We start from the raw sequence: 50752 nt of genomic DNA, 5'->3' as shown, positions 1-50752 counted from the left end.
CCTCTGTTAAGAGGTTTAGAAGGTAGTGAAGTCGCTCAGTCGTGTCCGACTCTTTGCGACCCCATGGACTGTAGCCCACCAGGCTCCTCCATCCATGGAATTTTCTAGGCAAGCGTACTGGAGTGGGTTGCCATTTCCTTCTCCAGGGGATCGCATCTTCCCGACCGGGTGATCGAACCCGGGTCTCCCGCATTGCGGGCAGACGCTTTACCGTCTGAGCCACCGAAGAAGGTAGGACCCTTCTATTTGGCTGTTGAAGGAAACAATAAGCTTTGGAGCATTCACAACCCAAAGGTTACATAAGGATGGTAAAATTTTAACTCATAGAGAGGTTTGGGGGATTATATTGGGGTCATTCATACAAAGCGCTCAGCACAGTGCCTGGCACGTAGTAAGAGCTCAGTTATTTGTTGTTTCCCTTCACTTTCCTCCACTCCCTCCACCCGCTCTCCGCCTGCTCCATTCATTCTTTTCCAAGGACATGCAGGGGGCGTGCCCAATCCTCTCTCCGCCCCATCCAAGCCCCACCCCTCACTTCTGCCCGGATTGGTTCTTGAGAAGCGGAGCGGAGGGAAGAGCCCAGTCCGGAGCGGCGGGGGCGGGGCGCATGCGCGGGCTGGGCTGGGTGGAGGAGGAGAGGAAGAGCTGCCGGAAGTAGGCGGCAGAGGTGGTGGCAGAGCTGGCGGCAGCTGCCAGGGAAACCGAGGCGCGGGAGCCGTAGCCCGCTGACAGGCAGGCCCGGGGTCGTCTCTGCGCCTGGCAAAAGCAGGAGGCCCGAGCGTCCCTGTTGCCTGGGCCGAGGGTCCCTGCCAGTCCGGCTGCCTCGTTGGGACCCGGGCCTTTCCCTAAGCCCGCCAGGGGGCGCCGCTCTGAGGGGGCTGCAGAGTTGGGGGGCGGGCGCGGCTGACTGGAGAAGGGGCGCTGGACGGGCAAGGGGAGAGGGCTCCCTCGTTCTCAGGAGGTGCCCCGGGCCGGGGACCGGGAGTCCTCACCTTCGGACTGAGGCCGGGGTTTCTGGGGGCCAGGAGGGCGCGTCGCCCTCTGCCCCCGCCGGCACCCTGGCTATGACGGGCAAATCGGTGAAGGACGTGGATCGGTACCAGGCGGTCTTGGCCAACCTGCTGCTGGAGGAGGATAACAAGTTTTGTGCGGACTGCCAGTCTAAAGGTAGCGCATCCTTCCCTGCGGGCGAGGGGTCCAGCCTCCGGGCGACACGGGGGAGGCGACCTGTGTGTGTGTGTGGGGGGGGGGTCTCTAGAGCTTAGGGGGCCTCGATCGTCTAAATGGTAACGCGTGCTACCCTTGTTGAGGAGGTTGCTAGGTGTTCTGGGGCGCCGGGATTGGTGTGGCGAGAGGTTGCGAGGGCGAGTGTGTGTGTTGAGGCTGGGGTGGGGGGCGGGGGCGGCGATGGTCGGGTTTGGGGGAAGTGGCATGGTGTGTGTGGGTGAGAATGTCTATATTTCAGGGCTCTGAATGAGTTCTGCCGCCGACTGTCAGTGCAGCTCGCAGCCTTCCACTTGCAAAGCTGGGGGGTGAACTGCAGCGGGGCGCGGAGGGGGTGGGGAGGAGAGGGAAGTGAGATGACGGGGAGGAAAACTGCTTAAATGGTTTTTAAAGGTGGTGAGCGTGGCTGCCTGCTATTTGGTTAGCAGTTCCTTCTGTCATTTTACAGCCTTGCTGAGATCTGACAGAGTGCTTAGGTGGCTTTCCTCTTCCACGATGTGTGGAGGGGGGAACTGGCTTATGCAGTGACACAGTGCGGATTTCTAGACAGCCTAGCCCTGGCTTGTGGAGTGTGTTGGAGGCCTGATGTGTGTGTGGTGGCAGGAACTAGCAGATTATGACTGTAGTGCAGGATCGGTTTAATCAGTGCAGAGAAGGAAACAAGGGCTGCATCGAATTTGTTACTTCCATGGTGATCATCCTTCTAAAGGTGAAATATGATCATGGCAGAGCTATTTAGTCTTTGTTTTCTGTGTCCTCAAAGATTCATGATTTGATACAGTTACAAATCAGTATGCTACCAAAGCTTGGTTATTAGTGAAATATTTGCACTCGAAATTGATAGATTACAAATATTTTGGTTCCTTATTTTCTTTCTGAATTCTTTGGAATATAAATTGGAGTTGGGAAAATTCCTTTTTTGGTTTGGGAGCTATTGCTAATTTACTTTTGTTCATAACGCAGTGAATTTACCTGGATTGTTTGCCATATAGCATGTTGGGCATATAGTACACAACAAAGATTCGAATGTATTTGTCTTTATCAGTACTGAGAAAGGAATTACATGCTTAATTGATACTTTCACTTAGTTACCTTTTATTTTGAAGAAGTAAGGTTATGTAAGGAGATGGGGAGAGAGACATTGGACACCGAGTAGTATATTTTAGTGTCTTTTACCAATGACTAAAAGGCATGTGCCATTAGGAAAGTAGATCCCCCGACTTCTTTCCTGAATTTTTGCATTGGCAAGAATTCATTTTAAAAAGTATTATAGAATCAGTTTATGTTGAGTAGGTTAATTTCTTATAGTTGACTCTCGTGAGATCTTCTGCTAGCTCTATGGGAAGATTTGGCTTAAAATTTGGGAGTATATCTCTTTGGCTTGACTCAAATTCCCTTGTGTCCTCAGTTGACAGATCTTGAGTCACAGTGAAGCAACCCTCTGAGTGAGCACTGCTCCGTTTGGGGAGTCAGATACCATTTTGATAATCGGTACCACCCCCATCCCCCATTTCCCATACCACTCTTGTACTTACTCATATTCCAACAAAACATAGCACATGAAGAGAGGTTGATTCATCACCTCCAAATTTTCTGTTGCTCTTTATCAACAGAATTACTGGGGATCAGGTAATAAAACATTAGTCAGTTCATTCTTAATGAGAGATGGTAACTGCTGGCCTGAAAACTATTAACTGCTCTTAAGAGTAGAATCCTGGGTCCTGAAATGATTTCTTTTCACGAATTAGCTTTACATTTTGGCTTGGTGGCTTCAGTGACTTGGCCATTCTATTAAAAATGAGATGACAATGTGTCAGTCAGTTATCGTTCAGTTCAGGTCAATGAGATATTTGTGGCCTCAGTTTTCGTAGTTTGTGAATTAGCTAGCCCCTTCTACTCTTTGAACTCCTCCCATTCATTTTCCCTCTCCTTTTTCCTGATTGTGGTTGTCGTAATGGTCATGTGGACAAATGTCAGATTGTGGAAGGAAGAGACACTTGAATCCGTAGATTAAGTTATCTCTTAGCTCTGGTAAAAAACACATTTAGTGGGAGGAGGAATTTTAAAGCTGCAGGCTAAAATGAGGTTTGTACTTGGGTATTTATCTGTAGGTCTCATGTCCTTTCTTACTGAGAAAATTGAGAGCTTAATTGTATAGGACCTGGTGAGTGATTGCTTACTAATCCATTAACATAAAATCAGATGATGTAACCCTGAACTGCAGACCTATGAACAGGTATTTTTGTAATGTTTCAAAATAACTCTGGCAGTAATTCTTTTTTTTTTTTTTGGCAGTAATTCTTAAAAAAGAATCTTATACTGATTTAAGAATAATATTATAAGATACGTAATTTGAATATCAGAATAGAAAATAAACATGTGTTCTGTTTGTGTAGTATAAGTTTTGTTGGTTCTGGGTTTTTTGTTTTTGTTTTTAACTCTCTTGAGCATGAGACTCACAAGTTTCCAGTACCTCTAAGGCATTGAAATAATTTATGTGGGAATGGAGGCTACTTTGGTACTGCCTTTAAAACAAATGCTTCAACTTGCTTTAGGCTGAAAGATGTGGTTTCATCACCCAAAGCCTTTAACTTACTGTGACCTTTAGGGTAAAATTTTGGGCTGACTGAAGTTGTGGTAGAAGAAAGGACAAACATACTGAAAATTTCAGATATGTTAATGGTTAACTCCACCTGTTGAGGCCAGGTCCCATTTTTGGAGGTTTAGTCTGTAGCTCTGTAGTTCCATATTTTATCTGTATGCCTGGAATAACTCCTAATCAGCCTCTTCAGAGAGTGGTTTAAGCTGGACACTATCCTATTTACCATGAAAGGATCTACCTTTCTGATGACCTGCATACTTATGTCCAGTGTTGGGATGTTCCTTTCTCGGTATCAAGGTTCGTGAAAAATTGAGAGCTGTTTAATGAGCAAAGAATTAGAATGGAAGAAATTTGATGGTCTTGAGGAATATTTACTTTCAACTGTGAAATACCACATAGAATTCTGGAGTCTGACAAAAACTTTGTAATACCTTTTTACTTCTCTGTTCTTCTACACCCCCTCTCAGAAATGTTTCACTTCAAATCTCCTGGCCACTGCCTTTGTTCCAACTCCCATTACGTGTTCTTAAATTCAAATTTCCTTTTTGAAAAACCACTTTCATGTGGTTCAAAATTCAGAAAGTTCAAAAGGGAATATATTCAGTGAAAAGTTGTGTTCCTGTCCCTGACCCTTTAACCAACTTTTCCCAGTGCTTCTGGAGGTAACCCCTGCTGTTATGTGACTTTTAAGAGATGATACATACATAGACAACTTCATTTAAGTATATTCCTTTTCAGTGCTTTTATGCAAATAATAGCATGTTACCCAAAGTCCATGGCACCCTGCGTTCTTTTTCTTCTTCTTTGTATTTACTTATTTTATTTTTTTTTGGCTGCATCAGGTCTTACTTGCAGTCCACGGGATCTTTCATTGTGGTGCTTGGGCTGAGTAGCTGCAGCGGGTCCAGTAGTTGGAGCACACAGGTGTTAGTTGCCCTGCAGCATATGGGATCTTTGTTCCCTGGCCAGGGATTGAACCTGCATCCCTGCACTAGCAGACAGATTTTTAATCACTGGACCGCCAGGGAAGTCCCATCCTTTCACATTTTCAGTCAAGTGTATAACATGAAGGGCATGGAGAGTCCCTCTCCACGCACAGTAAGGAGTGTCCCTGTTCTCTCAGGGGGTAAAGCTGAAAGATATGCATGATTTGGAAACATCTGCTCTCACTGAAGTCATCTTAGACAGTGCCCTAGCCCCCATCCATAGCACCTGTAAGCTCACCTTTCAGGTGCAAAGAATCAGAGCTGTAGACTTTTAAAAATATTTATTTATTTATTTATTTTTTACCTCCTCAGGTCTTAGTTGCCCCAAGGCATGTGGGATCTTAGTTCTCCAACAAGGGATCACACCCACATGCCCTGCATTGGAAGACAGATTCTTCCAATGGAAGGACTTCCAATGGAAGTCACTGGACCACCAAGGAAGCCCCAGAGCTGTAGACTTTTGTTGGAAAGTGAAAGTCACATCTGACTCTTTGTGACCCCACAGACTATATATACAGTCCATGGAATTCTCCAGGCCAGAATACTGGAGTGGGTAGCCTTTCCCTTCTCCAGGGGAATCTTCCCAACCCAGGGATCAAACTTAGGTCTCCCGCACTGTAGGCAGATTCTTTACCAGCTGAGCCACAAGGGAAACACAAGAATACTGGAGTGGGTAGCCTATCCCGTCTCCAGGAGATCTTCCTGACCAAGGAATTGAACCGGGGTCTCCTGCGTTGCAGGCAGATTCTTTATCAACTGAGCTATCAGGGAAGCCCTTTGATGTTGGAACATCCAGTTAAAGTCTATTATTCTGCTTATTTTAGCTTTGGGATCTTCAGCATACCACCTGGCTTTCTCAGTTTAATTTTCCTCATTTGAAAAATAAAAATGCCTTGTAAACTAAAGTGTTACACACACGTAAGCACTATTTATCATTACTATTGCTGAACTCATTTATTTCATCTTAATTTTATTCATTCATTCCACTTTCAGACTTTATTCCCTTAAATACCCTAGTTACTGGAAGCCACAGTTAGAATGACTCACTGAATAACTCACTGAATAAAAAAACTCACCTAGTTTTTAAGCCAAAACCATCTCCTGTATATGGGTTTTTAGCATTTTTGCAAATGTACTTTATGTACTCTTGATGATGGTCCCTGGATGTTGCTTGACACTTAAAAGTTGTATGAAAGATTAGACCAGGATGTCTTTGTGTAGACATTTTTAAAATATTAGTCCTAAATTCTAACTCTGGTAAATTCATCTCTAGTTTTGCTTTACTTTTGTTTTCTGTCAATAGCTAAATCATTGCTTGTTGAATATCATTCCTTAGAATATGACCATTGTTATTAGTTTTTAATTATTTTAGCTGTATCTGTGGCACCTTTTAAGAGATTTTTTTCTTAATTGCCACAGACCTGGACAGTAGAAGGTATTTTCCTTCCATCTCTAGTTGTTAGACACCCTTCTCCAGCCAAGATCAAATAACTCTCTTATCTTTTTACAGCTCATGCATCTTAACTCTGACCATTGTAGTTAGGCTGACAGAGTTATACTGAAAGTAATTAAAGTTATTAGGTTGTCATTTATTTTAGTTTACTTATTTATTTGGTTGAGGCACACCAGATCTTGGCTGTAGCTCACAGGCTTAGGTGCCGTGCGGCATGTGGGATCTTAGTTCCCTCACCAGGGATCAAACTGGCATCCCCTGCACTGCAAGGCAGATTCTTAACCACTGGACCACCAGGGAAGTCCCTAGGTTGTCTTTTAATATCAACTTGTTCAACCTGTTCCCTGGGAGACACTTTCCTATTCCTTCTCCCTGTCCTTTAAATATCATCCAGTGGCAGTGGGATAGATAGTACAAAATGCCTTGTCTTCTCAGAGTGCAATCCCACACTGTATGTATTCATTCAGAAAATGCTCTTAAGCACCTGCTTTGTGTCAGACACTACCAAGACATGTAGATTAAAAGATAGGGCCTTTGGTCTCAGGGATTTTATAGTCTAATGGGCAAGCAGATGTGTAAACAGATAAATGAGGCAATGTAGTAATTATCATCGTAGCATTGTGTGCAGGGAGAAATGAAAGCAAGGAAGGAAGGAAGCAAGTTGAAGGAAGCAAGCAAGTCTGCTTAGGAAGTCATGGCTCAGAGAGACAAGTAGGCTATGTCTTGAATGATAAGCATGATTTTGTCAGGTGAATTCAGGGGACTTTGCAGTCCAAGCCGGGGAAGAAGAATGTGCAAAGCCTCCAAGACATGCTGTTAAGTGTGTGTGAGGTTCTTTAGTATATTCTCACTACATGTTGGGGATTGACAAGGGCTAAGGTAGGCAGAGACATGTCAGATTAGCTCTGTAATTGACTTGCTGTGTGGCATTGAAATTATAAATATGCATTAGACTCTGTTATATGAGAAACCCACAGGATTGGAAGTCCACCTGCTACTCAAATGGAGTTGTAAATATAGCAAACGTGAAATGTTTTCTAATTGCTGAGTAGTAAGGAGGGTCAGAGTATTGTGCCCGCTAGATCTCCCTTCATAACTACTTTCACTTATCTTAAAGAAGTCTAGGGAAATACCAGCCGTAGATGTCATGCCGTTTCTGGAGATGATGACGTTGAATTTTTGAGGCTGAGCATGCTCTCACACTTAAGCGGTCTAAGAATATTTCATGCGAGCCCTTGGTTGTTCAATGCTTGTGTGTGTGTTCAGTCATTGTCTGACTCTTTGCGACCCCATGGACTGTAGCCCTCCAGGCTCTTCTGCCCGTGGAACATTCCAGGCAAGAATACTGGAGTGGGTTACCTTTTGCTTCTCCAGGGAATCTTTGCAACCCAGGGATCAAACCTGTATCTCTTGTGTCCCCTGTATTTGGCAGGCGAATTCTTTACCATGAGCGCCACTTGGGAAGCCGGATGTGTAAACAGGCAGCTGCAGCCGCCTTTCTCAGTATACCTTTCAGCAAATCTATTGCTTTTAAATAAATCAGAAAACTACCTTCTTTCTGCATTTTTCATCTGATATCATGGTATGTAGGTGGCAGCTTTCTTGGGCAGAGTTGTCTGTATAACTGTTCACCACATGAGTCATTGTCTGTTTCTGTTCTGCCTAAAAATTCCATCTTGGAAATAATGTCGTGCAGTTGGAGACCACAACGCTTGGCTTGTTATGTGCATATGTGATACTGGAAGCTACCTGCGCCATAGGGAGGAGATAAAGTGACATTAAATGGACTCAAACTCAATTCCTCCAAGTGATAGCTCCTGTGAGAAAGATACCCAGCAAGAATCTGCATCAAACACTCATGTGTTTTTCATTAAAGCATACAGTGCCTAACTTTTATTATTGTGACTGAAGTGACTTAGCAGCAGCAAATCCTTATCACAGTTGTATTTTTGTTTGAGCAAGTTGCCAGTTTAAGTAGATGCTAACTTTGAAGAAGTTCTCTACTGGCCCCTGGAATGTGACAGTTCAGCATACCACACTGAAAAGGTAGGAACCACGTCTATGTAGAGTAGAACCCCTTAAAGTTAATTCAGTTTTACCAAATGCCTCTATTTTTAAAGAAATATTCCTCTGCTAGTTAACTTCTTAAAATTGTAATTTGCTGCAGTTCACTAGAAGGTAAACTGCATGAGGGCAGGAGTTTTGTGCCTGTTTTGTTCAATATAGTATTCCCAGCATCCAGTATGGCCGGGCACAGGTCATGTTCTCAGTAGATATTTGCTTGAATGATACAAATCCTTTGTTTCTTATTAAAAGAAATCCTTTATAATTTATCTGAATGTGTAATTCTTAGGAAATCTAAGTTTTAAAAATATATTTAAAAGTCAGGGACCCTTCAGAGAAACAGAAAACACTATAGGAGATACAAGCAGACGGAATTTAACATGGAATAGGTTCCACAGGTGATTAAAGAGCCAAGAAGGTCAGTGGGCTGGTGAGACAACCCAGAGATTGGCAACACCTGGGACCTCCTATGCCCTGAGGAAATTAGAAGGTGCTGAGGTCAGCAAAGGCCAGAAGCCTGAGCCACCTGCTGTGACCAAGAAGAGTGGAGAGTAGAGCTGTCTGGTGGCAGCTGGAACCGGACCAAGTAAGATAGAGAGTGTTACCCTGGCTTCCCCCCTTCTCCTGCCTCTTATCCTTATCAGTGCCTCCCATTGATGGAACTTACCAAGAAATTAGTTGGCAAGGGAGCCTGGGAGATGTAGTTCCCCATGATAGTGTGGAGGAAGGGGAGGATCCAAGTTGAGACAGGCAAAGGCACTTAAATCTCCAAGATGCAGTTCTTTCTGCTTGTAAGAAAACAGTTGAGTTATTTTGGATAAAGGATAAGAAGGGTGTTCAGGCCAATGCTTCTAAGGGAGCTTAACTCTTGCCACAACAATAATTAGTCCTGGGAAGTAATGTAACAACTCAGTCATTGCCTGTTTAATTAGGATGCATGACTTCTGTGAAATCTGTATTTGACTTTCCGTCTGTGCCAGGAGCAGTTTATCGTTTGGTTACTTGGAAAATAAGTTCCCACCCTGCTAGTTCTGGGAAGCCTCAGGCATGATGTGTGATACTGAGCTTGCCCCATCCACAACTAAAAACTCGAGTGGGTAGCACTTAAGATGTGCGAAGAGTTTTGAGGATTGCAGCCTTAAAACATGGTACGGATTAGACTTTCCTGATTGTTAAGCTGGAGCCAATTTTCCTTGTGTTGGGTATCTCTTTAAAATAGTTTGATTGGTTTGTCTGTTCCCTTCCCTCAACATGCTTACATCAGTTACCACTGGGTGAGAGAGGTGAGATCGCTGGACAGACCGTCTTCTATGTTGTTGTTGCTCAGTGACCTAGTCGTGTCCGACTCTTGCGACACCACGGACTGCAGTCTGCCAGGCCTTACCGTCTCCCGAAGTTTGCTGAAGTTAGCTGTCTTCTATACTGTACCTGAAAAATATTTTGTCTTATTCAGAAAGTTGCTGCTGCTCCTTATAAAGACAAAGCTTCTCAGGTTATTGCTACTAGTTTTCTTCTTGATGATGAGGTGTTTAATGAGTTATGTGATACAAATTGAGGACTTTGTAGAAGTGCTTTTTTTGTCAATCAGGTCATCTGCCTTTGGGCACCTGCCACATTATTGGAATTGATGGAACTAGGCCAGCAAGGGTTTTTCAGTGGAGTGTGAGTGTGCTTTTGCTTTTAGGTGATTATTTTCCCGCAGAAGCTATGGGTAAGGACCTCTCATTGAGTAAAGTTACCATTGGTAAAAATTGCATAGGTTTCATTGTTTTTCTCTTCTTTCCCAAAAATTAGTTTCCTCATAGCAGGTACTACTGTAATTCACACATGTGATTGAAGTGTAATTTGATATTGTAAAAAGCATATCTGCCCACTTCCCAGAGTACCAGTTCTTCCCAGCCAGTCCCTTTCACCTTAAGAGGTACACCTATGTGTTCTTGAAGCCTCATATTTATTAATTACAATATTTCACTACTGTATTTGACTCTTCCATTTTCCAAACTTTCTCCTTTCCTACCCCACTCTTCTGGATCCTGTATTTTCCCCACAGGCTTTGTGGATGCTGCTCCATTGATGGCTGTACTGCAGGTCCCTTCCCAGTGGAAAACCCCAGAGATGAGCCAAATCTGCCTTCAGCTGTGGCCACCCATCAGCGTAAGGTCACCCTGGTGGTCGTCTTCAGTTTGTGCATCACTCCCCTGAACCCCCATGCTCCCTCTTGTGTGGCTAGAATTTGTCCTGGGGTCCCACCTCTGCAGCCTGTTGCTGGGATTTTTTTGTTGCTGCTCGTTTTCAAATAATGTTAAGTAGTTTTCTGACCATTTTTGTTGACCATAGCCCTCTTTTCCCCATTTGTATATTTCCTATGGGTATTCTGGTTTGCTTTTTAAATAGCTGTTGGATATGGTTTATTTAGAAAGTACTGGATTTCATAAGTACACTTGGAGAACACTTTGTTTATCCTTACTTGATTTCAAGTCAAACTTTCAAAAAGAAGTGTCTTCAGAAACAATGAGAACTGGATCCCTCAGGCTTCGTGTCATTTCTCCTTACCCAAGGAACAAGCATGTAACTTTTCCATTTTATGATATATGAAAATAATAGAGCAAATACAGGAGGAGGAGAGACCTACTCTCAGCTGCAGCTGATAAGCCTGTCCCCACATAGAGATGTGAGGAAATAGAGCACCTTTTCTTTCCCTTTATTGCAAACAGCCACACTGTCTTTCATGGCAGTTGCTGGTGATGGGAAGTCCATAAATATCCCCACGCCTGTATCACAGAGCTTACATCTTGAGATGTGGGTTTACATTTTAGTCCTACAGTGTTATTTCCTGAATGCACACAGCGAACTTTAACTCCTTCCTCTTTTCTTATCTTAGTGGAAGTCCCCTCTGTGTGTGTGTAAATTTAGAAATGCGTTCTCTAGTGTTTCAAGTCTTGAGTTAAAAATTGTGTATTAATATAATTTAGACGGTTCTTGTTCGAGTGCCTTAAAAAAATAATTACCTACAGAATTTTCCATCCTGTGCTGTTGATGGAGGGGACATTGGTGTCTTTTCATGTTGACACTTGACCACTTGGGTTATCACTGACCCAAGCCCTCTGATGAGAAAGAGGAAGGAAACTCCCTATTCTTATCATGATGCTTGTGTTCAAAATAGCTGGAAACAATGGACTTAATGGAGACCATTTGAAGTGTGACAGCCGATTTGAAAAAGAAGGAATGAAAAGACTCAGCCTCTTCTGCTGTGTCGAAAGCGTTTTTATTGAGAGAATAGCTGTAAGGGACTGGGAACTTTGTCTCTCCCAAGGTAGATGTCAGGAGTTGAGTTAGAGGAACTGTTTCAGACTGAGGGGAATTTTGAGGTCTTTCTGGTAGTGTGAGTGCTGTGTTAACATTCCTAGCTTTCCTGTGAGAAAAAGGAAGCATCATTAAATACAGCATTGGAATCCGGAAGATTCCAGATCAGCTCCTCTGAGCCTTCTGACTTGGTTTTGAGCCTTGTCTGTGAATAAGCATCTGACATAAGTGACTCAAATTAAGGATCAATAGGAACAGATTCCCAGGCCAGTTGTGCTTATTAGCTAAACATCATTAAATGCTATTTCTTTAAAAAAGAAAAACTATCTTTTTCTCATTATGAAAGTTATTCATATTTGTGATGGAAATCATTGGAAAGTGTGAAAAAGTATAGTAATGTAGAGGACATTTCATATAATCCTTATCACCCATTTTTACTTCAGCTTATACTGTAATATAATTTTATATCATTATTGTTTTGCTTAATATTTATCATAAGCATTTTTCCTGACATTAAAAACATTTAAATGCCTTTATTGTACTCCATTGTTTAAATATATCATTACTTAATTCTTGCCCAGTTGTTGAACATTTGGGTCTTAAATTTTCAGTGTTATAAATTTTTTTGTAATGAGACAATGTGAATTTTGGTGTTGCTATTAGACTCATGGGTTATTTATGCGTTCAGAGTTGAGTAGTGATGTGTGCCTTTTAATTTTAAGGAGTTGTCAGGGAGTTCTCCGATTGAGCCCCTGTAGAGAAGGAGATCCAACCAGTCCATCCTAAAGGAGATCAGTCCTGGGTGTTCATTGGAAGGACTGATGCTGAAGCTGAAACTCCAATATTTTGGCCACCTCATGTGAAGAGTTGACTCATTGGAAAAGACCCTGATGCTGGGAGGGATTGGGGGCAGGAGGAGAAGGGGAGGACAGAGGATGAGATGGTTGGATGGCATCACCGACCCGATGGGCATGAGTTTGAGTCAACTCTGGGAGTTTGTGATGGACAGGGAGGCCTGGCGTGCTGCGATTCATGGGGTCACAAAGAGTCGGACACGACTGAGCAACTGCACTGAACTGAGAGGTAGCCTTGCTGTGGGGGCTGTCATTTTGAACCGCCTCATTGTAGTAGGCATTTGAGACAGCAAAGAGCTGGGGAGAATCCAGGCTTAACCATAAGGAACAGATTTACAGGACATGATCACAGCAAGATGGGCCAAGATATATTTTTATATCTGACGTGCACTTTGCACACTATGTACTTGATATGTGGAACTGTTCTGTTGGGCCATTGATCAGCATCTTATGTTGTTCGTACAGGCCTCCTTCACTTAAACTCAGGCCACTGGGAAAAAGGATTAGAAGCCCTACTATGGTGGAAAGGGGATAACAGCCACTGGTTTTGGTTTTTGTTTTACAAGGCTTTCTTTAGATTGTGGATTCCATAAGGACAGGGACCGTGTTCCATGTTTCCCTGTTACCTAATGCTCAACATCTGCTGCATAGTGTCTGTGTTTCTGTAACCACTTTTTTGGAGTATAATTTGCAACATTGTGTTAGTTTCAGATGTACCGCAAAATGATTCAGGTACACACAGAGACACTCACACATACATGTGTGTGTGTGTGTATACACATTCTTTTTCATTCTTTTCCATTATAGGTTATTAAAAGATATTAAATATAGTTCCCTGTGCTATACAGTAGGTCCTTGTTGTTTATCTATCTTATATATAGTAGTGTGTATATCTTAATTCCAGACTCCTAATTTATCTTCCTACCCGCAAAAATTTTGCTTTTAGGTTGAATTACTTTACATTTGTCCCCAGTATCATCTTTTTCTCATCTCTTTCCAATCTGCACTCTTGACTGGGTTGGTGCAGAATGATGTTGTTTGCTGAATGGGGGTAGAGTGTGTTCTGTGAGCATCGTGAGCACTATCCTAGTCATGCATGTTCAGGTCATACTCTTTTTCCTGTTTTATTTCTTGAAAGTCACCTTTATCCTCTCAACTCAGGTACTTGAAGCTCTGTGACATTGCAGCAGGCCCAGCAGGCGAATTTCCTGGTTGCTTTGTGGTCATTGCTTTTGTGTGCCATTTCTTCTGTGTGCTCCTGGCATCTGTGCCCCGTTGAAAGCTGGAGCCAGTCACAAAGCTAGTACTCTGTCCTTTCCATAGGAGGTTTTATTGTGACACATCATTCATTGGGTGAGGGAAGGGGGCGGGATGTAGCAGGGGGCGTGAAACTGGAGGCTGAAATAGTAGCCCTTTAGCCTTTTTTGTGGGATGGGAGTGAATATTTAGACACTGTTCTCAGGTGCTGTAGAAATTAATCATAACCTTGCAGAGCTTTTAGAAGCTGTCCTTGTCCCTGCTGGAACAGGTTTGTCTAATTCGAAGAACACTGCTTTGGCTCTTTTGAAGCTGTGGTTTTTCCTTGAGACCTGCCCTGGGTTCCCCTGCATAAAGTTCCCTTTGCAGGAACTTTCTATCCACACAGCTGGCATCTTGCCCCACCCTCTTCTGGCCTGTACCTCATCATACCCAATTCTGAAACACCTGGCTTGTGAAACCTTGTAGTGAATGTCTTCCTCTGGAAGGGTAGATCTCCACCTTTGCTCCGCTCCCTTAAACCAGGGCTGTTTCGATGACTAACATTCTGTGTGTCCCTGAACTAACTGGCTGTACTTTGATCCTGGGATTCATTTCTGTTCTGCTGTTTGTTTAGGAATGGAAGTTCTCTAGCTTTTGCATGCAGTTGTGATGCAATTAAACTGGCACTGGTTTTCCATCTGTGTGCCATTGGTTGGGGGCTCCTCTGATGTGCTGGGAAAGCTGCACGCCAGTGTGGAAGGGAGAAGTTCACGTGTCTGTGTTCTTGTGCACGAGTTCATCTGCTGACTCGGAAGGTTTTGTCTAAAGCCTCTCTCTGCCTGTGTGAAAAGCATGAGCTTCCCTTCAAACAACTGAAAAATGAGTTCTGCCTGGCCGCTTGTTCTTCACTCTCCTCCACTTCTGGGCTTCCTCTGAGGAGGAGGACTGTGGGTGAGAAGGGGTGGGAGATGAACCTTCACACACAAGCTCAGGCATTGGGCTTTCCAGGAGCAGAGAGTTAAAAAGTATGTGGTAAGAGAAAAGAGCACTTGAAGAACAGGGTATCGATATAGTGACTATTATTGAGCATCTTCTGTGTATAACACATTTCAGGCGGAGAAAGATGATTCTAATTCCAGTCCAGCTGATGATTTCTTCTATGAACTTGGGTAAATGACTTGACCTCTCTGGGTCTTAGATTCTCCAGCTGTGCTTGGACTAGATAATTCTTTAAGTTCTTTCCAGCTTTGGAATTGTGTATCTCAGTGTTTATCTCTTTGTTATGGAACAAGAGAGGCAGCTTTTCCACAGGATTGGTATATTCTTATATCTCACATGCTCCAAACTAAATGGCTTAAAATAAAGATGGCTTCTCTAGGGCAGAACTTCTCAACCTGAGCACTATTCATGTTTGGATACTTTGTTCAGAGGTTGTCCTGTGTAGGAGGTTAGGGAGAACCCCTGGCCTCACCTGTTAGATTCCAGTCCCACTGTCTGCCAGTTGTGACGACTAAAAATGTCTCCAGACACTGATGTTGCCACCTGGGGGGAGGTTACTTCATTTGAGAAGTACTGCTGTAGAGGAAGAAGAGTGGGAATGGAGGATGAAGAGCTGTTTCATTGGTCAAGAGCTCTATCACCCCTCTTTGGTAGCTTATTCTAAAGATATGCCTCCCCCAAATGGGCAGGCTCACTTTGCATCTTCAGTATTTTTTTCAGGATATGAATAGATACTGGTTGTTGCAAAGAGGAAGTTAAAGCTTTAACCGGAAGTAACTAAAGAATTAAATGTCCCCAGAGGGTGAAGACAATACCTTCTGGTGAATCAAGTTAACGTCCGCTTCCTGAAGTGAGGTCATGAGTGATAGGAAATTACTTTAATTATAATGTCAAGTTTTGAAATATCAGTTCCACCTGGTATGAAATAATTCCACCTGTGTGAAATAATTGCCCAGCTGTCAGCTCAGTGATCCATCTCTATATGCCTCCTCCCCCCAGCCTGATGAAAGCCATTGAGATAGTAACCGAAATGTTCTAGCTTTCTTACAAGATCTGGGTTTTATCCTTATTACTCTTGCTATAAAATGTTGGTTTTATTTTATTCTTTTAAAATATTTTAAATTTTTTAACCATTTTTTGAGGTACAATTTATAACATTGTGTAGTTTTAGATCTACAGCAAAGTGATTCAGTTATACTTGTATATATATGTGTGTGTGTGATTCTTTTCCATTATAGATCATTAAAGATATTGAATATAGTTCCTTGTACTATACAGTAGGTTCTTGTTGTTTATCTTATGTATAGTAGTGTGTATATGTTAATCCTGGGGCTTTCCAGGTGGCTCAGTGATAAAGAATTTGCCTGTTAAGCAGGAGATGCAGGTTCAATCCCTGTGTCAGGAAGATCCCCTGGAGAAGGAAATGGCAACCCATTACAGTATTCTTGCCTAGGAAATCCCCTGGACAGAGGAGCCTGGCAGGCTACTGTCCGGGGGTCACAGAAGAGTCAGACACAGCTGAGCGACTGAGCGTACACTTTTACTTGTCCCCAGTGTCATCTTTTTCTCACCTCTTTTCAACCCACATTCTTGACTAGGTTGGGTGCAGAATGATGCTGTTTGCTGGTTGGGGTGGAGTGAGCTCTGTGAGCATCCTTGGGATGCTCTGGGCCCCCAGAGCCATGACTGAGACACGTGAGCCTGTGTCAGTGTCCGTCCCTCAGTCCTGGCAGGCTCTGTGTTCCATTCCAGCTGAGCCTCCGCGGGAGTAATTGGCCACATGGAGCCTTCAAGCCAAACAATTGTTTGTACTGAGATAGTCTCACTGTTTAGCTCCTAATGAAATAATCTCCTTCCTGCCCCCAATGAAAGCAGCTCTTTTTCATTTCCTCCCTCCCCTTTTCAGAGAAGCCGTGCCTCAGCTACCACTCTCCTAGCTTATTCATAAATGCTTTAAGCAGGGTCTTTGTGTAGAGGAAATTAGCTAGAGCCAAAATATCCCGGCTAACTGGGATACAAGGAACATTAAGGACATCCTTCTTCCTAATTTTCTGTGTAGGATATTTAAATCATTGTGTGATTTTCTGAGTAATAAGGGATTCAAACCTCAGGTCCACATAGGAGAAATACTCATACTAGGTTTTTTTAAAAGTATGCCATCTTAGGCAGTTATTACCTAAAGGAGATGACAAAATAAAAACATATAGAACCCAGCAACAGAAAAACTGTAGATGAGTGCCATAGGAGTACTGAGAGTCAGAATAGGAAGGAAAAAAGACTTGCTGGAGAAAGTGGATGGAGCAAGATTTTCACAAAATGATGTTTTGCAAGTAATAGCTCATGTAGAGCTGTTTGTGAGCTATGTTAAGTTCATTCAGAAAGTGTAAGTAATCTAGTTTTCCTTACTTGTCAAAACTGAGGACCTCCAAAACGTAAATCCAGGAAAGTGAATCCACAGGTAGAGATGGAAAGGCGTCCAGATGACCCCAGCGTGTCCTGCTTCTCTTTCCGTTGTTATGTGCCTCTCCTGGATTATTAATGCTCTCAGCACTCTGCTGCCTCTGCGCTAAAGCTCTGGCTCGTACATAGACACCGATCATTTCCTTTGATTCTTTGCTCTTAGCCCAATTAGCACCATTCAGAACTCTGAGTACAAAGAGGGAGCAAAAAAGAAAACTTACCACAAAATATCTGAAACTGAAAAACAGTCACCCTTTGAAAGTTTAATTGCTCATCCTGCCTTGACTTCTTCCCAGTCCATGTTCAGCTTCATAATCCTGAGGTCGCTTACCTTAGCTGACAACCAGTGTAGATGCTTAATTACTTTGCTTGATTTTTTTTTTGTTTTTCCCTCAGCACCAGGCCCTCCTCCATGGGAATGGTGCTATTTAAGAACCCACCACCAGGAGTTTTCTCTCTAGAGAGCTCGACCCAGAGCATAAAGCCAAACTAGCCTTCTTGTGGTGCTGCTGCTCACTTAAGCCTCTTTTACTCATTTCTCAGCAGATAGAGAAATCCGGGCCTCTTCCTAAGGTTACTGGCATAGTCAGAGACCTGATCCTGCAGGCGGATCTCAAGATTCTGGAGGATCTTGAGGGTCTTCCCACTTGGAGGCCCAGCACTCTGTACCACAACTTTCATATTGGTCTCTCGTGGGAGCATTTATTTAAAAAGAACTGTGAACATACTGTTTTTGTTTTTTTAAGAAGGTAAAACTTTTATTTTGATGGCATAAAATTTTAAAACATTTAAATAGCAAAGATATGCTAAACAAAATAACAGAGGTTAAAGAGAAATTAGAAAATCAAGAAACAAAAAAAAAGTTGCAAAATGAGTTCTCCTAATCTATGCATTTATGGCTAAACCAATAAAAATAGTATTGTTTTTAGCTGGGAATGTTGTTTTGTTTTTACATTCTTTTAAAAACCAATCAAAAATTTTTGGGATAAATATTGTTACTTTTATAGATTTTTAATAAGTTTATTACACTTCTTGTTTCAAATGCCTCCACCAGTCATATCAAGCTTCAATTAATGAATTAAGTAATAGAGGGTCTTTTATTGCAGCCAAAGTACAACAGTTATACTATCTAATTCTAGAGAGTCCAATAAAGTAGGACTACTATGTTCTTAGGTATATTAGGCTCCCCAGGTAGCTTAGTGGTAGCTTAGTAAGAATCTGCTTGCCAATGCAGGAGACCCTGATTTGATCCCTGAGGGGAGATGATCCTCTGGAGAAGGAAACAGCAACCCACTCCAGTATTCTTGCCTGGGAAATCCTGTGGACAGAGGAGCCTGGCAGACTATAGTCCGTAGGGTCGCAAAGAGTCAGACATGACTTAGCAACTAACAACAACAACAACAACAAGCATTATATTAAACCCTATCTTAGAAATTATAATAAGAGCAAATGTAACATCAATTGAATAACAGCCATTAAGTCAAAAGAGAGAAAACAGACAAATGTCCTGCTGTGGTTGTGAATATTGAGGACATGGCCGCTGTGGAATTAAAGCCAGACATGACCCTGGGTCCCTCAGCCCTCAGGGTTTAACTCCTCCTTCCCTGGGAACCTGATGAAAGAGAGGGATGCCCTGACCTCTCTGGCCTCTGCTTGCTGGTCTGGGGTAGGGATGGGGGTGGGTGGGGGGAAGCTAGGGTTTAAATTCTGCTTTGGCCAATTTGTGTCTCCATTTCTTTTCTTAGCTCATTGAGCTTTCTCTCAGTCAGCGGAGATGCCAGCCAACTTTGTTGAGGATTTTTTTTCTCATGGGACATGATCCATCTTTGATAGAAGGAAGTGTTTCTTTCCAATTCTCTCTCGAGGTCTTTGGCCAGCTTTCTGTAGGAGTTGCACTTCTGGTGTACACTGCTGATGTTTTTGTACACTTTAGGAAGTTTCTTCCTTTTAAGTTTTTGTGGTTTTTCAAAAAAATTTTTTTTAGTTTGTTTATTTTTGGCTGTGCTGGGTCCTCATTGCTGCGTGTGGGCTAGTTGCAGCAAGCAGGGGCTATTCTTTAGTTGTGCATAGGCTTCTCACTGCGGTGGCTTCTCTTGTTTCGGAGCACGGACTCTAGAGTACTGGCCTCAGAAGTTGTGGTACACAGGGTTAGTTGCTCCCTGGCATGTGGGATCTTCGCAGACCAGGGATCGAACCTGTGTCCCCAGCCGGACAGGCTGATTCTTAACCGTGGGACCACCAGGGAAGTCCAGTTTCTTCTTTATTTCTAAGCAGTAAATTCCCTGCTTGATTACCTTTGAGCAAAGTTTCATTATATATTCTTGGTGTGGTTCAGTCAGTATTTCAAGTTTCAGCAGAAGTTTTTGAATTTCACTTTCAGGTTATGAATATTCAAATTGCAGAGAGGCTTGTTCAGTTTGGAAATTTCTCATTTGACTTGTAAGCACTTTTTCATTTGATTGTCTTCACATAATTTTAAAAATGTTCCTTGCTTTTCTCCTTCAAACCTTTTTAAGAAAGTATTTAAATAACAGCATAATGAGTTTCTTTGAATTGACTTCTCACTCATAGTCTAGGTGGTCTCCATTTTCTGATCCATTTCTTTTTTTTGTTTTTAACTTTTTATTTTATACTGGGGTATAGTCAGGAGAAGGAAATGGCAACCCACTCCAGTGTTCTTGCCTGGAGAATCCCAGGGACACGGGAGCCTGGTGGGCTGCCATCTATGGGGTCGCACAGAGTCGGACACGACTGAAGTGACTTAGCAGCATAGTCAGTTAACAATGTTGTGATAGTTTCAGGTGAACAGTGAAAGGACTCAGTCATACATATACATGTACATTCTCTCCCAAACTCTCCTCCCATTCAGGCTGCCACATGACACAGAGCCGAGTTCCCTGTGCTGTAAGTAGGTCTTTGTTGGTTAACCATTTTAAATATAGGATCCATTCTTTTTATGTAATTCCAAATTACTGTCATCCATAAAATCTCTAAATAGAGCAGGGAAATTTATCCTATTTGTCACAGATTTTTAGCTGGCTCTTTTTATCATTTACAGTCTATTTCATCCATGTATTTGAGTTTTCAAGCATTTTTCCCCTTCCGTTCCCACACTCTTTGCCTCCATCATGCAGCTTGTTGGGAAAGCAATCCTAGGTTTTTCTAGAATGAGTGTTTTCAACCATACCATCCATTCTTTCCCTCTGAAGTTATGCATTCTTCTGGGATGCTTTTCGGGTGTTTTGGCACCAGTCACTAGGGTTTGGAGAGATTTTGATGTATCTTTGAGTGGCCATGTATGTCCTTAAAAGCAAGCCACCATCACTCTGTGAAATGAAAGTTTAGGGGGCTCACGTTTAGTTCTTTTTAGAGAAAATCTACTGTGTCCTCAAGTAAAGAGGTGGACCTGTTTAGGTTTTTATTACATTTTGCCATACTCAGTGTTTGTAATAGCAGAGGACTGGGCTCCAGTGGAGGGAAGCACCAACTTGTGTGAGATTCTTCACCCCGGCGGAAGATGTTTTGGCCAGCTCTTTCCCTCTTCTTAGAATATGTCAGCTCTCTATTATGAAAACAACCATAGCATCACATACCAGAACCTCCCAGGGAAACCCCAGGAGACTTGGGCTTTGTCTCAGGCTTTCAGAGAGCACCACTAGCAGTATCGCACAGCTGCTGCTCCCGGACTGGCTGGAAAGATACCCCTGTGGCAGTTGAAGACCTTCTGGGCAGAATCAGGGACTTACCTTGTCCAGGAAGGAGTCCCACAGTCTGTCTCAAATCAGAAAAAGGTATCTGGGTGTCTGTGGGTAGGAGTTACCCTCTCAAATTTTTCTGCGTGGCTGGAACCTGGCAACTGGCAGCTGCACACACAGTTTTAGGGGAAGTGATGTCTTTGTTGGTGTACAGAAGTGAGAAAAGAGGCCCAAATCATGGAAGAATTTAAGCCACATTTAGAAGTTTGGAGTTCAGTTAACAGTGGGGGTGTAAGTTACATGTCTTTGAATGGGACAGTGACATCATTAGAACATACCTTGGCAAAATGTCCTTTTCAAAGCCAAACAAACAAACAACAAAGTTCAAACTTGGACCTGGTCCTTTCCCTTCTGAAGTATTCTGGGAAGTAGAATTGAGTAACAATGGTACAGATTGGTTGATTTAGGAGTTTAGAAGTTCTTTAGTACTAGAAATATCACCTGAGTATACGTTACCATCCACTGATGGGATAGCCAGAAAGGAAGAGTTAGAGCCTAAAGTGAAAATGAAGTCACTCAGTCGTGTCCGACTCTTTGTGACCCCATGGACTGCAGCCTACCAGGCTTCTCCGTCCATGGGATTTTCCAGGCAAGAGTACTGGAGTGGGTTGCCATTTCCTTCTCCAGAGGAACTTCCCGAGCCAGGGATCGAACCCAGGTCTCCCACATTGTAGGCAGACACTTTACCCTCTAAGCCAATCCCTGCCATCCAGTAATGCTACTGCTAAGTCCGACTCTGTGCGACCCCATCCCTGGGATTCTCCAGGCAAGAACACTGGAGTGGGTTGCCATTTCCTTCTCCAGTGCATAAAAGTGAAAAGTGAAAATGAAGTCTCTCAGTCGTGTCCGACTCTTCGCGACCCCATGGACTGCAGCCTACCAGGCTCCTCCGTCCATGGGATTTTCCAGGCAAGAGTACTGGAGTGGGGTGCCATTGCCTTCTCTAATAATAAAATAAGGCAAATAAGCTAAATTTACTGAAAGTTAACTGCCCTTCCTTCAGTCTTTTCAGAGTAGTTTAATGAATTTTAGAGATACAGTTACCATCTTTTAGGCCATAGCTTTGTGGCTAGCTAAATAACATGAGATATGTACAAGCATGTTACTGGACTAGTTCACAGCAAGGACTGGTTTTCCTAGGCTTTAAAGAAGATGCATAGCCAGTGTGTGAAGAAGCTGAGAAAGTTGCTGCACCCAGCTATAGACAGGTGCCTTGTTTTAGCTCTGGCCCTTTGACTGTTTTTATTGTTTTAGACTTATTCCTTTCTGTAGGCTCTTTTTCAGTTATATTTAACTTTCTGTATCACCACCCCGCCTCCAGAGCAAAGTCAAGGCTGGTGTTTTGTCTCTAAGCAAGCTCTGCTTAACAACAAGAGAAAGATGAAGAATGTCTCCTTTTTTCCCACTAGTCCCCAGTCTGCTTCCCTGTTGACTTCCTAGTGTTGCAAGCTTTAATGTCTTTAGAGAAAGACCATTTTAAGTTAACTACTGAAATGGGTTTAGATGTAGATTGACTCCTTATTTCATCAGCGATTGCTCAGCAGTGTTCTACTTCACTCACTTTTTCTGGTTACCTGGTGGGAGGATAGTGTTGCTTTGCTTCATTTCCACGGATGTCATAGCAGTTTGTTTGCGTCGTCTGCCCTATCATTCGTTGACCTCCTGGATTAAGTTGGTTCAACTGGCTTGTATTTTGGTTGAGTGTAGAATAGCTGCTCTCTCTAGAATCTCCAAACCTCTGTCTTTATCTCACATTTATTGTTATTTTATATAAATATGGGAGGAGTATAGAAGCAGCACCAGGAGGTAAAAGTGATAAGAAGGCAAATTAATGGGGCGCAGTATAAAGAAGACATCACTAACATTCAGTGCTATCCAGCAGTAAAATGGCCTTCCATTCAGGGAGGAACCAGATTGAAGGATCTCGGTAACTAATGAGAAGTTTAGACTCAGTGGCTTTTTCTTCCTTTTTTTTTTTTAAAAGAAATTATTTATTTATTTATTTGGCAGTTCTGGGTCATACTTGAGGCATGTGAGATCTAGTTCCCTAACCAGAGATCAAACTCTGCCCCCACCCCCACCCCGGTTGGGAGCACAGAGTCTTAGCCACTGGATCACCAGAGAAGTCCCTAGACTCAATGACTTCTAATGTTCTTTCCACCTCTGATTTTCCAATTTTCAATCCCTTGGTATAGTATTTACCTTTATTCTCTAATCAGTCTCAGAAATCTTTCAATTTGTTTTGTCTCAAACATTTAAAAAGCCTCTAACTTCTTTTTTCAAAAATGTGAATGTGGACAGTGTCTCTTTTTGACAGAAGGAAATAACATTTTTGCAAGATGGACCAGGTGGAAAGGGACTGACTTCTCTTGCAGAGCAATCTGAGAGCAGTGGTTGATTGAGTAAGCTCTTGTTTTGGCCTCATGGTTCCTTAAAATGTTTGTGCTTACAGAAGTTCAAAGTAACTGTTTATTGTTATTTTGGAATAGGGAACTAGGTGAATTCTCTTTTGGGTAGATAGAAATAGGCTGGTAAACATACCTCCTGAGTAGCCCTGTGTAATTTCTCCAAGATGCCTCTGGTGTTTACGTGTATTCTTCTTTGTAGTAAATCAGGGGTTGAGGGATATAATGAATGGAACTGAGATAACTAGCATTAGAATTGTTCTTAAGACAAGTATGGCCTCTTCTTCACTTTGACCCCAGTTTCATGTTGCGGTTAATGACAGGCCAAGTCCAAGAGAAACTGAGGTCTGTTTTTCAGACTAGAACATGTTGATGAAGGTTCTTCCTTATGTGTCTGTCTATCACATTTCAGTGCCAGTCGTAGGTTTCATGAACTGAATCTGATCTCATATTTTTAGATTCATCAAGACATCTTTGTATGTTAGCTCACGTTACACTTTCAGAACCACTGAATTTCCAGCAGGAAAGGATCAGCCAGCAGAACTGTAGTAGCAGGAGAACCATTATAGTTAATGGCTTACCCTACCCGCTGCGCAGGAATCATTTCTCTATCTCCCTGAGAGTTGATCATCCAGCCCCTTCTTGAACACTTACTCTTATTGGTATTCCACTATTTCCGGATATGCTGCATTTGCTTTCACACAACCTTAATTATGAGTTAGGAAATTCTTCCCCAGAGTGTGCCAAAATCAACTTCTACTCATTGGTAATAGTGCTGCCTTTGGAGCCCCATCAAAGTAACCTAATCCCTTTCCTGTGTAATGTCTTGGCCTTGCAGGTGTTTGAAAACTTTTCCCTTCATTTTGCAAAACAGGAAAAAATGGTATGCTTTTTATCTTGCTAATTGGTGACTCCATTTACCAAAGGAAGTACATTTTGCATGTACTGCTTGCAAGCGCTGTGCTAGATGTTTTGGGATAAATGATGAAGAAATGAGGTTGTTGCCTTCCGGAGCTGATAGTCTGTTTAGGGCAAGAGAGTCTTGTAAGCAACCAACTGTAATAAGATATTCAGTTTGGGAAGAGCAAAGCATGCAGCCATAGCGAAGGTCAAGATTTATTCCCTTGATAGCCTCGCAGAAAAAGGTGCCACTGGACTAGACTTTGGAGTTTGTCCAGCGGGGAATAGGGGAGAAAGCCATTCCAGGTAGGAACAAGGTGTAGTCAGAGAGAGGCGTGAGTCATGACATATTTCAGAGTGATGACTTGCGCATCCTGCATGAAGCACAGTCTCTTAAAGGGCCTTACTGTCATGCTAAGGTGTTTCAACTTATCTTGCAGCCACTAAGGAGTCACAGATGACTGTGTTATTTTGTTTTTAAAATACCGGTACTGTTTTTTCTCATTACAAAAGTAATACAAGTTCCTTGCGAATAAGTCAGAGAATGTATAAAAAAATAGGAAAACAAATATCTCACAATCCCACTACCCAGAAATATTAAATAGCTTCTAATATTTTACATATATTCTTGTAGACATTTTCTTCTGTACATACATATACATTTATTCACATCCTTAAAAATGGGTTGATTTGTTCTGTGCCTACTGTTTAAAATCAGATTTTATCACTCCAGTGTTCTGTTCTTGCCTGGGAAATCTCATGGACAGAGTAGCCTGGCAGGCTATAGTCCATGGCATCACAAAGAGTCAGACACAACTTAGCAAGTGAACAACAACACACAATCAGGCAGACTGTGATTTGGGGAAATAGCTCTTGATGGAAATGTGGCATAAAATGGAGAGTGAAGTGACCTAGAAATATGGAATATAGAGTTTGGTAAGAAATTAAAATTTGTGTATAGAATAATAGCTGCAAATATTCAAACAATAAAGTTCATGGCTAAAGGAAAAAGAAAATCAGATTTTATATAATTACTATAACTTGTACATGTTTCTTTATTAAATAAAGAGCTACAAATTTTCCCCTTAATTTTATAGTGATATCATAGTTCTTTTATGTAATCTGTTGATTTTTTTTGTTAGAACATGAATATTTTAAGAACATTCTTAATGTATTTCCTTGTGTATTTGACCTATTGTTTCCCTGATGAATTCTTACAAGGGTGGAAAAGGAGGGTTCAAAGGATTTACTTACTTCTAATTAATTTTTAAACAAATTTTGCCTCCCTGTTATGTGCTAGCAACTGTGTTATGTGCTGGAAATGTGACAATGAACAGCACAGATCTGTCTGCTCTTGTGGCGCTTATAGTTTAGTGGAAAAGACATGTTCAGCAATCACACAAATAAATATATGATTAAATATGATACAACTTAGAAAAAAATAAGGGTAAGTGAAAGTTTATAACCTTTAAAAAGTCCTTATTTCTAGAGATATATACCAAAGTATATATAGGTAGAATGGTATGATATTTGGGGTTTGCTTCAAAATATTCCAAGGTTGGGACTTGAGCATGTGGAAGTATATTTAAAATAAGATTGGCCAGGGGTTGATAATTGCTGAAGCTGCTGGTTAATTACACTCAGCTTGTTTGAAATTTTCCATAGTGAAATGTAAAAACTAGAAGAAAAGATGGAAATGAGAATATAATCTGGTTTAAGTTGAGGGACTGAGGAAAAGCTCTTTTGAGGAGGAAACTTTTCAGCTGAGACCTTCATGATATATGGGCGTTGACCAGGCTCTCAGGAATGGATGGTGCTTGGGGAAAGAGCTTTTTAGGCAGTGGGAGTGACTTGTACAAAGGCCAAAAGCCCTAAATAAGGAACAAATTGGTGTTTTGAGGAAATGAAAGAAGACTGGTGTGACTGGAACTGAAAAGCTGGGCCAGATCATATAAGTCCTTGGAGACCTGTTAAGGATTTTGTGCTTTAATCCAACCATGATAGAAGGCTTCCCTAGAAAGGTTTTAAGCAACTGAGTGACAGGGTCACTTTTGCTTCTTTAAGAGCTTAATCTGGCATATGGGAAAAGAATCTAAAAAATAGTAGATATATGTGTATATATATAACAGATTCATTTTACTCTGTACCTGAAACTAACACAACGTTGTAAATCAACCACATTAAAATTAAAATAAAAAAAAAAAAAAAAGGAGTTCAAGCTGACTGTTTCACAGAGAATAGTTTTTGGTTTGGTTTGGAGGAGAGAGGAATGTAAAAGTGGAGAGACATTCATTAGGAGGTTATTGCACTAGTCCAAGAGATCTGGTGGGTTTGAATTAGAAAAATAGTGTTGCAGATGGAGAGGAGACACACCAATTTGAGAGAGACTTGGTCTTGGTGATGCTATAGAGATGGTGGTTGAAGGAGAGAGGTATAAATGAGGTATGAATTTTTGACTGCTGCATTTGATTGAATGGAGGTGAGATGGAGATGAATAGATCAAGATGGAGAAGAATGGAGACAGAAGATTTTGTGGCAAGAGATTGAGAGTTCAGTTTGGAATATACCATTCAGAAAACTCGCACCAATTTATATTTTCACCTCTATGTTTGAGACTATGTGAAAAGTTTATATTTGGGGCCTGATTTGTACAGTTCTGTGTTTTAGAGAGATTTTCCTAGTGGGAGCCTGGAGTTACTAGTCTATGAGCTCTTTGAGTTAGAGAATCTCATCTTCACTGTCTCTGCCTTTGTATTCCTGGTACCCAGCAGGCAGAGTATTTGGCACATAAAAGGTACTCAGTGAAAAATGAAAGTCGTTTAGTCATGTCCAACTGTTTGTGACCCTATGGACTGAGCCCGCCAGGCTCTTCTGCCCATGGAATTCTCCAGGCAAGAATACTGGAGTGGGTAGCAGTTCCCTTCTCCAGGGGATCTTCTCAACCCAGGAATCAAAGCCAGGTTTCCCGCATTGCAGGCGGATTCTTTACCATCTACTCAATAAATAATATTAAAAGAATAAATGCTTAACACAACATTGTAAATCAATTATTTTTCAATAAAAACTTTTTAAAAGCTCCAACAAGAAAAAAATCTTATGCCATTAAAAAAGAGAGATTGAATGCTTATGGGTGAGATAGGAGAAGGTCTAGGTAGAAATGGATAGTTTCTGGGAAAGTTTCCAAGGTAGATTCAACAGGGCTTGAATGGAAGATGGAAGAGAGTTTCTCTCCCCTCCTGGACCCTTCCTGTTGAAGAGCTTCTCAACAGCTCCAAGATGCTGGCCGTTCTAATGATGGGTAACCATCGATTTAGCAGGTTTTTTTTTTTTTTCGCCTCAACATTTATTTTTTGGAACTCTACAAGTTAGAGATTCATGAGTTATAATTATTATAATAGTGACTTCAGGCTATCTGTAAGTCTAGTTCTTTTGTCTCTGTTGATTTCTCAGGCCCAGACAGAACACTTCTGGGCCCAGCAGCTCTTGTGATGAGGGAAATTTTAGCAAGGAAAATTTGCAGCCAAGCATCAGTAGTTAACTCAGTTATGCAGAAGCCATCCAGTAGTTGAATGTAGATTGGATTTACTCATATGCTTTCCATTTTACAAATGGAGAAGTAAACCCTCCAGATACTTGTTAGAAGGCGTGCAAATAGGGCAAGCCCAGGTTTCCCTGATACTGGGTTGGTACTTATTAGAGCCGATTTCTTGACGGATTTGCCAAATCCAAATACTTTCTTCATTTTTACTGATCCCTTATTGCAGAGTGGTTATTTGTTAATTTTAATATTGCTTAATGCTTCCTGAGCCCGCTCATAGGCCCCTGTTGAATATGTTCACTTAGCCATGACTTTGTCCTCATGTTGTGCTAATTGCTACCAGTTTATGTCACTATCTATCCTCTTTGGTTTCAAAACAGTTCAGAATATTGCCTCTCAGAGTCTCTTTCTATTTTCAACTTCAAAATGGCATCCTTTGTATATTTTCTCCTTGGTTGCCGTGACCAGTGTGTATGGAACAACTGGATTATCTTTGCCTGTAATGCCATATTCCAGTAGGTTGGCCTTGTAGCAGCAATACAGGGTACTGTGTAATCCAGACACGTCAAATAGTTGTCAGCTTTTCGTCTTCCTTTGTGTGTGTATTGGAGGCATGTGTGGACACAAAGGCAGCGTGTGGGTGTATAACAGAAAAGGGTAACAGGTGGGGGTTTAGGGAGTACATTTCAAGGAATATTTGGGGGGAGATTTAGAAAACTGCTTAAAATTTCATGTTTTCTAGAAGACTTTGAAATTGTATCGAGGGAAAATTTCTTCTTTCTGCTGTTCAGTCAGTTGATTCTGGTTCTGATGTTTTAGGACTGGAACTCACATTTCTGTCTAACAAGAGCGTTCTATGGTCTTGCATGGTGTTGATATATACATATGAGTGCATTAACATGCCCTTATTGATGAAAGTAGATGAATGGGAAGTGGGTTCCAGAAATCTCACTCTGTACCGTGTTCTTTAATGTTGCTCTCTTTTATTATTATCCCTCCATAGTCTCAGCACTGTAAGGTGAATATTACTCTACACATTTTGAAGATGAGGAAACTGAGGCTTAGGAGGTTTCAGTGTCTCTCTGAAGGTCACACAGCTAATTGTTATTGAAGCTGACCTTCAAACCTCAGTTTTTTCCTGGCTGCAAAGATTATGCTTTCAGTAACAACCCCGTTTCCCCAAATTTTCAGCCATATAAGTAACTGTCTCTCCTGTGTTTTCCTTTTCTTTAATTTTGGAATCCTTTATGGAGCATAAAGTTACAGCTTAATAAATCAAGCAGCATAAAACTAAAGGAAGCTGAGTGTCCGAGATGGAACAGCCCGTATTTCATTGGGGAAAGGTTGTAGGAGAGATGTGGGAGTGGGGCAGAGGAGGCTGTCCTTTGACTTTTTGTGAAAATATTATTATTGCCTGTGTTTCTATACTGAGGCCTTATTAGCAGCTCCAGGATATCAGGATTTAGTCCTGTATTCCTCAGAGACTTTATACTCTGGAATGCGATCTGGAGAAATTCCGCAGTTGTGACAGTGGCTTTGATGTTTGGGAATCACCTTCTCCAGACTTAGGGTCAGGAAGCAAATAGCGTAACACTTCACAGCTAACTTTTAATTCGTGTTTTTGGCTTGTGATTTTGTAGCAAACAAGTACAATTTAACTATCTTATCATGAGTTCTAGAATCTAGAGCAAAGGAAAAATGGTAAAGAGACATGAAATATTAACTTTTGGTCCCACTTTTAATCCTGTATAATTTCGATTTTATCTTGAGTTCCTTTATAAAAACTGTAACCCGAAATAGACCCACAGCACCCTAAGGAATCTCATTTCCATCTATTTAGGTTTTCCACTTTGTGTTTATGTAACTCACTGCCACTGAAAGAAGTGTCTGGATCATTTGTGTGCTTGTTAGTTACATGGCAGATCTACTGTGCAAATCTGGGAATTTGAAGGGACTGAAGGTCTTTTTATAAGATAAACCTGAGTGTATCAAGATTATGGCAGTAAGAGGGTATTGGGATAAAATTTCAGGCAGAGAACACCACCTGGTGGTTATAAGGAGGACTTGAGCCTTCTGTATTTGCAGTTTTTAACCATAGTATCTGAGTGATATCTTTATCTAGAAATTACCTTTTTATTTATAATAGCTGCAGATTCAAATTTCTAAGAATAATCTTCTTCCATATGACTCTAGCATTCCTTCATTAAAACTTCTGTCAAGGAATCTAGAAAAATGGTACTGAAGAATTTATTTACAGGGCAGCAATGGAGAAACAGAAATAGAGAATAGACTTATGGACATGGGGAGAAGGGAGGAGAGGCTGAAATGTATGGAAAGAGTAACATATAGACTTACATTACCATATGTAAAATAGATGGCCAACAGGAATTGCTGTCTGGCTCAGGAAACTCAAACAAACAGGGGCTCTGTGTCAATTTAGAGGGGCGGGATGGGGCGGGAGATGGGAGGGAGGTTCAAAAAGGGGGGAACTATATGTATACCTATGGCTGATTCATGTTGAGTTTTGACAGAAAACAACAAAATTCCATAAAGCAATTATCCTTCGATTAAAAAAAAAAAAAACTTCTGTCAAAACCCTCAGACTAACCACACTATTGTCTGTGTTCAGCAGAACCAAAACCTTGTGTCCTTTTTTGTTCCAAATGCAGGTCCTTCCTATTTATCTCTGTAGAAAACCAGTTAGTGTCTTTTCACTTGTTTTTCACAACCTCTAGCTCTTGACATCATGCTTCTTTTATGTGATGAATTTCTGCATACTGGAGTGGTGGCAAAAGAAATATTAGTGATTTTTCAATAAATCTTTGGCAGATGTCATATAAAAGTAAGTCGCTTTTACCCTGTATAAAAATTATGAAGAGGAGTTTGAAATTTCTCCAGAATGATTATTAGGGTGAGCAAAGTTGGCAGGGGATGAGAGATTATGTAACAGACTTTTATTAAAATACATGTCTGAGATTTTTTTTAATTGCTATAAGCATCTTTATTATATGATAATTTTGAATCTAGAGAATGCTGTAGTTGGGTAAAGTAGGGACATTAGCTCTAGGGAAAAGGATCCTATTAAGTGAATCTGGATGCATATTTTATAGTCCTGGTGGGGAGAGGAGGATAAACAGTTTTAAATTTCAGGCTTAGCCTTGAGCTGGCAGGGCATGGCTGTATCTTTTTTCCTAGTAGGAAAACTGAATCCAGGTCTCACCACCCTTGAAAAGTTTCTTGAGGGAGGGCTGTTCATGAAACATATTAAATAGAATGTGACATGACCTGCCACTGTTCTCCTGGGATTTTTAAAAACATAAGTAACAATATTATAATATTTGCAGTTCAACCTTTATGAGACTCTAAAAAAAGCTATTGTTCCATCCACAAATGCCCACATGTTATATAATTCTATTTCTATGAAATGTCCAGAATTGGCAAGTCTATAGAAAGAAAAAGTAGATTTGTGGTTGCCAGGGGCTGGGGTGGGGGGAAGTTTGGAGGAAATAGGGAGTGCCTACTACTGGGCTTGAGATTTCTTCTTGGGGATGATGAAGACATTTTGGAATTAGATAGTGGTGATGGTACATAACTGTGTGAATATACTAAAGACCACCATATTATACACTTATTTTTTTTTTTTTTCATATTATACACTTAAAAACTTTAAACCTTTTTTAAAAAGGCTCATTTTGTTTATTGGAAAAATAAGCAAAACAATGACCAAAAAAAGGTGATTGTAGGAATTCCCTGGCAGTCCAGTGGTTAGGACTCAGAGTTTTCCCTGCTAGGCCTGGGGTTCAATCCCTGTTCAGGGAACTAAAATCCTGCAAGCCTCACAGCGCAGCCAAAAAAATAAAAACAAAATTTTAAAAAATCTAAAAGGTGATCGTGGTAACAATTCTCTCACTTATATTCTAACTGAAATGTTATCTGATAACCTAAATAATTCTGGTTTGGGTCTTGAATGTTGTTTTAATTTTTACTTTATTTCCCTACTCCTGACCTCCACAGGGCCACGATGGGCCTCCTGGAACATTGGTGTGTTCATCTGCATTCGATGTGCTGGAATCCACAGGAATCTCGGGGTGCACATATCCAGGGTAAAATCGGTTAACCTCGACCAGTGGACTCAAGAACAGATCCAGGTACTTACACAACCCAGGAGTGAGTCAACCGCTCCCATACTTCATGCGAAAGTAGTTCCAGATGAATTTCAGTCAAACTGGGCACAAAGGTGAAGATGGAGGGAAGTTTAAGTATTCAACACTAACGCCATGTTAAAAAATTTTTATCTTTATATTTAAGACACAAGTTATTCCACTTATATTTTACCTCCTTCAAAACACAAATGCTCTATGGACTAGGACCCCATGGATCCATGAAGACATGAAGGAGGATCTTTGTATTATTTTCTAAGGCCCTTGGCATTTTCAGATCTAATGTTTGTAATTTTAGATACTCACTTAAAAAAAAAGTCCAAACCTATACTTTAATGTTTTTTATTGCAGAAATGCATATATGAATACTGCTTGCCGTTAGGTTGGTGGGCTGAGTGTGAGACACTTAAGTTAGTGAATCCAGCCTGGCTGGAGAGCTGCAACTTGATGTGGCTTCCCTGTTTTTTGTTCTCTTTCTACATTGAAACTTCTTAAAGTAATTTACAGATATATATATATATATATATATTTTTTTTTTTAGTTGTTGTTGTTGTTTGGGGGAAATCTCCTGGCTCCAAAGAAAACCAGTTGCTAAAGTTGATGTTGTAAATAAGAGGTTATTCTTGACAGAAAATGGCTTTAGAAGTTACTTTAGGTTATCTTTATAGATTCACTGAAGGACTAAAAGATTAGTTATATTTTTCAGTTATACTTGACTGTATCTTATGGAGGAAATTACATGCCATGGAGATAGTTGAGAATTTGAAGATGTTTAAAAATCTTGGAATTTATCTCTCACAAATGTTAAGGAGTCTTTCAAAAGCCTAATGAGAAACATATTTGTTGGTAATACAGTGGATAGGTTAATTACTACTATAAACTCAGAATTGTAGTTGTTCCTAATTACTGCCTGCCTGATTAGGCACTGATTATTGACTGCCAAGTAGGCATTTGGATTGGCAGCTCTGTCTTGGACTTTCAAATGGGATCTTAAATTACTATTGAATCAAATATATCTTGTTAGACACATCTTTCAATAAAAGCAGACAGAGTGGCAGGAAAGACAGCTGTGGAAGGAAATGGTTGGGAGCAGAGCAGAGAGAATCATGGATTGGAAATCAGAATACACAAGTTTATATCTCGATTCTGCCACTCCCTCGGTTGGTTCTTCAATTGTAAAATGATGCAGTTGGATGAGAAGTTTTTCAGTTCTTCCCTAATGTGACATTCCTTGTTTCCACATCTCTTTGATTGCAGTGCATGCAAGAGATGGGGAATGGAAAGGCAAACCGACTTTATGAAGCCTACCTGCCTGAGACCTTTCGGCGACCTCAAATAGACCAGTATCTTTTTTGGAACAACTTTGAAGGCTGAATGGTTTTATTGGTAGTGGTGGTGGTGGTGGTAGTGTCTTGGGAGAGTTACAGAAGACTCAGGACCCATGATCTGACTGGGCCATCTTTATATGTGGATGAGTTGAAGTCTGGCTTTTCCTCTCTCCTGCAGCCAAGACGTATAGAAAGCCCACGTGTACTCTCTAATGTCAGAATGGTGGTGTCACACAGGGGCGACGCAGCCAGAAATTAAGACTGCTGTGGTTCACTGTGAATTCTTCCATAGAGTGACATCTCCAATAGTCTTTGGAGCTCTGAAACTATTGTTTGATAAAAAGAATGGTTTATTGTGCTATGTGGATTCAGCAAAACTGCCACTAATTTTTAATGCCCTTTTATGCCCTACCTGAAAGAATTAACTTACTGACCAGTTAGTCCATAACTTTCTTCCCCCAACCCCTCAAATGGAGATAGCACCCAGCTCATAAAACCGAACTCCGTGAAGTCAGTGCTTCTCAAAATATGGCTTGTAGACCATCTTGTTAGAGTTTGATTTGGGTGACTACAGGGGGAACGTACTAAATGTAGATTTGGAGCCCTGCAGAGGACCCCAGATCAGAATCTGGCAGTGGGGCACGGGAGTCCCATATATTTTTTTTAAGGGGCACTCAGATGTCTGTTTCAGTCCTGTTGACTTAAGGACTTTAAAATAGATAACTGACTGCTTTACCTATATTCTCTCAGTAGAACAGCCACAGGCTCCACTGATGTCAAAATGAAGAGTGACCCCATTTCTGCTCTCATTACTCTGAAGGAAGATCGTAGGAAATGGTGATTCCCTGCAGTAGCCATGAAGGAGGCATTTCAAGGTTTTGGTTAGGGATAGGCCAGAAGAGACAGGAGCCACATGGGGAAACCAGGCAGAAGGAAGATAGGAGAACAATGCTCATGGGATACCAATTGACCTTTTATAGTCATTCTGTGAGAAAGATTTGTTTGCTTTATCCTTAATAAGCTTCTTGCAGTGCGGTCGAGGGATTTATTCGAGATAAATATGAGAAGAAGAAATACATGGACCGAAGTCTGGACATCAATGCCTTTAGGGTTGGTTGTAAATCCTTCAAGTTTTGTTCATAATAAATAATTTGCTTATTAATTAGGTCTGGGGAGAATTTGAAGAACAGCTACCAAAATACTCTTAGACCATAAAAACAAAAATTGTAGAATAAAGCCAGCTGTTGAATCAAGACCATGAGATATCATGGAGCAAACTTTTGCCTCAGGGATGGACCAACCATCAGTGAATTCTTTACCGTGATCTGAATTTAGATGTCAGTGATTCCCAGTTCCAAATTATTTCTTTATATGGATATGTTGGGCATACCAGATCAAATAGAATAGTATCTGTGTGCATATATACGTGTGTGTGCATTTTTTTTCTGTAAATGAAGTCATCAAAATTTGTGTAATTATATCACCAGAGTTTCCTCAAATTTGACCAGCATATATTTATTTCCATTGTGTCAGTGGACTGACCGCCAATGGAATGCTTGTTCTTGAGAGGAGTTTTAGGAGACTCCCAGTTGCCAAATACACTCTTCATCCTAGACATGTGGTTAGAATCTGAAATACAGTGTACAGGAGGAAATATAACATGGTTTCTGGAAGAAGAAAATATGCCTAATGACAGCTAGAGGGGAACCAATAAATATGACTAACTTAAACCTTCAAAAAGCCTTTGACAAGACTGTAATAAATTTGCTTTGAAATAATCGACTGTTTCTCTAGCTAAGGAAGTATGGAGAATATGGGATTCTCCAGTTCTAGCAAAAGACCTATATACCTATCATCTGTCCTCTGTCTGTTATTTATTTTAATGGAAGATGTACTAGCCAGTGAAATCATTACATTTACACAGGGCTCTAAGCCCTTCCAGATAAAGTCAAACTAATTGGAATTAGCTCAAGACTGATCTTTTGATCTTGTGTGAAAAGGGGCACTAACCAGTAGCTGATTTCAATGTGGGCAAGTAAGTGCAGGGTAATACATGTAGTTAGGTAATGATAATTCCTTCTCAGCTTTGTATGAAGGACTCTTACATCATAGTCATCCAGAAAAGGGATGTGTCGTATCTCTTCCAAGAAAGACTTAACCCAGTGTGCATTCTTGATGGCACCATCAAGAAGAGTTTGAAACTAAAAGAAGCAGACATTTTCTTTCCTTTGTAGGAAACTGTAGTCTGTCTGCTTAGCTCTGTTTTTTGTACCAGAACATATGAAATCAGACAAGGTAAAAAAAAAAAAAGGTATCTGAGGTAATTCAGAAGGCAGGAGAAGAGGAAAGAGTTGCTGTATGAGATAGATGGTATTCATTCACAGTTATGTTGCTGTTGTAGGATACCCATGAAAGCAGCCTGTTTTACTCACTAAATGTTTTCACTTAGAAAGGAAATGTCTCCTGTGTGCCAAAGAGCTATTTCAAAGCTTTTTATTTGATGTATTTAGACTTTTAAAAAATGTCTTCGTGAAGATTTATATGCCAAGAATTAATATTTGCTAAGTGAAGGCATTTAATATCAAATCTAAAAGAAACTGGCTTTGTTGAAGAGTATTCTTTTTAAATGGACAGATAAGATGTTTTTAATTTTGAGAAATAAAGTGTTCTGTATTAAAGTGATACACTATGTATGCAACAAGCATAGCTGCATGTGTTCTTCATGATTATAATATCACTTTACAGATAATATGAACGTTAAAGTAGAAAATCTGTGCCTACTCTTAACTTCATAATGACTGTCATCAGTGTGTTTCCCCCATTTTCCCCTGTGTAGTTACTTTTGGGAGGCATAATTGTAACATAGTTGGATAGAATGTCTCCTGTTTTCCTTTAACTTAGCACATCATGTTTTTACCTGTCACCTGTTTACTTGTTACTTTTCACAACTTGTAATCATTGCCTCTTGTTCAGTGAGTAGCTAGATCACAGTTTATTGTACTATTCCCCTCTGTGGCATAAAGGTTAAGTTTTTCTTCAGATATGTTATTCTGGAATGAACTTCTTGGCATATGTAACTTTTTCCATGTTTTGGATTATTTTTCTTAAGGTACATTACAAGATACAATCTTGGTCAAAGGGTTTCAATATTTGTCTCTTTGTACTTTTGCCAGTATATTTTTTAGAAGTTGTACTGTTTTATACTGTCTTCTCAGCATTGGATGAGTAGAGTAGTTTTACTCCATCCCTACCAATATTAGATAGTACTATTAAGATTTTTTTTCTCCTCCCCAAAATGGTTTTTTTTTTTTTGGCCATGCCTCGTGGCTTGAAATCCTATTTCTCCAACCAGAGATCAAACCTGGACTCTCAGCATTAAAAGTTCAGAGTCCTAACCACTGGACTGCCAGGGAATTCTGCCCAAAGGTACATTTTAAATTTCATTTTTTGATCATTATCAGGGCTGACCATTTTTCATGTGTTTGTTGTTCAGTTGCTAAGTGGTGTCCAACTCTTTGTGATCCCATGGACTGCAGCATGCCAGGCCTCCCTGTCCTTCACCATCTCCCGGAGTTCACCCAGGTTCATGTCCTTTGAATTGGTGATGCCATCCAACCATCTCATCCTCTGCCACCCACTTCTCCTTTTGCCTTCAGTTTTTCCCAGCATCAGGGTCTTTTCCAGTGAGTCAGGTGTTCGTGTCAGGTGGCCAAAGTACTGGAGCTTCAGCTCCAGTTGTGCAGCATTTTACAAACAAGATTAGTGAGGGCAGGAGAAGGGGGTGACAGAGGATGAGATGGTTGGATGGCATCATTGACTCAATGGGCATGAGTTTGAGCAAACTGTGGGAGATAGTGAAGGACAGGGTACCTGGCGTGCTACAGTCCATGGGGTCACAGAGTCAGACACGACTGAGTGACTAAACAACAAAACCCTCTGGCTAGAAGAGGCAGATGGGGGACTTCAAACTTTAATCATTGTATTTATACAATATCCTTTAATATATAACAAATTACATTTATGTTCTGTTGTTCTTTTGATCCAGGTGATAGCCCTGTGGGGTTAGTTCACAGCTCTTATTACTCACATTTTATATATACGGAAACACTTCACACTTGGCTCATATTTGTAAGGGAGAGAACCTTTGGTTGAAGCCTATATGTCAAGTAAGATGAACGTTTTTCACTACTGTACCAAGATAAGCAAGTTAAACTTGGGTCCAAAAGGGACAGCAAACCGGTGAAATGTTTTAACCTCTATAGATAACCTGGTCTTCACACTAACAGTCATACATGGATTAGACAGAACAAGGAGGGAGGTACTTAAGAAATTTGAAGGCCTCTCTACAGCCTTGAGGCCAGAGTGGAAGAGGCCAGTGCTCATATCCCACAGAAGACCCTCCCACAGTCCGTCAGACTGCTGCATCAGATTCAGTAGGGATTTGTGTGTCCTTTTGAGACATTTAGGATTATAATTTGTTGAACTGTTAGTCACCGTGGGGCCTGTTCTTTGTCTTGTTTTTTTAAATCATCATAGAAAGAAAAAGATAACAAGTGGAAAAGAGGGAGCGAACCAGCTCCAGAGAAAAAAATGGAACCTGTTGTTTTTGAGAAAGTGAAAATGGTAAGTGGGGGAAGTATGTGTGCTGTGTGGATGGGTTAGGGTGTGTTGACATGTGTGGAGGGGAGGAGATGGGAGGGGAGGGGTGGGGAGGGGGAGGGCTAGTTGAGAGCAAGCACATTGCACCATTGCACCTGGGCCTAAAAGAGGGCCACATTCAGATTAGATCACCCACTGCCATTTCTGCTGCCTTCCCATCGCCTTGTTGCTGCCTGACCTGCTCTGTCACACTGCCTTTGAAGTCCAGATGGGAGCTTGGGAACGGCACTTGTCCCCTCTGAGCAAGAGGCACGTTTCATGGCAGAATGCCAAGGCTCTGTGACACCTTCTGAGCAGATGCCACAGTAGTCCTTCTCTCCTTAGGCCTTCTGTACCTCATTTTCCTGTTGCTGTTAAGAACAGTCCAGAAGCCAGGCCATACTAATTCATTTTAAACCATCCCTTCTTGTATTCTCGCTCTGTCATAATGAAGTAGGCACCTTTCTTTTCCCACTGGACACCTTATGGCTGTGGTAGTAGATACCTAAGATGGAGCTTCCTGGGTGGGGCTAGTGGTAAAGAACCTGCCTGCCAGTGTAGGAGATGTAAGCGACAAGGGTTCAATCCCTGGGTCACAACTCTTAACAAAGGAGTTTGGAATCTTGGGAAAGAAGACGTTTTACTGTTTTCCTTCGAGAGCCTTTTAGCATCATTCTGAATCGTATTGTCTGCAGAACACAGTCCGTAGTGATATTGGCAGAGTGAATTAGGTAACCTATAAAATGAGTTCCCTTTTGGTATTAAAGGCTTTCTAATCACTGGGAGAAGTGTTGACCATTACCTTTTGTACCATCAGACACCTGCCTTTATTCTTTGCTTCTCCTGGGACCAAAATCTGCTGCTTCTGTTGGATACCCTGGTCTGTGGTTGTCTTGGTTTTGGAAAGATCTGTCTCTTTAGAAAGCCAGCCAAGTGCAGATGACAGTTTTGTTTTTCACTTTAGGTTTGATTTCTGCACTATGCCTTCTGATTTGGTTTTTTTCACACAACACTTCCTGAGTTCTGTTTCTTTGGTAACTCTCTTTGAATAACAGCATCCATGCCACAAGAATCCCTGTGGCTTTACGGTTGGAGAGGGGAATAGAGGCTTAAAAAACACCTGCTTATTTCTTTCTGTAACATATTTTAACCCTAGCCACAGAAAAAAGAAGATCCACAGCTACCTCGGAAAACCTCCCCGAAATCCAAAGCTCCTGTGGTGGATCTCTTGGGCCTTGGTAAGAGCTAGACTTTTCCACGCCTGTAATCTCACCAATGTTGATGAATCCTCTGTGATCCTGGGGAGGTAGTTAGAGATGGGGTTCTTCAGTTGGTGGCTTCATCACTAAGGTTGTTCCCGCCTATTCTTCCTGTTGTTTTACACCTAAGCAGTTGTTCTAAGAAGTGCTGACATTCTCTAGGGAGACAGTACAGTAATAGAGGAGTGGTTAAGTCCAGTACTGGTTAAGCATGGCCTTTGAAGCCAGAGTCCCAACTCTGCCACTTACTGTCTTTGTGATCTTGGGTAGCTTGCTCAGCCTCTCAACATTACTTTCCTCCTGTAGTGAGGATGATGAGTCTACATCAGAGATGTTGTTGGAAGGAGTAAATGAGATAATGCCTCTAAAGCTCTTAGCTCCTTGCCCCCACACACTGAGCATTCAGTAAGTGTTTGCAAGTTTCACTAGACCGGCACCTGTGAGCCCTGCCCACAACCCTTGTTTTCCAGGTGCATCCTGTTTCTGAGATGGCCCCTTACCTTGTGGTCATTTTCCTCCAAACTTTTGAAACCCTGAGCTAGTGGCTCTGCCCCTTTCAGAAATAGAGCCTATCTTACCTTTCATAGTACTGATGTCTGTACTTTGTTTCAGTCCATTCCCGCTGATTACTGGCTACTTCAGCTTCTAATGTCTGTACTTTTCATTTCTCTCTGAGAATAAATCCTACACAGCTTTGCCCCTCAAATAGCCAGAAGGGAGCCAGCCAGCTTCTTTGCAGTGGTGCTAATGTAGCCTTCAAGCCCAAGTTCCTCCTGTCCTCTGCCTGAGCTACAGGCTTTTCCAGTGTGTTCTCGGGAATCTTGTAAGATGCCTCCTCCAAGCTGTATGGTTCCAGAGCCTAGATTTCAGGGTCTGTGATTGGAGCATGTGGGCCTTCTCTACTTTGTGTCTGGAAGAGAAGAAAGGAATGGGCTTAATAAGCAGGGCTGCATTTTAACTTTGGTCTCTTTTTCCAGATGCTCCTGTATCCTGCTCCACTGCAAATGGTAAGACCAGTAATACCTTAGAGAAGGATTTAGATCTTTTGGCCTCTGTTTCATCTCCCTCTTCTTCGGTTTCCAGAAAGGTGAGTCTTGTGGGTGCCTCAGGAGGAAAGAGCATTCTGTAAAGGGTGCTTTTGATAACTTTAATCCTGGAATCAAGTCATGCATTCTTGGTGGAGTTTGACTTTGGTTTTCTTGATTCTTCCTTAACCCTGTCATCTCTGTTACAGCCTACTCATTCCATTTTGTCTCTTGCCCAAAAAGAGTGGGCCCTTTATGTGAACTTCTGTTGAAGATGTGTCACGTTGTAAAGGCTAATCCTATAAGTCAGCTCCTCAGCCTGAGTTATTTCCAGAGAGTTTGTAAATAGGAAAGTCTTGAAACCGTCAGTGACTCCCATTTGTGGAATACCAGCTGTGTACACTAGGCGCAGTGCTAGGTGATTTTGTGTATTTCACTTATGATTTAAAATATTCACCACAATCCTGCAAAATGGGTCTTCTGGATGAGGAAAGAGTTCAGAAAAGTTACATGACTAGCCTCTCGTTACACAACCAGTAAACAGTGGTACTGGGATCTTAGTTCCCTCTGACTGCATCATTTGTAGGTAATTTTAATTTGTTAGTTTTTCACCAAATCACATTGTTTTGCTAAGGAGCAAAGAATTGTACCAGAGCTTAACTATCAGGTATTTCCAGATGTTTGTATGGTAAAAGAGTCAGGAAGCTACTAACTCGAGCCATGTTTTCTCATGGCAAATGTTAGAAGCAGCAGAGAGACAAGGGATGTCCTTACAGAGAACCCCAGGGGGACCATTCCAATTCCTCCCTGCCCTTTGTCCTAAGGTTGTAGGTTCCATGCCAGCCCCAGGGAGTGCTGGCTCAGTTCCGGAAAACCTGAACCTGTTTCCAGAGCCAGGGAGCAAATCAGAAGAAACAAGCAAGAAGCAGCTGTCTAAAGACTCCATCCTGTCACTGTATGGATCCCAGACGCCTCAGATGCCCACCCAAGGTAGAGTTCATAGGGGTCACGGCAGTGTGCCAGGTAGAAACGGGAGGGCTTCCATGCAGGAATTATTTCTTGTGCCAGGGGCCCTGACATCATACTCCAAACAAGCCTGAACATGACTTTTCTTGTGAAGCCACTGAGTATCAGGAGATGGATATTAATGTAACTCAGAGCTGTGCTTCTGTGGGGTCTGGCCTCTCTGAAGCCTGACTCGGGGTCTGGATCTGGACCCCTAAAGGGGAAGTGCCTGGGTCTGCAGCCCACTGGAAGCCAGAGCAAGTCTTGTAGAGAATCTGTCTGAGGAATTCTAGCTGGAAGGAGTAGCTGGAAGGAGCGTTTGGACTGACCTCGTGTGCGTTCCCCTTTCACAGATCTGTGTGTCTGTTCTCTTGGCAGCAATGTTCATGGCTCCTGCTCAGATGGCGTATCCCACTGCCTACCCCAGCTTCCCTGGGGTTACACCTCCCAGCAGCCTAATGGGGAGCATGATGCCCCCACCAGTAGGCATGGTAGCTCAGCCGGGAGCTTCTGGGATGGTTGCCCCAATGGCCATGCCTGCAGGCTATATGGGGGGCATGCAGGCCTCCATGATGGGTGTGCCAAACGGAATGATGACCACCCAGCAGGCCAGCTACATGGCAGGCATGGCAGCTATGCCCCAGACTATGTATGGGGTTCAGCCAGCTCAGCAGCTGCAGTGGAACCTAACTCAGGTAAGCTGCTCCGTTTCACTCAGGACAAGAGTTCTGAGCCTCCCTCAAGGCCGTCTCACTTAGTGTCTGCCCCCTTATCCTTTGAATCCTTATAGTGTAAATGAGATATCGCCAGAGACATTCTTGGGTTTGCTTCATTTATTTATTTATTTTAACAGAAGGTCTATCTAACCTCAGACTTTCTGAGGCATTTTGGGTTCCTGAAGAATAAGGGTAATTACCTAATTCTAGAACTCTCCACACAGTCATCAAAACAAAACAACCTGTACAGATAAAGAAGAGGTGGCAATAAAAGCACCCGTAAGCAATGACTGTCGCATCTAATAGAATACTACAAACCTCAAATTACATGATTATAGACACCGAAATTCAGGGCTTCCCTGGTGGCTCAGTGGTAAAGAATTTGCCTGCCAAGGCAAGAGACACGGGTTCAATCCCTGGTCCAGGAAGATCCCACATCCCGAGGAGCAACTGAGGCCATGTGCCACAACTATTGAGCATGAGCTGTAACGTCCAGGAAGTGCAACTACTGAGCCCCAGTGCCGCAAGTACTGAGGCCTGTGCGCTCTGGAGTCTGTGCTCTGCTACAAGAGAAGCCACAGCGGTGGGAAGCCTGCACGCTGCAACTAGAGGGTAGCACTGCTCGCAGCTAGAGAAAAGCCCTCATAGCACCAAAGACCCAGCACAGCCAAAAATAAATAAACGTTTAAAAACACCGAAATCAAGCAGAGCCAGCACAACAGAGAGACCGTGTGAAAAGAGGAGAAGGAGCAGGGGGCTAGAGGTGACAGAGCATGGATAAAACACCCCCAAGAAAGAGAAAGCCCTGCCCTGATTAGAGACGTGCTGAGAAGTGTTCTGAGACCTGGTGGAGTATAACTCTGTTACTTGGAGAATCAAAAACAAAGGACTTGAAATAGATAGGACTATAGGGGGTAGCTTTGGCAAAGCATTGTTTCTAGGAGAGATGAGGATGACTTAGAATGAGGGGGTGCTCTTTGGAGACCTTGTGGTGAAGAAGTAAGAAGTGAGAATCACAAAATCAGATCTACCATCCTCTTCCCCACCAAACAGTCATTTCACTTTACTAACGGAAGAGGGTGCTCTTGAACTAAGAAATGTAGTAAGTCTCCCCAGATCCTTTTCACCTGTGCTGATTCAGAAAAATAAGGTTCTACAAAGAATCTGCCTGCCAATGTAGGAGATGCAAGAGATGAGGGGTTTATCCCTGGGTGGAGAAGATTCCCTGGAGGAGGAAATGGCAACCTACTCCAGTATTCTTGCCTGGAAAATTCCATGGACAGGGAAGCCCGAGGGGCTGCAGTTCATGGGGTCACAAAGAGCCAGACACGACTGAACATGCATACACACACAAAATAAACAGAAAGTAGCAAGTGACATTTATGCAAAACTATTATGAGAAGACAATAGAAAACAAAGTCTAACATTTTGAGAAATGAAAATTCTTTCTCCAAAACCAGTCACGAAGTAGAAGAAAACTGTTACACAATCCTGAATTAAGTGTCCTCAGCAGCAGCAGTAACAAACACTTGCAGGTAAGACAAAACAGCTTGAATCAAAAAGTGAAAAGCTTAGAACCAAAATGGACCAATAACTGGAAGCTGTGAAATGAAAGTTTACTGAACTCAAGAAGCAAATTGAGAAACGACACAATTATCTTAAAAATAGACTGAATTACAAGTTAGTCAGAGGAGAATAGATTCAACTGAAAATATATTTGGCATAGAGGAAAGGCATGAAGTAGCTCAGAGAAAAGAAACTAAATATAGAGAGCACTAAAAAGAATCAGAAAGAAAGAACTTAAGCAAAGAAGATCTAACATAAATATGTTTGTTTGGCGACCCCCAAAGGTGGCACTAGTGCTGAAGAACCTGCCTGCCAATGCAGGTTCTCTTATGTCTGGGAAGGTCCCCCGGAGGAGGGCATGGCAGCCCACTCCAGTATTCTTGCCTGGAGAATCCCATGCATGGACAGAGGAGCGTGGAGGACTACAGTCCATAGGGTCACAAAGAGTCGGACACGACTGAAGAGACTTAGCACTCACACAAAGAAGAAAGATAAAATAGAACAGGATTAAAAATTTAAAACTTAATATAAGAACATTTCCTAGAAATAAAAGACTTGAATATAATGTTGAAAGAAACTACTGTGTATGAATCTGGAAGAACTGACTCAAAATGGTCACCTCGAACATATCCCAGTAAAGTTTTAGGCTTTGTATGATAAGAAAAAAAATCCATGAGTCCATATTTTTTAAAAAATGGGTGTGGGATAGAGGGAGAGAAAGCCTTCTTTGCAGAAGAATGACAACTAATAATTATAGAAAGAACAGGGTATTCACATATTTGCAAAGATATACCCTTCAGATTACTTAGTAATTACAATGAAAGGACATATGATGGATACAACCTTAGATAAGTGATCAAACATAAAATTGTCAACAGTGGGACACATTAGTTTTATGCGTTTCTTGGTATCTTGTACTAAGAAGGATATAATATCACTTACATAGAATCTTGGGGGTCTTCCCTGGTGTTCCAGTGGTTAAAATTTCACTTTCCAATGCAGGGGGTGTGGGTTTGATCCCTAGTTGGGGAAGCTAAGATTCCACATGCCTCACATGCCAAAAAACCAAAATATAAAACAGAAGCAGTATTGTAACAAATTCAATAGACTTTAAAAGTAGTCCACATCAAAAAATATATATATTAGAATTTTTGCCAAAAATATCTAACTTGGATCCAATTATAAGAAAACATGAGATAAATCTAAATTAAAGGATTTTGTCTAAAATAACTGGCCTGGATTCTTCAAATGGTGTTAGGAAAAAATGGCGGGGAAACTCCTCTAGGTTAAAGGAGGCTAAAGAGATGAAAAATGAAATATAATGTATATTAGAATATAGTATAATGTGAAATATCTTGAACATGTTCATTGTATTGTGATTCTAGGAAAGTCTTCTTTCATATGAGACCTAAGAGTCAGACTCTTTGCAACCCCTTGGACTGTAGCCCACCAGGCTCCTCTGTCCATGGGATTTCCCAGGCAAGGATACTGGAATGGGCTGCCATTTCCTTGTCCAGGGGATCTTTGTCTCCTGCATTGACAGGCCAGTTTTTTTTTTTTTACCACTAGCACCACCTGGGAAGCTTCCTATGAGATGCCTCCTGACTTATTAAGAGGTGAAACGTCACAATATCTGCAATTTTCAATGTCTATCAAAATTTTTTTAAAGCTGATACATATGTATATATCAAAGATAAAATAAAGCAAAAATGTTACCAGTTGTTGAATTTAAGGAAAGATGTATGGGTGTCATTACCCTAATCTTTCAACCTTTCTGTAAATCTGAAATTTTCTTTAAAAGTTGGTGGAAGAAAAAAAGTTAGCCTTTCTCCTAAAGGAAAAGATCTTATACAGAAAATGTACCAGACTTGGGAAATTTAAGTCATTTTTCTTTGATAAATAGTTTTGTCTGTTCACTGCCAGGAGCCAGTCTTTTAATCAAATTCCTAGAGGAGCATCAACCCCACCCAGGCCTGATGCCACCAACCCTTTTCTCCCAGCAACTTGCTTTCTCATACTGTGAAGACATGTTGGTCTTTTTTTTCTGCCTGCCTTTGTTCTTTCTGAAAAGTCCAGTTTCCTTTTCTTTGTCTTCTCTCTACTGGAGCATGCACAGCACTTTCCCTGACACTCTGGATAATGACTTTGCTGGAGAAAAGACAGGAGTGCTGGCTGGCTGGGGGCTTCTCTTTATACTCTCAGGGTTGGCTCCAGCCAGTTCACAATAGGCCCCTTCTTTTCAGAATGAGAGTGGAAAGGAAACAGAATAACCTCCTGTGCCGCTTTTATGTCAGCTCACTCCAGGATTCCCCCTTCCCCTCCCTGAGCATTAGTCTCAGACAGCATCTCCCTTTGGCAGAGGCCTCCATCGTCATGGTCTGGTGTCCCCGGAATGATCTGTGCAGGTTCAGGACAGTTCTGTCCACGACAGAGCTCCCCTTTGTCTCACTCTCCTCTCCCCGCAGGCGGAAGGACTTCTTCCCGCCCTTTGCTCTAATTGGCCCCGTGCCCACCGCCTGTCTGAAAGCCTCCTCTCTCCCTTTCAGATGACCCAGCAGATGGCCGGGATGAGCTTCTGTGGCACCAACGGCATGCTGAGCTATGGACAGTCCATGAACGGTGGGAATGGACAGGCAGCAAATCAGACGCTCAGCCCTCAGATGTGGAAATAGGAACAGCACACCTGGATGACTACCACTCTCCCCATCGCCCGGTCTCCCTGTGTTTCCTCTTTCCCCATCCCCCTCTCCTACTTCTCTCTGTTTGGTTTAGAAGTCACTCGGTCCGGGTCACTTAGCACTTGGCATCCTGCCTAGCCCAGCCGCATCGCAAACCTGCAGACCTCTCTGTTGCTTGTCCCCCAGCTGTCCTGATTCCGTCCCCAGCCTCAGCCCAGGTTCTCTGCTGGCAGCCGCACCTTAGGAGCCGTTGGCAGAAGGCACTTAGACGGCAGGATAGATGTGCACACCTCTGAGCACCTGTCCCACAGGGTGGAACTTCTGTCAGACTCAGAAAGGTCTGTAGGGGATGTATTTTAGGCAAAGAGGGGAGAGTTTAGAGGTCCTTCTATATGTGATGGTAAGTTATTGGGTTGACCAAAAGAATGTTTTGGCCAACCCAGTATTTCCATAGGTTTAAATTTTGGGGGTGAGAAAGGCATCATGCTCCCCTGATTTATGGAAATTAAGGAAGTACTGAAATCGAATTAAAACAGTCTTAGAGCGGTTTGGCCCCAGCCCTGGGGCAAGGATGAGCAAAAATCTGACTCTACTTCACGCTGAATTGTTTCCTGGATCTGAGACTTCAGGACTTGCTGCTTCGGTCAGCCTTTCGTAGCACCAAAGACTCTTCAAAGGTCCCACACGAAGACACACACCCCGCTCCCTGCCTTCATCCGGTAGGATCTGGCTCTGTGGCTGGAGGACCAGCCCCTCCAGTGGGAATGCAGAGCTTAACATGTGTACGCTTGTGTGCGTGTGTGGATTCCATCTCCCACTCTCTCCCCGTCTGCGCTGGGTATTTTTGTTTTTGTTTTTTTGGTTTTAGGTTTACAACAGAGAGGAGTTAATTTATCAACAGCCTAAAACTGTTGCCAGTTTTTCTTTAGTTAAAAAAAAAAAATTTACCATCTCATTGGTAGCTCCCTTCCTCCTTTCCCCTCTCCGACCGGCCAGTCGCTGTTTCATACTGGTGTGTCCAGGCTGCCCTGCGCCCCCATCTGTCCAGGTGTATGAGGCAGGACGCCTGGGCAGCCTTCCTCTCAGTCATCGTTCACCCCACTTGAAAATTAAAACAAGAAAACGTTGCTTAAAAGATTTCATCTGTGGGAACCACAACTCCTGGTTGCCTTTCTCCTGTGTATGTGTAAATTCCTTAATAAATATTACAGGGAAGCACTGCTCGCTCATTCTCACCGTGTGTCACTCGTGGAGGAGGGTGAGTCCCACCCAGGTTTTCTGCTTTCCAGGGGCAGTTCCCTCACTTTCTGTATTTTGAAAAACGATTACATTTAGAATGGATAAACAAGGTCCTACTATAGCATAGGAAACTATAGCCAGTCTCCTGGGATAAACCAGAATGGAAAAGAATATTTAGAAAAGAATGTAAATATATATGTGTGTGTGTGTGTGTGTGTGTGTATAACTGAGTCACTTTTCTGTACAGCAGAGATTGGCACAACATTGTAAATCAACTGTATTTTAATTAAACAAAGAACAACTGCATAGGGAGCATACCCAAGGGCCAGGTCAAGACTCAGGCAGTCAGAAAGGTGACCTTTTCCCAGTGGAATCTAGAGTTGTGAGGGAGTGGATTCTGGACGTCTGTAAGGGCTGGAGTTCCGGACCATCGGAACTCATCGGAACTAGAAGTACCCCCCACAATAGAAAAACTGAGGCCCCTCCCCCTTTCCTTCCTTCGAGTACACCTTTTGAATACTTCCGGGTATGAGAGGATAGCACAATGACTCAGAAAGCGCTGAACCAGGCTGCCAGTGTTCATATCCCTTCTCACTCTGTGACCTGGCTACTAAAGCCCTGTGTATCAGTGTAAAATGGGGCTTGTGTAAAATGAAGCAATTCCTGTGGTACATTTAGCACACAGAGCACTTTGCCTGCAAATGTTAGCAAATATTATGTGCCAGGCCTATGTCAATTCATTCAACAAGTGTTTAAAGAAAGCTTTCAATGTGCCCAGCACTGTCTTAGGCTCTGGAATAAAACAGTGAATCAAAACTCCCTGAACTCATGGGATGGTGTGGGTAGGAGAGATGGACAATAAACAAGTAAATGAACGATCTGATTTTGGGTGGTAATAATACCAGGTAAGACAAGATTAGGGGAGAGGGTGGGTATGGGACCGTTTGAGTGGAGCAGTCAGAAGGAGGTTACATTTCAACTGAGACCTGAATAAGGAGCCAGTTGTGTGGAGATCTGTAAAAAGAGCAGAGCAAAGGTTGACGTCTGCACTGAAAATGGTTTGGTGGAGGTATTGGGTTGAGAGTCACCAGAGTGTGGATGGTATATAAAGCCTTGAGACCAGGTGAAGTCGTCTAAGGAGAAAGCGTGAAGAGAAGACTGAGCCTTAAGGTTCATCAGCTTTTAGAATTTGAAGAGATAAGAAAAAACATTTTGAAGAGAAAAAAAATGAATCACAGTCCCTGCTCTTAAGACGCTCACAGAGTCATGGGGCAACAGACTGAATCTCTTAGACATGCTTTATGGGAGCTAGGAAGGTCGGGGAAACCTTCCTAAGGACAGAGGCACTTGAGCTGAGTCCTGGGGGCAAGTTAGCAGTTAACAATCGAGTGGTGTGGAGCGGGGAGAATAGTCCAGGCAGATTGTACCATGTGATCAGAGAGAGAGACCTGCAAAACCACAGAACATTCCAAGAAGCACAGGCAGTTCTCTGTTTCTAAGGTCTGGTATTAGTCAAGGTGTCATGAGAGGTGGGACCTCGCTGGGGTTGGACCAGATCACGGGGGGCTTCCTGCAGCCCAGGAATGAGTTTAGCCTCAACTGTGGTAAACAGTGGAGTGACACAATCAGATTTGGGATTCAGGCAGCTCACTCTTGCCTTGCTGACAACATGTTTGAGAAACAAGACCAGATCTAGGGGACCAGAGAAGGGCAAGAGCTGAATAAGGACCAAGTTATTAGGGGGTAGGAAAAATGAAGCAGCTCAGAACAGCATCTCATGAGGCACACGAGATGCTAACAGGTGCAGCACAAAAACGCTAAAATAAGCTTGGGAAAGATTGCATGTCATATCAACTCTTGTACATCTAGAATATAAATATCCAAGTAGAAATGGCTCTGAAAAGTTCTGTGGTAAAGACGTTTTAAAGAAAAGTTAGTAGATTATATTTTTTAGAGCAGTTTTAGGTTCACAACAAAATGGAGCAGAAAGTATAGAGTTCCCAAACACCTCTGTCCCTCACCTAGCCTCCTCCACTTTTGACATTCTGCACCAGAGGAGTACATTTGATACAATGAACCCATAGCAACAGATCGGATCATCCAAAATCCATAATTTACATTAAGGTTCGTTCTGGTGTTGTGTAATCTATGGGTTTTGGCAAAGGTACAATGACATGTAGCCATCATTACAGTATCATACAGAGTCGTTTCACATCTTGCAAATCCGCTGTGCTCTGCCTCTCCATGCCTCGCTCCCCCATAACTCCTGGAAGCTACTGATTTTTTTTTTCACTGTCTCCATAGTTTGGGCTCTTCCAGAATGTCATATACCTAGAATCATACTGTTTGTGGCCTTTTTCAGATTGATTGCTTTCACTTAGTAATATGCATTTTTGTCTTTTCATGGCTTGATAGCTCATTTCTTTTTAGTGCTGGATAATATTTCGGTGTCTGAATGTACCATAATTTATTTGAATCTATTCACTTACTGAAGGACATCTTGATTGCTTCCAAGTTTCGGCAATTATAAATAAAGTTGCTATAAACATCTGTGTGCAGGTTTTTGTGTAGACATAATTTCCAATTCCTTTGAGTAATTACCAGGGAACATGGCTATTGGATCATATGATAAGTGTATATTTAGTTTTGTAAGAAAGTGTCTTCCAAAGCGGCTGAACCATTTGCATTCCTAGCAGAGATAAGTGAGTCCCTATCGCTCTGCATCCTTGCCAGCACTTGGTGTTCTCACTGTTTGGGGATTCAGGCCATTCTAATAGGTGTGTGGTGGTATCTCACTGCTGTTTTAATTTATAATTACCTAACACATAATGTTGAGTATCTTTTCATATGTTTGTTTGCCATCTGTATACCTTGAGTAGATTAAGTTTAAGAACTGTTTATTAAAAGAGTAGAAAAGTTTATCTCAGAGTAAGGGAAAATATCTTTTTATTTATTCCTGGCTGTACTGGGTCTTCGTTGCTGCTAACAGGCTTTCTCTGGTTGCAGTGAGTGTGGGCTTCTCATCGCAGTGGGTTTCTGTTGCAGAGAGCAGGCTCTAGAGCATGCTGGCTTCGGCTCAGTGGTTCTGGCGCATGGGCTTAATTGTCCCAAGGCATTGTGGAATCCGCCCAGACCAGGGATAGAACCCGTGTTCCCTGCCTTGGTTGGTGGATTCTTAACCACAGGACCACTAGGGAAGTCCCCCTGGGCATATTATAAATAGATAATGCTTAACATTATATTAGGGTATTCCCAGGTGGTTCAGTGGTAAAGAATCCACCTGCCAATGCAGGAGACACAGGAGACGTGGATTCAATCCCTGGGTCTGTAAGATCCCCTGGAGGAGGAAATGGCAA

General features: G+C 42.0%; 1 protein-coding gene across 2 annotated transcripts; it reads left to right on the top strand.

Moving 5' to 3' along the window:
- Window positions 1-635: 635 nt before the first annotated feature.
- Window positions 636-47380, top strand: SMAP2 (small ArfGAP2). Of its 2 annotated transcripts, none has more exons than XM_043876619.1 (10): window positions 636-1167; window positions 31797-31930; window positions 33200-33285; window positions 34302-34380; window positions 37807-37893; window positions 39065-39146; window positions 40145-40254; window positions 41017-41182; window positions 41576-41892; window positions 46026-47380. In XM_043876619.1, exons 1-10 carry the CDS (start codon window positions 1065-1067, stop codon window positions 46149-46151), a joined length of 1290 nt encoding a protein of 429 aa, XP_043732554.1. In that variant the 5' UTR covers window positions 636-1064; the 3' UTR covers window positions 46152-47380. The 2 variants fall into 2 exon arrangements, with proteins under 2 accessions (XP_043732554.1, XP_043732556.1); XM_043876621.1 differs by lacking the exon at window positions 636-1167 and adding an exon at window positions 14656-14676.
- The last annotated feature ends 3372 nt before the right edge of the window (window positions 47381-50752 follow it).

The sequence above is a fragment of the Cervus elaphus genome, chromosome 20 (genome assembly GCF_910594005.1).
Source record: "Cervus elaphus chromosome 20, mCerEla1.1, whole genome shotgun sequence".
Lineage (NCBI taxonomy): Eukaryota > Metazoa > Chordata > Mammalia > Artiodactyla > Cervidae > Cervus > Cervus elaphus.
Note: the sequence above shows the minus strand (reverse complement) of the source record. Positions and strands in the feature narration are given on the sequence as shown.

What these genes read in the sequence shown, in the direction of transcription:
- SMAP2 (XM_043876619.1), top strand. Translation starts at nt 1,065, where the DNA reads ATGACGGGCAAATCGGTGAAGGACGTGGATCGGTACCAGGCGGTCTTG. An exon ending in CGGCGACCTCAAATAGACCA is followed by an intron (nt 33,286 to 34,301) that starts GTATCTTTTTTG and finishes AGCTTCTTGCAG; the next exon opens with TGCGGTCGAGGGATTTATTC. An exon ending in TGGACATCAATGCCTTTAGG is followed by an intron (nt 34,381 to 37,806) that starts GTTGGTTGTAAA and finishes AAATCATCATAG; the next exon opens with AAAGAAAAAGATAACAAGTG.